Source organism: Vanessa cardui, chromosome 3, assembly GCF_905220365.1.
Source record: "Vanessa cardui chromosome 3, ilVanCard2.1, whole genome shotgun sequence".
Classification (NCBI taxonomy): Eukaryota; Metazoa; Arthropoda; class Insecta; order Lepidoptera; family Nymphalidae; genus Vanessa; species Vanessa cardui.
In genome coordinates, this window is record NC_061125.1 from 5,814,862 (window position 1) to 5,886,950 (window position 72,089).

The 72,089-nt window shown below is 31.2% G+C and overlaps 1 protein-coding gene across 5 annotated transcripts; it reads left to right on the plus strand.

Moving 5' to 3' along the window:
- Positions 1-627: 627 nt before the first annotated feature.
- LOC124543944 (transcription factor collier) lies at positions 628-55,508 on the plus strand. Of its 5 annotated transcripts, none has more exons than XM_047122280.1 (16): positions 628-802; positions 2,299-2,434; positions 6,824-6,980; positions 8,148-8,211; positions 10,405-10,460; positions 18,743-18,816; positions 19,928-19,996; positions 44,450-44,531; positions 47,368-47,512; positions 49,364-49,521; positions 49,975-50,101; positions 50,643-50,734; positions 51,255-51,429; positions 52,051-52,173; positions 52,824-53,078; positions 54,282-54,379. In XM_047122280.1, coding segments are annotated over exons 2-16 (1,707 nt in total). In that variant the 5' UTR covers positions 628-802; positions 2,299-2,306; the 3' UTR covers positions 54,284-54,379. The 5 variants fall into 5 exon arrangements, with proteins under 5 accessions (XP_046978236.1, XP_046978232.1, XP_046978233.1 ...); XM_047122276.1 differs by having other exon boundaries at positions 723-802; positions 50,646-50,734; XM_047122277.1 differs by having other exon boundaries at positions 723-802; positions 47,368-47,485.
- Positions 55,509-72,089: the final 16,581 nt, after the last annotated feature.

A 72,089-nucleotide genomic window follows, 5' to 3' on the forward strand; every position in this document is an offset into this window, starting at 1 on the left:
TCCCTTGCGAATTTAAAAAATCGAATCAAAAGTAAACTGGCCGTTTTCTTATCGAATGTCGAATAATAAAATATTTTAAATTTCGAATGGTTATGCTGAAACACGTAAGTGGCGCCACCTGCATCAGTCGCGTCGTCCCGCTCTTGAGGCGAGGGCGTGTCCCTAGGGCACCTCCCACAGTCCGCGGGGACGGACGGGGGCACCGCGATGCCCGAGCACTCGGCGGCGCGCTCCCGCGACGCTTGTTAGTGTTCCGCAAATCCACAGCGGGATCGCCCGTACTACCGGGACTCTATCCCAGAACGCTCATACGATAACACAGAGCCGCCTATCGGATAGTTATACAAATAATTTTACAGGACGAATTTAAACAAAATATTTGTTACAATACATATTTCGTTACTTTTATAAGTTAGATACAATTTTCGTATTTTATATAGTGTTATTTCTTTATAAATAATATTTTCATAATAAAAAGTGTTCTTTTATTTTTTTGTTCGTAATCGATTATGCATCGGACATTTCTATAAAACAAATATTCTTTTATTTTTTAAATAAAAAACAAATAGTGCGCGCTTAAATTTTTAAACATCGAATCATAAACTTTAGTTCGAACGTTCGTTATTTTCCGCGAGTGTTCGTGCGCTCTCGGGCGCCTTCAGGCGTCCGTTCGTCGAGATTCGGTCGGACGAGTTAAACGCGGCGGCGGGCGGGTACACCGGCTCGCCGTGGCCGCCGCTCGAGCTCGACCCCGTGGGATGGGGCCGCAAGCTGTACCCGTCTGGAGCGCCGAGATCATCAGGTATAGTGATCATGACTTCATACAAAATTATAAAGATATTTCTTATTTTTTAATAACATTTCAAAGCCCCTGCAAAATATTCAAAAAGAGATACCCATATCAAAGCGATATATGGAATTGTTAGAACAAATAGCAGCCGAGATATAAAAAGGAGAATTATAAGTAGTTAAGTTCATATATTATTGGATATACTGTATATTCTCTATAACCTATAACATATTGTTAAAAAATTAAAAAGGTTCTCTATCGTTCTATATCTCTATCTCGCTAACTCAAATAAGGAACCGTCTAATACAAAGTCTACTTATACCACAAAATGACTTAAAATTATTTAACATCAATTTCACTTAGTAATTTAATGTAAGTTGGATAGGTTTTTACATACTTAAAAAAAATATATACGTGATACAAAACCTTTCCCGAAAAAAATGTATACAGATGCTAATATTTTTATCATGTTATAATTATTTTAAAATAAAAAAATAGAATTTATATAAATAAAAGTTTTGAAATGTAATTTATAATCTTATATTAGGTATTGTTAAAGATATTGTTTTATTTTTTATTAATGTTAATTCTTAATAAACCTGGATAGGATACTTAATATTTTATCAAGTTAGATTCCATTAAAGTAAAAGTGGTTGCGGAATACTTTTCGCCTGATAAGAACAAAGATTTGGAGCTTAATCCACCATTCTCTATTTTAGAATGGCGAATAATCTTTTGTAGAATTTTTGTAATATATTTTCCATTACTCAGTTTTAATTTAATGTTAGACACAGGCTTAAGATTAATAACTTTAAAAATGATATTCAGATGCATAAAAATTTAATATGTAGTCGTTTTTTTTCTATTGAAGATCAGATTACAATTAGCTATTAAATTTATATTAACTAACTTATTGATACGTTTAGTCCTACAAATTTAAATATTATGAAAATAATAGAATAAAAGTCATTACAAATATATAGAGACAAAGGTCAAGACAAAGCTATTAATTATTTTTTAATATTACCCGAGACGAATAGTATCAAAAAGAGTTCCTATATCTTTAGTCATAATTAGTTAAATAGAAATTAAAAAAAAATAGGACACGTATCATGCTTGAAATTAAAATACACTATGTTCTATATTTAAAACAGAAAAATAAATATATAAAATTGATTATAATTTGAGACTATTTGAATAAAATATATTTTAATTTATACTCTGTGCACTTATATAAATAAATCTCTACTTAGCTAACAAAGTTTGTTATCAGATTGTTTGTTCCGACAGTAAGATAAATTACTTTATGTACCATAAAAAATCCTCACATAAAATTCTCGAATATTTTTTTATCTGCTCGACCTTAAGTTTCAACCCAAGACCTTAGAATTTGCTGCCTTATAAACATACTAAACCAATGAGGGCGTCAGTTCTTTTTAATCATGATATGTAAGTCCATGAATATAAAAATATTTCTTCATAAGATTATTAAAGGATGTATATTTCAGGTGGTCTGATGTTTGGCCTTCACCACCAGGAGACGGCGGGTGTTCACGCCCAGCCACGAGGACCCGTCACATCCCTGAAAGAAGAGCCTCTCACACGAGCTTGGATGACTCCAACTTCTTTAGTTGACAATACCAAGTGAGTCGATGAAACAGTTAGGTATATAAAAATAAATTGTTTATAATGGAAACGGTATAATATAAACGCTTATTAAGGTTTTTTGTATGAATTTTGAAAATCGAATCAAATATAATACGTGCAGTGGAAGATAGGTTAACAAACTTATACTTGTATGATTTTGTCGTACTTTTTTTATTATACAACCCAATTAATATAATTATAATACCTATAACATATTAAACGCTTAATCCAAAAGTGATAACTCACTAATATATTATTAAATAATATACACAAATAAATAACTTTAAAACGTTTCTGAGCGAATAAATTTAAAATAAGAATATAAATGTAAAAAACTGCATTAGTACTTTTTTAAATTTGGAATGACTTTTCAAAAAAATCATTCCAAATTTAAAGAATAAATATGATTAGGGAAAAGGAATAGACGTACCGTTTTTAGTTATTTCAATACATTTGGTTGAATTATTAAAGGGCGAATGTGAGCTTTTATTGACAGTTTTGATAAGCCAGTTAGTGAAAAGAGCAGCGAGCTAAATATGTTATAGCAAATTGTATTAGAATCCACAAACGGGCACAAATGTTCAGCGTTAACTGAATAGGATTAAGAGTGGATTTGTTGGGACTCGCGGTCTGTTTAGTATTAAATTGGACTGTATATTTGTTTGAATATTATCTATACACGTATACTGTTCGTTATATTATTTATTTATTTTACTTTTAAAATTATGAAATCAAACAAACTGTTGAGGTAATACGACTAATTTACGTTGTCTTAAATATATCTTTAAAACTTTAATAGAATCTCAGTTAAGTCTACCTCAATGAAATTTTATTATAAAACTTATTTATTAAATTCTTTGTCGCGTCATAATTATTTGTTACTTTGTAATATACTACCTATCCCATATGTTAAAGATTTATCCATTTATTTTATTTATTAAGTATTTTTAAAAATGGAAATGTCTTTATACGAACAGAAGAATCATTAATGTATTGAAACAACACATCATAATACAACCTGCCGATACACAATAACGTTATTACCGCATATGGGGTCCAATCAGGGGCGAGCAAATTTCGCACGGGCGATAATGAAACGCGTAGCAATAGCAAGTGTGTTCATAAACGCAAAGGGCGTTATAAATCATGGCGGGCGAGCGCGGGCGAGCGCGGGGCGTTTTACAGTTTCGCATGCGACTGTAGATAATGAACGGTCTATAAATTAAAATTTCAATAGCGATATATCATTATAGCGAATGATACGAAAATAGTTGCGTTAACCATATAACGTGGCGGTACGAAGATCGAAGTTTTCGTTTAATATTATACATATTTATATTTAAAAAATCATAATTCATATAACGTTTCAAGTTTGATAACAAATCCTACCTACTACCTGAAAGTCCTAAGTCAAATTTGTAGTACAAACATTTTCAAATAATTTTACGTTACTGAGTTTTTTTTTTATTTTGAATAAAAATAAAAATTCTTAAAAAAAATATATTGTCATATTATTTATTTATTTCATACAATTACGCAGACACTCGACGAACCCTTAGTAAAATTGTTTACCATACCAGTAATGAAGTTGTGCAAGCCGGCATTTGGTTCCGTATAATATGACGTATTGATACTCGAATTAGTGAGCATTGTTTGCGGAGAGCTTCTACATCTGTCGTGTTTTATTTAAACACTCTTTGTGGTGTATTGGGTATAGCTAAACAAATATGGAAAGAAAATATGGTTCGATAAACATTTATGTCTAGTCTGTTTGATGTTTTAAAATTATACTTTTATTATTACTGTTGTTCCATCAATGCTTGTAATTCGAACGTTAATTACGTTCGAATTACAAGCATTGATGGAAAAATTATAATAATAATAAAAAATATATATAAAATATAATAATAATAAAAAAATTCGAACGTATTAAAAATTTGAATATTGTATCTCGTGTACGAATTTGCTTATTTTGAAAAAAATATTCTAAATTCAAATTCTTTTTTTTTTATTTAGACCAGTATAAAACTCATAGAGGATTGTCGAACAAGAAACAAAAATATCGGTCAAGAAAAAAAAGAAACAGTTTTTTAACTGTTTTTCTTTGTCTGTTTAAAGAATAGGTTTCAATTCTTCTAAAAGAAATCATATATAAATAAAAAATATAATTATTAATTCATAACATTGTTTGCATAAAAATAATAATTATGAAATATAAATAAAAATAATTTTGAAATTTTCGTACAAAATTATAGACTTCGACTTTATTATGATTTGAAAATTTTCTAATGATATTTTAGAAGTTATCAAGTAAAGTATTTGAAATAATTAAGTTAATTGCGCAGCCATCAGGAATGGGTTTGACAAATGTAGACAGATAGCCGCCCGGCACCACGATGACAACCTCATTTGTATAGTCGATTGTAAATCATTAACGTGCCCTAAATTACACTTACTTTTTAATAATTAGAAGCCCCTTGATTGATTAAACAATTTATTCCCTAATTGATTACAATCTACATCATAGAGAATTTACTGTTGCTCTATTTTTTTTTAGTTCCATATGAAGTTTAACACAAAAATTCGTTCTATATTCGAAAGCATATATTTTATAGTGAAAAAAAAAATCGTACAGCTCCAAAGATTGATAAATCTACAGTGATCTGTAAGCGAAAAAAGCGCTACAACCTAATCGCGGGCGCGCTGCCGAAACTGGTAGCGATAAATAAAACAATGGAGCGACGCGAGAGTATAAAATGGCAATCGCGAAACCAATTTGTTTACGCAAATTCTGCAGCGGGAGAGATGAATGGGCGACCATAGCGTAATACAGACCAGGCGGGTAATGCGACACTAGTGATGTGTAGTTTTATTGATTATTATCGATGAAACAAAGTTATGCTTTATAGAATTACTATTTCTAACACTTAATAAAAATACAGCTTGACCTAAGTACTATCTTTAAAAAAAATCGTCGTGGATAAAGACAAATGTGCCTTACTAATTGCTGGAGTAGTTCTGCATTCAGATATTTTATTGTTTTTGTTGATAGAATTGTCAAACTAACCAAAGAACGTCACGTCAATTTGTCACGACGAAATAGTTCTTATTGGCGAAACGTTAATATTTTTGAAATGTTAAACGAAATAGGCGACCATATGTTGATTTCAATGTGTGTGGTAGCATTAATCCATCGTCACTTAATAAGTATTATTGATACATTAATCTATTCGACGTCATTTTTTTTTATTTTGACTTCAGTTCATAATTTACTTACTTTTGTTTAATAGACTGCCTTTGAACTTGGTACTATTTATCTAAAGACATTTGGGTTCAATAGTCAGCTCGTGGCAGTGAGAGATGCAATATTGTTTTAATATCAGAATTTAAAAAATAGGTAACTTCATATATTTATTTAAAGATTTTCTTTCTTCTATTTCCATATCAACCAGGTGGAATAAATTCAGTGATAGAAAAACTTGTATTTTTCATCCTATAGTACCTATAATTGTTTCTCTAATATCACATAGCTTTGTCTCTTTTCGTCAAGTAACAAAGCATGATTGTTAGAGAGTGACAGAACATAATAAGCTGCGGAAGTTTTTACATTTAATTGAGATGAAACCGCAAATTTACTGTTCCTTTTTTTAAAAGTTTTAAATGACATAACGTTGAAATGATAATAGGAATTTGCAAATCACACGATCGTAAATTTTAAAAGGATTATTACCTAGTCTATTGTTGTTTTTGTAACCGCGTTCTGCTATCCGTGCAAACTGCAAACTATTAGTGATTCCGACGAGAAACGTCTGCGTCTATTGACAAATAGGGACAAATAAAGACAACGCAGGGGTTTTAGATTTATGACTGTCTCGGTGTCTGTATATCTGTTGTCACTCAATAGAATACAGGTTTCTGGTTTATGTAAAAAAAAAACCAAATAACTGTCATTGGTTTACCGTTAATATAGTTGTAGGGATATTATAATAGGTGTTATTTTTATGTTTTATCTCAGCTCAGAATCGATTTTGCCCTGATTTTGTCATGTCGATTTGAAATTATCAAGTACATTTTATTCGAGTGGCAATACGATTTGAACCAGTTTATATGATGATGGTAAATAGTATTCAATGGCTGCTAATAATTTTATGTTCGTTTGTTTCGTCATCCCAAATACGGTACTAACAAAAACATATTTTAAAAACTGAAATAATCCGATCTAATGTGTTCTGAATCTTTGTTTCGGCGTTTATATACATCGAAATTAATATGGATTCCAGTAAATAAAAACGTAATATAAAAATCTATTAACTGTTTTTATCTAATGGTTTTTCAATATTTTTTGTGTGAACTCGTAGTTATTTTGTTTATGTTTGTCTTATATAGCAGTGTGGGCGTAGGGCGTGCCCACTTCGAGAAGCAGCCGCCCAGCAATCTGCGCAAGAGCAACTTCTTCCACTTTGTCGTAGCACTGTACGACCGGGCCGGCCAACCGGTCGAAATAGAAAGGACAGCGTTCATAGGCTTCATTGAAAAAGATCAAGTAAGTTATATACAATAATGATAGTGTTGTATGTAATTTTGTTAAACTCTTCTAAAATAATGATTGCTATTAGATCTTCATAAAGGAAAATATATATAAAAAAAAATCAATAATTTAAATTCGATTTAAATTTTGACGAGATTATTTTAATATATCTACATAAATTCTTTGTGTCACGTTTTAATGATGCGTTTATCATTAAATCCTGGCTGATAATCAGAATCAGTCGTTCCATCAATCAGGATCGTACGGACATCAGTTCATTGTGTACAATGTGCATTTACATAATTCAGCTGCGTTGGTGGCGTGTTAAATTAATGTTGCTTTATTGTTGCGTCTCAGATGTTGATACGATATTCCTGGCAACATTCACATACTTATATTACTTAACTTTAAATATGTAAAAAAGGTATTAATTGATTTATTTTTTTATTATTTAAAATTCATTCATTTATCTTTATACCATTAGGTGATAGCTTTTTTTTCGAATAACGTTATGAGTTTTAATGTAGTTTAATTATTACAGACGCTTACAGGCGAAATAAAGACGTAATAGGGACAGTAATTATAACTTTATTAAAGTGTTTTAATTAGCTATGTAAAAGTACGAGTTTTACGATAAAATTTTATTCTACGATTGCGTGTCACCAGTTTTATAGATATTTTTTACATAGCCTTAAATGCCACGGAATACGTATGAAATATGAAAGGCCGTTAGTAGGCTACAGCGCGCGTGCCGTTTACACATCTTGTGTTTACTTCTTAATTATTCAAGCGACCGTTTTTAGCGATGACGGTCAAAATAGGGTACGGTGTATATGTATTCTAGTGTAATTATTAATGTTTCTTGATTATATTGATTTATTATAAACAATTGATTTAACTAGTTTACATATTCATTAAATCTTTCCAAGTCAAGACTAATTTGGACGGATTATTTTAATAAATACATATACTAAGTACATATTCATATCTAAGATGATACCAATATATAATAATATGTAAAGATAAAGTAAATGATATTTAAAAAAATATATTTTTTTTAGTTTTAGTTTCTAAGTCTCTACACATTAAATCGTGGACACTGTTCATGTATTTCGTAATATATTTATGTATATCCACAATTTATAATTTTCATCATTATTTAAAATATTTTAATTGTTTCAGGAAGCTGAAGGTCAAAAAACAAACAATGGTATTCAATATCGACTACAATTGCTATATGCAAACGGTAAGCATAAGGACAAACATATTATTCATTCGTATATTTATATATAACAGTCACATATGAAACAATAATATTATATACAAAAATGTTGATCGATGTTGATTTTATCTGTGTTGGATTAATAGACTTCGACACCGTTTGACCGATTACCAGGAAAGTTGGGACATATTTTATTTATTACGAAGGAGGTTTTTATACTAAACTTTGTTCTAAGTCGCCGCTAGATGGCGCTGTAGCACAACTTGTATACCGTTGAACCTATAGCAATGACAATTGATATACAATATTCATAGTCACTTTCTGATGTGTTTCAATTTGGAGATTTCCTTGGGTTTTGATCCATAGATAGTGAGATCTGCTACCATATAAGATAAATTCTAGTCATCTAGATCATGATCTTAGTCAGAACATCTAAGTTAAAATTGATTTAAAAAAAATTGCAAAATGTGAAGTGACCCGACAGAACGTATATGCCCCACGGCTGAGTCAACTCTCTCTCCAGAAGGTTTGGAGCTTATTCCACCACACTGCGAATGCGGATTGGTTGATACATATGAAACCAACTGTACTGAATATAACCATATTGAAATCTTTAATGGTATACGAGTACAAAAACATAGACTGCTAAAAGATACTGTTAGAACTCTTTCACTAGCTAAATATTGAAATGGACTCAAGTTGATACGCCTTGCTGTGTGTCTTAATGTTGTCTTTATTATAGACAATGTTCAAAACTATGTCTGATATATGATGTTTTATGGTGAACTACGAGTTTGATCATTAGCCAATAGGTTATAGCTCCCGTGAAGTCCCATTTTATCTTCATTGGTTTTGGATGTAGTTATGTTTCCATTTTGAACTGTAGGTTCAGCTGTTTATATATGCAGTTTTTATTTATAAATTTTCTCGCAAAAAGATTTTAAGTATCCATTATTAACGAGGTATACCTATTAAAAACATTTACATTAAAAAAAATCAATTTTTTGACAGTTTTAAAATATTCGAGGTATTGCAATGGAAAGTTAAAATACTTATTTATTTCTAGTTATAAGTTATTATACCTAACTTATAAGAAGCTGAGAAGATTTACCCATTTCAAAATAATGGTATTACAGACACTACGTTGAGTTACATTGGTACATTCAAAATTAAATCTTATCTGATTGCAATAAAGGTTACAATAGATGTAAGTTAATATTGTATTCAGTATGGAGACAATGCATACGACGGACGCATTGTAAATATTTGCCGTCTTGGCCGTTACCGGGATAATGGAAAATTGGCACCGAATAGACAGGCTCTTAGACTATGAATGATCATTGTCTCAAGCTCTTAGACTACGTAGCTGAATATAATAGTGTTTGGTATTTAAGATAACTTCCTAGATCTATGTTAAACATACATATATAGAATAATTTTAAAATATACTTTTTGGATTTGTTTAAGTTTAATTAATTGATTTTTAAATAAGTTATGTCTTCAAATTAAGGAGTTAATTTCTAAAACTCGTTCATTCAACTCCATTAGCTGTTTTATTTCTACTAATATTGTTCAATTTTAATCCCTAAAATTGTTTTAATTTTCCACAAAAACCCCCATAAGGGTGATTTTAATATCGCGAAAAATTTTCCGCTACCTTCGCATTTCCACCCCATATAGGCACAGATTAAATTACATTCGAAATGAATTTCAGTTACTTTTTAATTTTCTTGCCGTGTTTTAATTACGGTCTAAGAAAAACGGAAGATACGAGACAGTCGACGTTAATTGACGTCTTCATTATTATTTTATTAATTATTACATAAATAATCTATTAAATAAATGTAAACCGCTTTCATGCATTCTACCGCCAAATAGCAGTGCATAGTATATTATTGTAACTGGTTTGAAGACCTTAAAAAAATAAAAATAAATATACTAAATAATTCTACATAGTACTACGATTTCTTATTCGGAAGACCCAGTGAAGAAAACATTTTAAATATTAGTATAACCTACCAATTTACTTAAAAAACAATGAAACTGAAACTAAATAGAATATACATCGTACTAAATAAATATGAAATAGTTTTCTATCTCTTTCTTTCTAACCGTTTTATCATTGAATTAAGTAAGACAATAAAATTTACGCGTATTCGAATAGCAGATACTATTTTCATCTTTAAAATATAGAACTACAGAACTATTTTGTTTCAGGTATACGGCAAGAACAGGATATCTTCGTTCGATTAATCGACTCTGTTACGAAACAGGTAAGCTTACAATTGATTAAATCTTTCGTTTGATACAAATTTAACAATTATTCGTATAATTAATTACATTTCGTAGATGTTAGAAATTACGCACAATAAAATGCCTATTACTATGGTCTGTGCGTAATTTTCAACTACCTAGTTGAAATTATAGTGAACTTTTTATTTTCGCACATAACTACGGATGCGTTCACACAGCGCAACTTATTTTAAATCGAAGTTACCTCAGAATGAGGGTCGCGCACGTGGCGGGCACGCGGACACGTGGCTGATTGTCATCGCCGGCGCCCGATTAGACCTCATCCGCACGCCTACCCGCCTCCGGTCAGCGGAATTATAGATCTGGTAGCTAGAGGCTGGTAATTAGATGGTGCACTGAATATGTACCACCTATGTTGCATATTTAAAAAAATATACTCCAGTAATCCTAAAGCTATACTGGATGTATTTGTATCAATTTGACAAAGTTTTCTTTTTATTTAATTTTTAATAGTCATACTTTTTTTAAATATCTCTACGTAGTTCTTTATACGAAGTTCCGTTACCATCTTTCATAGTTTTGATTAAAATAAACTTGCGCATTCATAGACGCAATCGCAAGAAATATTCATGAATTTTAACTAGAACAAAACGTTCATCTATAAATATGTAAGAATTATTTATCTTTTTCTTTCTTATAAAACGATTTTTTCATACAACACTAAGATCTTATAAATATTATAAGTATTTTATAAGAATATATTTCAATTATAATTAAAATTTATTTAAAGAAAAATATGTTATTATTTACAAAACAATCGCGGTTCCAAATTTAAAAATAGGTAGGTACTCTATTCGGCTGTATAATACATTTTTATGCATTACTTTTTTTTTTTGATAAGTCTTTTTGCATTGGATTCAGTGAATCAATTTCATTGGCATTGGACATTTACAAGTTTTAATTTCAAGCGTAAATGAAGGCAATTTTTTGCAGTCGATTTTTATAATATACGAGATTCCATACATAGAATTCATTAAAGCAATACAGCGCTTTAACAGCGCGTTATTGTTAACACTTTATATATAAGTGAAATTTTCAGAAGTGTCAAGTTCAGCTTTCAATGGAGCTTAGCTGGGAAACTTTAAATTTGATTGACATGGATTAGAAGGGTGACCATGCTCGATGAAATGTGAGATCTGGAATGATAAACTTTAATCCTTTTCATATCGTGCAAACTACTATTTGTAATAAAATTGCCTATTCTTGATCATTGCTGTGTCAGATTATTTAGACTTCATACTTCATCCTATAAAGTAATATAGGGTTACAGTATAATCGTGAAAAGATCTTCTTATGGACTTTTGAATAGTCGCATGCAGTTTTGTCTTGGATCTAACTTAATTTTGTTATATGTGCATACTCTAACTTATCATATAATAACTCACAATTTATTATTACTACTATTACATATAACGAGTATATGAACTTTGTTTACTAAATTATAAAAAATGTGTTTTTAAAGTTTTATAAAATAAAATTCTAGTGAATATTAACGCAAAATTTGATAGTAATATTTAAAACTGAATTTAATATAGATATGCTTGTAATAAACAAAGCGGTTTTAACAATGGCGGTGTTACACAATTATCACGTTCGCCTTTATTACATAAATAACAATTTTACCGTAAAGCCATCATGAAACTTCAGTGTACCTCACATATATAATTTCAACACGTCCCGAGCTCTTAGTGTTGTGTAACAAGAGGCCAATTACGAAAGATTTATGCCGTGAACATAATTAACTTAGGCCGAACGTTGTTAACTAAGAAAGGAATTGTGTGTGTGTCTGTACATTTATAGTGCATAGATCGTTTTTCGACGTATGAACGTATGTATGTTTTGACGAGGTGTTATGTAATATTTTTGACATTTATATAATATGTATATTTATTTGTATACAACCATCAAGTACAATAATTTAGCATATTTATTTACGTTATAAGCGAATAAGATTTTGACGCGCAAAAGTCGCTATTGCTTTCGCTTTACGTTCATAATGAAACAATGCATTAATTATTTTATCTTATTCAAAACATAGTGTATGTTTAATTTCAATTTTAGTAACGAAAACAATGGTAATATTAATTTTATTTTTGTTTTAAAAATAACCTTCAAATTAAATCGAACACCAAAAATAAAATATTTGAATATGGAATCCTAGCAACACAAGTCAGCCAGGCAGTAACTGATAATACAAGTTTGTTGTATGTAATCACGATTATTACCTAGGTTTATTAATTCATTTAATTAGTATATTATATTAGTTTATGTTTGGCAAAGACACCAATATTAAGTAGGTATATAAAGTACACAATATATTTTTAATTAATACCATATAATAATTTTATGAAGCTGATTAATAATTAAATTAATATGATTACAAATTAAAGACATCAGCGTCTGACACGCAAAATAGTCGTTCACTAAAATGTCCGCAAAGATGGCGACTAGATAGTTGCGGCTTATTTAATTGTATTAAATCGTTAGGCTGAGGGCACACCGCCAATCAACTAATGCTGCATGCGAACACAGCACGACACGCAACTGTACCGAAAAAATTAGGCTGTCTTAATATTTTATGGAACTATGCACGATTATCGAAAGTGTAACAATAAATATCGCTAATTACTGAGTTTACTTTCGAATTTACATGGACCTATTTTAACATATTAGTAGTGGCGAATCAAAAGTACTTGTAAAAAAACTACTAAACTTTTTTAAAATTTAAATTTCCAACATAAACGCTATTGCAAAATTAATAATACTGTAAACCTTTATTGGTTTATATTTGTTGTATTCCAGCTTTTTTTAATGAAACTAAATGTATGAAGGACATAACATTTTTCGTTTTCATATTGGTCACGTAAGGGATAGTTACAATTTCTTAAGGTCGATGTCTATCTATGTGCAGTAGGGACTTACTATCATGAGATCCATTTGCTCGTCTGCCAAAATATTAACAAAAACTTCAAATCAATACAAATATGGTATATTGTTTATTTGTGCGTAAAATACGAAAATCATAAAAAAATTGATCGAATTTGGTACGATTTAAGATGGTAAAATTAATATGTTTAATCATTCTATATATGTGTATAACATATCAAAGAGTTATCACGACTTCTGTTGTTTCGAAGAGCGGATTATTTCCGTTCACACAGTAAATCACTATCATATCAATATCTAAAATATCTGACCCTCTATTTGAGTATAGTCTTAAGATACTGATTCATGGTACACGAAATGAGATTCTGCTAAATCCTATAGAACTTCTATAGAAAGTAGCGCTGTTTGTAAAGCGGAGCGTGCGCGCGCACGTGCCCCAATGATTATGTTTACTTAACATCGTTCAAACAACATATTAATTTGGTACTTTTTGTTGGGAAAATGACTTTCGGATGCTATTTTAGATGTAATTGCAGGTTGTATGTAATCCTACAATCAAATCAATCTTTATTAATAGTTTCGTCGTATTAATTTATCATTTGTATTGTTAACTGAGTTGATTGGGGATAAATAATTAATAGTATAATTCAACGTATTGGTATCATACTATATTGGTATATATAGTTAGTAGTAGTTAAGTATTTGTATATATACGTATATGAGTGTGTATGAACAAATCTTTATAAGACAAATATTACTGCAATAACTTTTTGCAATAAGCAAATTAATATACATTTTTTTACAGTAGTTGTAGGTAATAGACGATATTATTTATTTCACTTGTTAAAGTAATTTTCATAAAATAATATTTCATATTATTTAGTATGCAAATAATATATTTCTTCCCATATATCTCGCGAGCAGCAAGTACAATAATAATAAAAATATCTACACAGCTCCTTGCCCGCTTTGTCGCGAAAGTATAAATCACTGCACTTCTGCCTTCTTTATGTCCTTCGTTTTATTTTTATTCCTTACATCTTTATTGTTTTTAAGAAATATACTTTAACAGAGTTTGTTAGTACTTTTGCATACATCTTGAAAAAATATTTTGTTACAATTTAAATTATTTTCAAATGCTTCAATTTCTTGGTTAAGTTTAACATTTAAAAAAAAGTAGAGTATGTATATCATATCATATAGCGTATGGTTTAGATTTATACAAAAAAAACCTAGTATAAATTAGAGCAAATATTTATAATATTATATTTATAATAATAATATTATACAAATATACTTTTATTTCATGTATAATACACACGATAAATTTATGTTAGCAAGCTTAGCCTATTTATATTCTAAAATCAGATGATTGTGACCAAATAATTTTGAAATTTTTATCGGTCATTTTTATATTATATTATTTTTTATTTTATTAATATTATTATAAATATTTTCTTATTTTTTATAAAGATATATAATGTGATTTTAGTTAATGTTTTTGTCATAATTCTTGTTAGAATATTTTAACTTCGTGTGCAGTAAAAATACGCAGTCAACATTCGTTGTCTCTCATGCAAATCACGGGATAACAATTTTTCCGTGGAATTACTCGTTTTCTGTTCGTCGTGTGTGTTTCAATAAGTATTTCAATAAAACATATATTTATTTCAAATGAGCTTAATGTACTCATTTACAAAAATAACAGCAATTACGGAAAAAGTATGTAACAAAACAAATTTAAATAACAAACACCTACGCAGGTTACTCTACTAAGTTTATGCAATTTCAATACTTTTAACGTGTTTGATGTTTGTGACATTTAAAAAAATATATTTTTTAACTAATTTAAAAAAAAGGTACAAAGCAACAAAAATCAGTTTATTCTGCCCAATAATCGTGACTGCCTTTATTTAATATTCTATGTCGTCGATTATTTTTAAAAAGAAAAAAGAAACAAATAAACAGCAGCATTTAGCTAATCAATTTCAACACCAATAATAGAGCATGCTAATAATGTTTAACTACTTTATATACATTCATAGAACCCGGTAGAGTAGCTCTGGTTTTTAGTTTTTTTTTTTTAAATCTCCACAAATTCCCTTGAGATTGAATCCCAGGCGACGATAGTGCATAACGGTCGCGTCGATCCTGAGGGACTCACTCCTGAGTGAACTGAAAAAATGCCCACTACTACAAGATTACTCCCGTCTAAAAGTACTCTTATTCATTTTATATCTCCCTGACCTATATTGACGGATATTTTTAAACTTTGCAAAGATTTTGCGTTAAATGTACTACAGACTTAATAAATTGACTATATATGTTTTTACTAAAATAAAAACACGTTGTTGACGGTGAGGTAGGCTATGTAATAAAAAAAAAATTATACCTATAACTAAAAATATATAAAACTTCATAAGTGACAATCTATAAAAAGCAAACCTTATTGCTATTGTATAAGAATTCATTTCGTATCTAATTTGTGAACCTACTTACGGTGATTCGCATTTCGGATGCGCGATCCTTAAAACGTATCTATACAATCTCGCATATTATTTGACATTTCACGAACGTGTTCCGCGGTAATAGTCGAGTTTATATAACGTAATAAGACTACACTACAATATGAGAAGTATGAACTAAACCATCAAAAGTAAGTCGATAGCTTATCACATGTCTAATGGCAGACGCATAATGCTCCACACCTGATGCCATTCCCTTTTCAAAAGCCGACCCTCAAGCTATTTAGTTCCTTAAATACTTTCGTATGACCCTTGAATACATATTACAAAATGCCCTGCTTACGATCCTGATAAATCCTCTGCACAAAAGATGATAATACCCTACTATTTCATATTCAATTAAATATTTTGTTTAGGGCGCACAATTTATTTTAGGATTTTTAGGGATTTTGGCGGCTAATATCACCCATAAATAAAAGAAGTATAAGTAGTGCTGACTTATCCGCGACAGAAAAATGAGGTGAAATAAATTCCAAGACATGTCCTTAAGAGGTATTACTCTGAAATAGAACTTTTTCTATAAGTTTAGTAGTTTGTAAATATATATATATAATAAACCGATGACGTATCTGATATTATCTTTTATCAAGAAATCAATTTCAATAAATAATTAACAATTAAAAAAAGTCAATGGTACTTGTCGGTTAAATAAAATCTTGCTTTCAAATAAGGAATATGTAACACCTTTTAAGTATACTTACGAGTAATGTGACTATGTCTTAAATAAAAGCATAATTGTCAATTACAACGCGTTGATATTCATAAAGGTATTCACATTTTATCGTATTTCTTTCGGATTTTATATTTGTTTTGAGTGACGAATTTTGGCAGTGATTGTACCAAAATGAAATTTTTGACGTTTTGGCTCTGTTGTATAAGTTTATGTCCAGCTAGGAGTCAAGAGACTTCACTACTTGTCAATGGAAAGCTGTGTTTCCTGAAATAAATAATTACGTTTAATTGGTTATTACTGAACATTATGCTGGTATTAGAAGATATTTTGAAGTAAACTTTGAAAATACAAATAAAGTTTGATTGCTTGGCAAATAGCTAATTATAATATTTTGATGATATTTTACAAATATCATCTCATACTTGGCGATGGTAATGTTGAAAATACAAAGGAAATTCGACAAAGAGTAAAAAAATGCGACTAGGATTAACGCACACCCTGAGGGCGACCAGTAATTAGATATTAATAGATAAACGGCAGACACGTGTAGGGTACATTAAGTTACTTTGGGGGAGAAACTATGAACGAAGAGAAAAATTGTTTTGCAAGCCCAAATTAAGCTAACTTTGAATTGCGACTAAATTGATAATTTCTAACAGTATCATGTAACAATTAAGTACTGAAATCTCTGTATGAAATTTTATGTAACAATATTATATTTTAGTATTGATGGTCATCGTAAAACAAGTAACAATTCATAAAAAATATGTCCATTAAAATTCGTAAATATATTTTATTATGACAAAAAACAAAAGTTTAGTTTTTATATCCCTAGTATATAATTCATAATGTCGATGTTTATACATGTTTTCAGTATACAGCTTTAGTAAGTTATAGTTAAAAAAAATCAAATCTTGTTCGGGAAAGTATCACTAGAACCTACCCGAATGATTATAACAATCGAACTCTATTATAAACCTTAATTATTTATCTTTAAGAATCGATATTTTTGTTTAAATACGTCATACACTTATTATCTTATTTTACAACTTTATTCGGTGCGTGTAAACAGTTAGTAAAAAAAATTGTCTTAAATTTTCGCGATTATTACACATTTAAATAAAACTAATTATAACGGATGAATCGCGTATATTAATTATTTTTAAACATCCCGACGTTTCGAGCACTTTGCAGTGTTCGTGGTCACGGGTAGACTGGCGTGGCGTGGCGTGGTCTACCCGTGACCACGAACACTGCAAAGTGCTCGAAACGTCGGGATGTTTAAAAATAATTAATATACGCGATTCATCCGTTATAATTAGTTTTATTTAAAAAAAATTGGTTACTTTATGGAACTATGCAAATGCGTTTTGCCATAGATAATAAAGCTTGATTATGTATTAAAGGGTGCATAAATTAGCAAAAAGTAATAACTTGATGAAGACGAAAAATTATCTTATCTACACGCAGATTTTTAATTAATTTAATACGCTCAATAGTATACGAGTTTCTGTTATGACGCTATCAAGGATGGCATGAATTAAACGAATAAATTGTTTTACGTACGTAGTTTAAGGTACATGATATTTTTGTTTTCAAAAGAACACAAGCCAAAATGTTATATATATTTCTTACCGGTACCCATAATCAAGTACATAGTTTAGTATGCTTTGTGTGAGTCGGCCAAAGTAGACAACCATTCGTCATATATTCTACCATCAAGCAATACTCAGTTCCGGTAGGTTAGTATTGGAACACAAAGACGAAGGACATTGAATAGTAATTCCCATGGTTGGAGACACATTGACGATGAGGAATGGTTAATATTTCGTACAGCAACAATGTCTTTTGGTTTCTGTGACCTTACCATTAGGTGGCTCGCCTACTAATCCCATAAAAAAGAATAAAATAATACAAAATCCACGATGTATTTTAATTTGTTCAGGCAGGGATTTAAGCCGTAGAAGGCTAAAAAATAAAATAAATATTTAATAAACATATCTAGTACCTACATATCTAATAATATACATATATAACACATAAATCAAATCAGTTTTTATTATTATAGTAAGTTGCCTTTTTACTATTAAAACGAGAAAAGTACCGAGTCCTAGAGCCTTGAACTTAGATCGATCTTGATGTTCTTATTTTGTTTCAGCCCATCGTCTACGAAGGTCAGGATAAGAACCCGGAAATGTGCAGAGTGTTGCTCACACACGAAGTTATGTGCAGGTAACATACTATTATTCGAGACAAATTTTCTTGATCCCAAGTAATGCCCTCTACTAATTCGTATACAATATTGTTTTGTATCATAAATAATCCAAGCGTAGTTCCAAGAAAGGTAAATAAAATTACATATTGATATATGTCATTTCTCAAAACTGTCAACTCTAACTACACTTTGCAAGTCATTCTAAAGATTCTCAGAAAACATCACACACATCGTAGATGAATGTTCGATAATAATGGACAGTTTTCATAGAATACTATCCTTTTTTTGCTTAAATAAAATATATATGTTCCGTAAAATAAATAAGCTCAAATATAATTTCCCAGCTCAAATATTTATTGTCGGTAAAATTTATGTCACGGCATCACTTTCTACGATGTTGTGGAACACTTATGTTCCTGTGACAATAACTTTCAGTAAACAAAGCGCTTCATTTGCTGTACTATATTTCAAACTCAATTCCAGCGGCTGCGTAATTACAAAACTCTAGGAACAGCCGTCGCGAAACGACAACAAGTGAACGTCCTTATTAATTTAACCATTTGTTTGGGGTGGTTTTTCCGGTCGTAACAGTAACGCGTCTCGCCACTGCACGCATGTGTGCTGTTGTGTTTGAAAACAGAACGTGCCTGTGTGAGCAATTAAAATTTTATTCCACCTTAGACGCAATATCTCCATCTCGTTGATCGCGATACATTCGTCCCGCTCTGACGTCTTCAGGGGAGGAGTCTCGAGGGAGTCTGTCCTTTCAATGTCTTTGCCCTTTGCGTCAAGGAGCCACGATAGGGCGCGTGTACTGAACATCGTTCACTTAACGTAGATACAACTTCCTTGTTTTGATTTCGTTTTATTAATTTTAAAAATATTATTAAGTTAATCGAACGAAATTTATTTAACTGTCCTATAGAAGACATATTTTTCAGCTGTTGTTTTTATTCTATAATTGCCTTTATATTAAGAAATAGTGTAATATATTTATATTAAACAATTTTGTATGTATACATTAAATTTACTCATACATAACTTTATATTTCATTTTGTACATGTTCTGATATCGTGCACCCATTGAAATAATGATGTAATGTCTATAATTTTGTTTTTTTTTGCCAGTCGATGTTGTGATAAGAAAAGTTGCGGCAACAGAAATGAAACTCCATCGGATCCCGTCATTATAGATCGGTAAGTCCTTATCTTGTTCGTGATCATGTTTATAAAATTATAATATAAAATTGCTGTTTTGAGATAGCGTTTACTATATGTATGATACTGTATAAATTTGGAGACCCCGTGTATAGGTACATGTCAGAATATACCTTTGCTCGCGAGCAAAGTTTTAATAATTGAAACTACCTTACATATATGCATGTTGTACAATAACTACTGTGATTTTTTCTGTTACCACAGAGTAAAAAACATTCTATATATTCAAAAATACACATGAGTTTCAACTTGCCCTATTAACATATTTATTTATTTGTAAATAAAACATTAACTATTGATTTGTACTTGAGATGTTTTGAGTAAGTAATTATGAAAATAAAAGTAAATCTTAAAATATTAAATAAAATTTTAATGTAAATATTTAAAAAATAAGTTATGTTAATACTAGGTTTGAAATATTATTAGGCTCAATTATTATTACTTTAGCTTTGCATAACAACTTATAATAAACGTAAAAAACGTATGACTCGTGTCAAATTTTCCTGCATATGCGAATACACTACATGTTTGGTATACTTGACGTAAAATTCATTTAATTTTGTATTGGTGTCAGAAATAATAGGCCCAATAGTTGCGTTAATCGTCTAGACGTATATTTGATTTACTTTCGATTTTTTAGTTCTTTTTTTAAACCAGCTGAAACATTTAATTGATATTCCTATTATTTATCTTCAACTTTTTAATCATACTTGTGTATTTTGAACATTCATCAAGCGTAATGTCTGCGGACAAAGTTTGCGTCGACAAATGCATTTTTGTGATAAGGAACTTTTAACAGTTTGAAACTTTTTCAAACGTTTTTGTCACATCTGAATACATTTTTACTTTACCAGACACGTCTATGAAAAAAATAATTTTATTACATTTATGTAAAATAATCTTTGTATGAAAATAAACAAATGTAAATCGCACACTATCAATTTAGAGAGTTTATTCCAAGTAAATCAAATCGAAAGGACTCGTTAATATTGGAAACGAAAAGCATTCGGTCACGGCTATTGTTTTGAAAAAAAAAATGTAAGCCACAATTTGCTCTTATGGTATACCCGTAATTGCCTGATGTCTCACGCTGAGTCATTCACTCGGATTCGATGGGGAATTGGAGGAAGCTAATCAGAGTGACAAATATCGAAATTTCAATAGAGTGAGCACTATCCAAAGGTGAGGGTAGTGAAGATCGTGCTGCTTTTATTTCCTATCCTTTTTCGGGAATTCAATTGAGATAGGCGTCTCTCGTTCCGAACGCTCGATATTTCCAATCTAGGGTTGTAGCTATATCGTGCATATTATGGCAGAATATATTACGACAGAAATGTGTCATAGGTTAATATATTCTTGAGACAGATTTAATTTTATAGTCCAAAAGGAAATACACCAATTTAACTTACCTTCTTCTATTACTTAAATTGATTGATTGTTGTATTACAATAATTTCATTGCCATTGAGATTTTCCAAATGCAGAGTTATATGTATACATAAATTTGATACGAAAAAAAAATGAATTATTACAAGTTTGGTATGAAAGCGTTGACAACCCTACCAATTCGTTTGTCGGTTTTGTAATTCGTTCGATTCAAATTTTTTGTACCTTGGAAACAAAAAAATTCAATGACGGCCTTTGTGCGCGAACTTTCCTTTGGTTTTCGACGGGGCATGAAGTTGATCCTGGAATTTCGAAACCACGAATAAACTTGCGATATTTATCGTTTGATGTGTCCAAATTAACGTCAACGCCGTTCGAGTTATTTATAATTAGCTGTTAAAAAATGATTGGAATTTGAATATTCATAGCCTATTATAGCTTTGAGCATCGGTACGTATATTAATTCTGAAGGTCCGAACCGAATTGCCGTACGCATGACATGATTGGCAAGTCAGTAACATCATGGAACATTAATCTATCAACCCGCCTCGCCCATGTAACGTACACTCGTGAACTAATGCGATAATTGAAATTGTGCAATTGCGTGCAAAACGCTGCCACCGAATTCATTATACGGCTTTTGTACTCATGTGTACACCGCCTTTCTGTGTATTGTACTAGTATCTGTTTGGATTAATTATTTTAAATACTTGTTATAACTTTTTTTATTAATTTTTCTTTAAAACATGGCGACTAAGATTTGCTTAAAATAAAGTATTTAAGTTATAATATCTGTAGATTGTGAGCTAAATTAAACCAAATTTTTCCTAATAATATTCTCCAGAAATTATTTTTTATGCATATTTTCTTTATTTACGTATTTTAACACTAATTCGTACCGACTCTGACGAATACTCAAAGCCCTAAGTAGTTTCAAAGACTGTTTTGTAAACTTAGTGAATGATGAACAATTAATTCAAGGGCGCGTAACAAAATACATTAATTGTTACATATTTTCTTCGTTAAATATTTAATGATGAAGCTTACGTCGAAAGGAGCCGTACTTGCGGAGCGAAAGCGTTTGAGCATCGATAACCAGGCGAATAACTGACGTAACGGTAAAAGCAGCCAACAATCCTGAACCCTTCGAATCAGCAGCAATTTGTTAAGTGGATTTTTGCCCGAGACACGATCGCGGCTCGTTGCGCTTCTGTACACAATTTCATTATCTCTGCCCGCCTGCCCGCCCGCCGCTGCTCGCGCCCGGTTCTACTATTAACTTATGCGATGCTGTATTCTATGGAAATTTTCACCGAACATATCTCTCACTGTTGCTTCAAACAAAAACACGTTCGCTGATAATTAAAACCGCATTCGTAAAAGCAACTACTTCAAGAAGTTTTATAATATATGTATATACATAATAGTAAAGTAATATTGCTAGTTCTTTTTTGCTTTTAAGGAGAAGGCATGAAGCTCAATGGAAACCTCGCTGCTCCAACCCTGGTATTACATTATGATACATTCAAATTTCCTCAATAAACATTATAAACACAAATTTTCAATCCCGGATTTAAACATGCAATGTTCAATTGGGATTAAAGATCTCTACGCATTGAACCTTCTCGGCTTACTCACTTTCTATTTACGCTAAGTAAAACAAAGAGCAAAGAAAGAAAGTTGTAAAATTTAAAAAGTTGAACACATCTACCAACACGTCCCCTTTAAAATCGTAGCAATCTATAAAGGTACAATTACAATCACAATATCGATAGGGTGCAGGTACTTTAGGAGATGGACTTTCGAAATCAATTCCGACCCACGCAATCTGTCCCTTCCACGCAATCACTTAAGGATTTTATGAAGCGTAATGATTAAGATGTTTTGTCGTGCTTGAATTTAAAACGCTAGTTGACCGAGGGGTGGGAGGCACCCGCACTAAACTATACTCATAATAAGCATATTGTGATCGGAATAGCTATTAACGGATTAAATGTTAGGTTTAAAGGTTGTTTGTTTATTGAAAAAGGGGAAGAGATAATTGATTACATGCACGGGCACTTAAGGTTTTGATTCTATTTTATTACTGAGACAAGAAAGAATTGTTTTATTAGAACAACTTAGTTCGACTGTGCAGTACTAAACGGAGTAAAGCGCTATGGGCTCACTCGACATATGGATGGCATCTATATTACAATGGGATCTTTACACCCTATTTCGGGTGCGACAAAATCGATTCCAAATTCGATATGACCCTCTTATGCTTGTTACTGAGAAAGAATATTTTATTGACATTAATAATATACTCCACGGTCATATTTAATGTCTTTTTTTCTCGTTTTATAACTTACGCTATTTCATCATAGCATCATTAATTTGTCATGTGGTGTTTTTAATTTATTACTTGTTTATTCAAAAGTAAAGAAAACCTGACTGACGTGTTGTGAGTGTAACTACTGAGTTTCTTGCCTATCTAATCTATTTTCCGAACCGGTGCTTGTGGTAGCTTCACTTGATATATTTTAAATTAAGATTCAAAGGTACTTCTTAAAGCTTACTTGAATAAAGTATATTATGTTTTTGTTTATTAATCTTAGTAGTAAATAAAGTACTGTTCTAATATTTAAAATTTTTACACGATACCGCAATGAAAAATCTATTTCGAAGGCGAAATTCTAATTTTACATTAGGGAAATGTAACGTTCTAAAACCGAGGTTTCCCCGCCTGCAGTTTTCCGGTAATTTTCGGTCCTGTGAACAGTGGTAGGAGCGAATCACGGCTATTATATTATCTCATTAGATACGCCGCGGCGCCGTGCGCCTCTCTTTTCTTTTCGCCAAATAAATTTGTTTCTGAGCGGCTGAATCCTCTATTACGTTTTTGGTATCTACTCGTTTTAAATATAGACTTTTTGTTTCAATTTAAAAGTAAAATCAATGATTTCGTCTTTATATGTTTGTATTTTATTTTCGCTATTTATATAAAAATAAAGCCTATAGAAGCCTATGAAATATTCTTAAGATGATTATCCATTATGAAAAAAATCGTTGCGATTTTACTTCACAAATTTTTGTTCCTTATTTTAAGTTTGAAAGATATTAAAGTCATTTATAAGATTTCAGAAATAGCTAGTTGTTAACACGAGCAATAAATTTATATTACAAATAGTTTGCAAACATAAGTTTGTTGGTGCGCGACCCGAACAGGTTCGCCGTTCTACTGGTAAAGTTTCGATAACTTCATAAGTCTTTATTAATAGGTTCTGCACTCGCTGTTATAAGTAGAAATAGGCGGAAATAACTTTTACATACAACTTTACCGGTGTTTAAAATAGATAATCATTGCAATCGAAACGAATAATTTTGTTGATAAATTTAAATATACAAGTAATATTTTACTAAAACATTTGACAAAATCAGCATACAAAGTGAGACATAACAAAAAATTCGACACACTTTCAGCGTAATGTAAACCAAAAAGAAAACCAGTCCCAAAAGCGTACCCTGGGGAAGGCCGCGCTCCGCAACGGCCCGATACAGACACGACGACTGGTGATTAGGCTCCTTATCCAAAAGATAGCGACAGAAACTGTACAAGACTTAACAACTAGGACCGCTTTCTTATTCCCTCCGACCAAGCATTTTCTTGCCATGGACTTTATCTAATGTCTTCTTTAAGCTTAAAATTTGTATATAATGTTAGCGTGTTTAAGTTTGAATTTAAATATGACACTAGTGAATTTTTTTATCAATTATATTTTATTATATGCAGAATATCGTATTCCACTTAGTCCGATAAATAAACCAAGGCAGTAATGAGACATCTCCTTTCTGATTTATATCGGCGTAGGCACTCAGTGCCCCCTGATTTTTCTACTCGATAAGTCCGGGTGACGATCGTAAATTGAAATATGATAGAGTCGAAGTAATAAGCCTCGGTAATCGTATCGACCCTTCGACGTAGAAGCTCAGTAATGACAAAATTCCATGTTAATTTATAAGTATTGTATTTTCTTCGCTATCATCATTTCGAAGCCATTTATTGTAACCTAAACATTTATTATTATTATATTTTTAAATATGATCTTTATTATGTATATCGTTTTTTTTTACATGCCAAGTTACTAAACTAAAAGGATTCCATTGCTGTTAAGTATATTACTAGCAATATAGTTTGAATCTGCCTACATTATTCTTATATCCACTTTTATCCTAAACCATGTACAAGTCTTCTATCTCAATTTCGACCTCATTTCGGATTCCAATACGTGATTCGTCGGTTCGGAAATTATTCGGTGAAAATTCACCATCTCGTTAGAATGTGCGATCCGGTCGGAGGCGAGCCAACCGCTTGATAAATTGTCTGGAATAATAATGATGAATTGCAACTAGTCGGAACCTCGTGTTGTTTCTAATCTATGAAGCGGTTTTTGCATTACCATTTTTATAAGGTCGAACAATTGTATGCCTGTCAATGTGGATAGTTTTATATTTTTAATGTACCTATAAGTAAAACACTATTATTTAATAATCTACTATCCACTCTTTATTCAATAATGGCGTATGTACCAAATCTATTGCGTCATATTCTTTAAGAAATAAAGATCTAAATCTACTAAGAGATACTTTACTATGTATTGATATGCATACAAGATACATGGAAGTTTATCTTATGATCTTTCTCTTCATCGATGTACGAGATAAATTGTAGACACAAAGCTTGGATTTAAAATCGCAGCTAGCTTATTTTTTGACATTTGAAGTCAAACATATATATTCAAATAAATCAAAGTTTAAAATTATCAATCCACATAATATATCTTAATGAACTTATATTTAAGACGAAAAATGAATTTATTTTTGACTGTGTTATTTAATTATAAGTTTTTCATAAAATTATTTTTATTTCATTTCAATTCCAAATTAGCGAGAAATTTAATAGGAAGAGGACCTCGGCTCGGGATCTTTAATTAGTGACAGGGTTTTATCGTCCGTTTTTTTTGCCTTTTCGTAAAAATATTCAAAGTACTTGAATATTTTTTACGAAAAGGCCGACTTAGAATTTTCAATATTGGAAAACGTATTATTTATAGGTATACCACTGCTTATAATAAGACACTAAAATATACTTTCTCTGCACTAATTTTAATTTTAAACACACTTTTTATCTCGTGTAAGCCTATCTGACTTTCCGTGTAGTTTCCAAAGAAGCAGACTACATCTCAACGGGTGTGTATGGAGGCGACTACTTAAGGATTTACATTACATGTGGCCAATAGTCTTAATAGGCGATAAATATGGTAGCAGAAAACCAATTAACCTACAGAAGTGTTGGGAAAGAGAGTTGACGTCAAACAGTTAGTCGTTAAATTCTGCAAAGAGTTTTTATTCTTCCATGAAACGCTATATCGACGCCATATACATGTGATAACATTAAATGAACAACATAAAGAGCGATTACTTTTTAATAGTTGAAATTCCTCACTTGAACAAAGACAGAACTAGTCCATTAATAAAAAAATTGAAATTAAACATCTTAAAATAAAATTCAAATTAAACGTTTAAAAAAAATTATTTAATTGGTTTAAATCATATTTCAAACTTTGTTAATATTAAAGTAATCTATTTGTTGAAGCATTGTCGCTTTATCGTGTCCAAAATCTATTTCGAAGCAAAAAGTCCTCATTCAAGTTCAATTAAGACGAGTGCCGCATTCAATTAGTCATCAAGATTTGGGTGTAATCATGACTTTTTATTTGATTAATGGCTCTTCAATTTCACGTTATAATTGAGGTTCTCGGATACACTAATATCATTGTTTTAATATCCATTAGCTAAATGTCAGTTATGGTTAAATGGATTTATTTTTATCAGATACTAGCCACCCGACCCGACTTTCCACGAATAGAATCAGTGTCATACATAAATCGTTTATATTAAAGTAAATACAAAGGAATAAAAATGCTGCAAGATCCATCACGCGGAGTACCTAGAACAAATCGACAGAGATTCATCACAATGTATGAATAGTTTCGGATAGAGTACAGTCTAAATTCATTTTTTTTAATCATCACTCGTTTGCGTTTATCTCTCTTTTAAAATATAACTTATTACCTATGTTTCTATTTTTTAAAAAGAGTTTTGATATAATGAGTTTTTATTAATTTTTAATAAATACTTTAGAAGGCATTGTAAACATTTTTTTCTTAAATATACTTAATATTCATTAATTTATAAACTAGATTTAATTATATTTTCTATAAAATTATATGATATTTAGTAATAAAAACAGATGATATAATTTAACTTATTAATAGGAAATCAATCCCAATATATCGCGTATAGTTAGACGGCGAGCACCACTTACGGGGGCATATGCACAGCTGTTAGTCCCCTTTGAAGCGCAAGACGTCAGCGCATTTAAGCATCAATTAATTATTAAGGAGTTTCCTTTGGCTCTTTGACGGCGCCTGTACAACAATGTGGTAGTCTTGATTGCCTGCTTTGTAAATTGCATTAGTGCATTGCGCTTATGTTTTCACTTGTATTTTAGTAAATTTATGCCACACTTTGTTCAAAATATAGAAAATGAAGATGATAGTTCGTTGGTTAATATTAAGTACTTATTTATATACACTGAGTAGTGCGCTGGAATAAGCTTTGAAATCAAATATGAAATAGGATATAAACAATCTTATACATTTAAGAAATAGACCTTATAAAAAATACAATAATTAGTACTTAAAAAATATTTGTCACTGATTTAAAAAAAGTAGTTTTATTAGGATATAAACAATCTTATACATTTAAGAAATAGACCTTATAAAAAATACAATAATTAGTACTTAAAAAATATTTGTCACTGATTTAAAAAAAGTAGTTTTATAGTAGTATCGTAGTATAATAATAGTAGTAGTAGTAATAATCTTATATCGTAGTCGATATTTCAATAATATGTATCGCAAATATATATATTTATTTTTAATAATAAAATATAATATGACAACAAGCTATGATAAAATATTTTATTATTATATTTTAAAGAAGAAAATATGAATAGCTTGCAGAATTCTACAAGAATAGAGTGTAGTTTCGGGGAGTATTTGGGCAAACATATCGCGGGTCGCCTTTGATGGCAGCGCCTTCGATTGTCAGTGTGAATCCAATTTTCGCTTTATATCGCTTGTGTCGGGTCGAGATGCAGTAATACACCAGATATAATTCTAATTTTGGAAAAAAATCCATTCACATTGATTTGGATTTCATATTTATTGAAGAGTAACCTACTTTTGACAATGAATATGTACCTATCACTACATAGTATGAAACACAGTCGCTTTCTCTCTCTCTATATCCTATGCATGCTTAAATCTTTAAAACTACGCAACGGATTTTGATGCAGTTATTTTTAATAGATAGATTGATCCGAGAGATAGGTTAGTATCAGCTACATTTAGTATCAGCTTTGCACCCGAGCGAAACCAGGGTGGGTCGTTAGTATGAAAAAAAAATATATATCTTACGGCAAAGTTTGCATCGAAATTATTCATAATGGATACGAAATTATATTCATAATCGAATTCGTATTCGTCAAATGAAAGTTTCCGAAAACCCACGTTGAACAAAACTACTTTTAATTAATAAAAGTGTTTTATATGGTTTACAGATGTTTAAATGTGAAGAAAGTAGAAGGATATAAAACAAAGTTACCTTTTTTTTAAAATTTTCTGCTTCATAAAATAAAGTAAAATATAAATTGAAATCGAAAAGTGCATTGTAACAGAGTCACGTTGATACAAAAAAGAAATTCGGTTATAGCCGGCTGGGGTCGCTTAAATTGCATTGAGCTGCCCATTAACGCCTTGTCAGATCCGATTCCGATTTATGTTTTGATAAATGAGATAAAAATCATTGAAAGTACAGATACTGGGATTAGATGTAGATAACTTCTGTGTAGTTTTATTCATATGTCACCGTTAATCCTTATTTTACATCAATATAAGCATAAATAACATTAATACTAATTCAATTATTACTTAAAATTTATATAACAAATTGAATTACAATTCACCAGGTTGTGCAGTTATATAAAAGAAATATACCAGTTGCAAAAATTAAATATTGATAATTAGTAATTGCTTTTTGCATAATTATCTTATTTTCTTTTTTTTAATTATTATAAATCAATGATTTCATGACATAGAACTCAATTATGCTTATACTTATATGTAGCTTTGTATGTTACAAATAAAACTACTAGACATTCGTTTTCGTTTACCTTACACTTTCTCTCATTGTCACGGGAAGTTAATGAAAGAATTAGCCTTCATTACAAGTGATACGATTCGTTAAAGTGCCCCTGATCCGAACTTCACTGGAACGTGAGCCCTTCTAATCTGCTATTACAGCGACATATAAAATGCCATTAGAAGTAGAGATAGTACTTTTAGCGACATTATAAAGTTAAATAAAATATTTTTAATCAAGAAATCATCGTCACGCTCTCTATTATAAATTTGTCTTGAAATATAAATAATTTAATGATAGATAATATATTTAAAAAGTAACACAAAATAAAATTTAAAAATGGAATTATTTAAATGCAGTTAAAGTAAGTGGTACTTAGATACTTGGCAGTATTAATTAGTATCGGTACATGAGTGAAGACTTTCGACTTTAATGCATTAATTAAGCCGACCTCGAGCTCCGAAAATCGTCTGGAAACTCTCTCTGCTAAATTAGTGCAGAATTCATTTTCTTTTTAATTCGTCTTCCAAATTCAAACAAGATCTCTTTTTTTATTACGCCGCGCCACATAAAAGGGTAGACCAGGATACGCCGTTCTGCCATTCACTTTCAAACGCTAATTTCTCCTGCCCCAAGATACTGATTGGACGATATATTTAACAATGCTACCGACACGCTTCTCTGCGAAAAAATATATCTAGCGAATTTACTTTTTTTTTCTCAGCGCCGGGATTCCTTATTTTCTATTTGTTTGTTCGCAAAGGTCGGAAGGATCGTGACTAGTGCACGCGTTAATGAGTCTAATACAAATTAAGGGAAGGCTTCATTTGGCTTGCACTTCCGGCGGCTTTTACTTTGACGTTTTTCCGGTTATACAAGCGTATTATGGGTACACTGCCCATGGAAAGCCTTAACGGGAGGTCGTTTGCTGCGCTGCCAGCTTTCTAAGATTAATGACATGACGTCAAGACGGTTTGTAAGAGACCAATTCGAAAAACTAAATGGCAATTAAGTTAATATGTTAAATTAGATTAACATAGCGTTTTATTGGACATTGTATTGAAGTTACATTCGTATGAAGATCTCCGCCATTATGCTAATTTGCAAATTTTGTTAATTTGTCTAAATAATTGACTTTTAGTTTATCGGTATAAAGAGTGAAGTATTAAAAATCTGAAAATATATAATACATCTCGCGCTGCGGCCAAAATATTATCGACTAGCCTATAAAAATTGAGAACTGATGCCAGAACAAGAAAGAATTAGATATTACAAGTATGTTAGAGAAGGACGTATATATCGTAGGATCTTTGGAAATTCGATGGTAGCGTTTGCTTTCTTTCCATCGTTTTATCGCGGTCGTTATATTTTGATAGAGCAGTTTTGTACGAGGGATCCTACCAAACGTTTATATTTTAGTTGTCCATTCGTAAAACACGAATTTTATTTTTGCTTGCTGTTTAATTCGATATTACATTCACAAAAATTAATTCAAAAATTTTAAACGCACATATACATTTGACTTATTTTTGTACTAAGACAAAGATTGTCTAATATCTTCTTAATATTATATAAGGAAATCGTTTAAATAAATTCATAACCCACTAAAAGTTAAAGAAATTACATATTTACGTTATAAAATATGTTATTATGAATCGCACAAATATTATCACCTAGAATTCAGTGAGAAACCAGGTAGCAGGACCTAAATATGCTTACCTTAAAAGTTTCCAAGTGATAAATGTACCGTAGGGTTCTCGAATATAAAATTTGTACATTCGCGATAAAAATCACTAATTTTTAAAACTATTAGTCTTGTCTTTTTGGCTGATTCTCTTGCCTGTTATTAGAGAGTGATTTAATATTAAATAAACACTGAGAAAAGATAAATGATTATAGAAGAATAAGGTTGTTCTAGTCGCTAGTTTAGAAGGTATATTCGACGTACCGAGTTCCAATTATTGGTTGACTTAGTAACAGTTTATACATTTTTATATTAAGAATTTTACATACTGCCAAAATTGGTAGCGTTCTACCCACATTTTTGGATAGTTCAATTTCAGATTCACTGGTCTTGTCTGATTGGTTTAAGTTATGACGGTGAAGAAAGTGTATAAATATGTGTTTTGCACATAATTGCTCTGCACATCTCTGTGTGGGTCACTATACCTATCGCTCTAGCCGTAACATTGTCAGGAATATATTACTTTTATTTTTATATTTCGATAACATTATTAACATTAAAAAAATCAAGTCATTTATTCACACTCTATATGAGCCATACTTCCTTTTCATCTGAATTCTCTTAAAAAAACGACTGTAAAGCACGCCTATCATAACAAAGAATTGGCGAAGAAATATCAAAAGAAACTATAATTTAAAAATAAATGCGTATACTTAATTCACATATGTAAATTAAGGATGATAATATTACATTACCCAATATATTAGCTGAGTTAAAATGTTAAAACGTCTTGAACGTGAGTGTAGCCTTCCTATAATAACTTGGCGAGACCCTCTTGCGAAAATGATACAGTGCGCATTGCAACTATATATTCCGTTCCCCGTTCGAACTGAGGTAACAGTAAAACATCTTAAATGTTGCTACTATAATAAAACTTTTATAGATAAATTCATAAATAAATCTGTTCGATGATTTGTTTTTAATTTGTAAAAAATAAAATACATTTTTAGATTTCGAATTGATAAAAAAATGTATTTAATTATTGGCAATTATACTCTCAGACCGGCACTCTCTCTCACTGGCAATCAGTAAGTCATTTTGTTTGAAAATACTTTTAAAATATCTATTTATCAATACTAATTTTTAATATTTTTTTCTTAAATTAATCATCTCACGCACACTAAATGATGAAATGTAAATACGAGTGGTACTACTGCACGATACTAATGCACGACGATAATGTGACTTAGTAATAGATATCTATACAAAAATAATTTACTTACTATACTACATAGGATCATTCATATCTCCAATTTTTACAAATAATACTTAATAAAATACTTTTATTATTATTGACAGTCCAAATGTAAATAATACAACTAGGAACATCGATCTATATTAAAGATGAATTAACGATACTAAAAATAAATTGAATAACTACGTAATACTTGGATTTACTACATAAATATTTAAGTTAATTACCAAGCAATTACAGATATTCCATGAAAGACAGTTTTTTTAACAGTCCGTTAGTTCCATTCCATCCGTTCCAAGAATTTTCCACGTTATTTGCGATAATTTATTTAACACTATATATGCTCGTACCATGAAATAAGGGCTGTGAATTGAAACATAAATGAAGCGAGCGTTTTAAAAGTCAAAGGTGGTTGCCCGGATCTGACATCGTGATCTTTGAATAAGATCCACACATTCAATCTACTTGACCATCTCGGTTCTGTGTATGCGTGTCAATAATATAATATACTGTGAGTCATCACCCTTGACCATATGTCAAATGAAGCAAACGATATTAATCCTTATTACTGATAGTAATAAGTGTCATTACATCCACAATTTTGATAAAACAAACCCTTTATCCTCAACCCATTGTGATATGATCAATAGAGCATATGAAAACGCGTCCGAATTTCCAAATAATAAATTATCCGCCTTGTCCGCTTACCTCGGGTTAACCGGCTTTTATAAACTACCCGGGTAATTTATAACTATTACCCGGCTGAAAACGATCACGTGATATCACTTTATAGCATATTCACCCGGTAAATATGAACGCGTCGAACGTAAATACTGCGTTTTGCATAAAATGGTATACAGTTTTAAAATAGTTTTAAATATAGAATTTTTTTTTTATTATTATCTAAGGTTTCTCACTTGATCAAGAGTTTAATGGCAAATAATATAATTTTGCATATCAGTAATAGGTATACTCCGTTATGCTATAATTAACATTCACGAAATTAAGCTTCGCTGGCTTAAGTTCTTTAGTATATACATATGTATAAATAAATTTTAAAATGATAATATTATTTGTAGTATTGAACAATAGTGACGTACCTCTATAAATGAATATTGATCTTATAAGTATATATAGTTTGTAAATCGTCATTAAATTTTCAACACATGATTAAAGTATTATACAGTTACAATAAGTGCTTGGGCGTGAAAGAGCAAAAGATAGACAGAGTAACTTTCGCATATATAATATTATTAGTATAGATAACATCAACACATACATTCGCCGTGCATGTTTTTATGACCAGGTAACATCACAGTATAAGTTTTATTTGGTGGGTATTATTTTTGGTGATACAATCATTTGTAATATTACATTTGTAATATTAGTCATTATTCATAAGCATTCGTTACCTTGTACAAATACCGACTCCAAAAATATCTGCGATTGTTATTTGTATTTGTAAAATATAAACAGCAATGACCTTTATTTTAAAATAATCTTTTTAATTCTTACCTGAAATCCTTAGAAGAGGTTCGGATGTTCATTAATCTTCTTTTAGTCGAACAAAAGTAGCAACTAATGTTAATCTAGAAAATGTATTTTTAATGATATGTTTAAGTTCTCGAAGGTAAAAGTATTTATATGTAATTTAAAGTTATTATAGTTCGAATATATATATTTTTTCGAATTCGATTCGATCGATGTCGAATATACATATATGTAGTGTATCTGAATACTTAACAGTTAAAATCGGTTGTGATTACTTTTATCGTTAACACCGAATTCAGCAAACCAAAATTACAATTTTATGTAGGTATTCAATAAAATTCAATTCGTGTACAAGAAATACAGAATAGAGTTATAATTAAAACTACATAACTAAGACGATTTTTGGTCGAAACTAAAACGAGTTTATTAATACTTAAATTTGCTTATCTAAACATTACCGAGGAAACAAACTATCTTACCTCGCTACAAGTACGTACTTAATGTAATCGCGCTCAATATCCTTTGTTCACTTTCAGACTCATTAAAAAGGCGATGCAATTTAATGAGTTGATAGTGTGCGTTAACCCTCGCTACGTTTGCAAATACGGTTAATTATTGCAATCAATTTAGGGCCTTAAGTCACTTGAAATAGAATCGAAACTTGTTTAAAAAGATTCGTTTGTGTATTAGTATGTAGGGGTCGAAGATTAGTGGCTCACGCCTACTATCGGGAGCGCTGAGCGGCTGATGGTACCCTGGAGTGTAGTTACAATTAGAGTGGTGCCCACAATGAAGTGACGCGTAATGTTGGACCTTGTCTTTGTATGTTGATTGTGCCCGAAAGAGGTCGAGCTGAATGCGGAATTTTAGGCCAGGCGGCTCTGTACTAATACATTTAGTTTTTAGTTTTGTTGCATTATTATTTAATAATATAAACAGTGTTCGTATTACTATGAAATAAAATAATAAAAGGATATGAAAATGACTTTAACAATATGATATAATAATATTTATATTCTGCTATATAAATATTAATAATCCATAATATACAATTAATAATATAAAGATGTTTCGTAACCATATTTTATTATTTTCAACCGACTTCCAAAAGGAGGAGGTTATCAATTCGTCTGTATTTTTTTTTTTTTTTTTTTTTTTTTTTTATGTTTGTTACCTCATAACTTTTCACTGGGTGGACCGATTTTGATAATTTTTTTTTGTTTGAAAGGTAGTGCTTCCCGTGGGGTCCCATTTTTTTTATTTTTTTTTCCGATGATGGTATCCATGTGAAAACGACATAAGTCTCAAATTTGCATTATGTATATGCGCGACAAATAGGTGAATAACTGAAAATCACGTCAACCAATTTTGATAATTCTTTTTTTATTATAAAATATATATTTCAAGGGTAATTTGGTGAAAGTTTGGTAAGGTTCTGAGCACAGGATCCATGACAAAGTAACGGAACGGAAGGGAACGGAACAATTCAGAGGAGCACGTTAGCGATACTCGGTCGAATCTTTTATTTATAGGTTATTTGGATATTTGAGTCACCTTCCGTAATGTGGTTATGTTTATGTAATTATCATAGTCGAATATTATAATTAACTAGCTACCCACCCCGGCTTCGCACGGGTGCAATACTGATACTACATATAATATACTACAGAATTTGTTTATATACGACATCACATCGCAAACTTCTAAAATTATCAGTGTTTCTTTACTATATTGTTCATGTATTATATACACAAATCTTCCCCTTGAATCACACTATCTTTTAAAAAAAACCGCATCAAAATCCGTTGCGTAGATTTAAAGATATAGGGACAGAGAAAGCGACTTTGTTTTATGCTATGTAGTGATGGAACTCCTATACGGCTCGCAGTTAGGGTGCGATATGGGGCAGAATTTCTTACTATCTTTAATCAAATTTTATGTATGTGATGTGATGTCATATGATGTACGAAATATAGTTGGTCTTTTTCAAAGTTTTTTTGCTGAGTTCGATTACAGCTCTTTCGAGGGATCCTTGTAGTTTACGCCGCGTGACGTATTAAATCCGCATTTTCGAAAGTCTATTTTTGCTTTATTCGCAAGTTTCCTTTGAAATTGTCCTCGAAGTAGTTTCTGACTCATATAAACGGAACGCTTAATCTATACATATTAAAAAAAAATTAGTTAGTCAACATCAGCTTCACTTAAAATCAAAAAATAAATAAAATTTTAACAAAAAGAAAAACCGACTTCAAACAAAACACTATTTTAAAACAAATGAATATGCACAAAAAAGTAATAAAAATAATTGCGTATTCAACATATTTTTTAGAGTCTTCCTAAGTTAAATGAAATGAAAAATATTAGACTACTTAAAAGTCGATTAACGATTATATCATGTAGTTATAGTTATTGGTATATTTGGAGCCGGTGTCAGCCACGGTGCCCTTGCCCCAACAATCAAAAGAAAGAAACGATACGAGCCCCTTGATTGATTCAGTATATTATTGTGTAAAAGGTAATTTGTAAAAAACATATTTGTTAAAGTATTCTCGTATTGTTTTTTGATAGATATACTGTAGGGTTTTATTGGCTGACACCGACTCCAAATATAACAATAATTATAACTACATAATATAATCGTTAATCGACTTTTAAGTAGTCTAATATTTTTCATTTCATTTAACTTAGGAAGACTCTAAAAAATATGTTGAATACGCAATTATTTTTATTACTTTTTCGTGCATATTCATTTGTTTTAAAATAGTGTTTTGTTTGAAGTCGGTTTTTCTTTTTGTTAAAATTTTATTTCTGTATCAAGTGTCCACATGAAATTGGTATGATATTGAGTATGACATAATGCTTATCATATGGCATCCATTCGTGCTAAAGCTACAAGATTCGTAGAGCATTTACTCGTAGCTCATCTACGTCACTACATATAATAGGTAAAGTCGTTGTAAAAAGCGGATGGTCGGGAAATATAACGTAGGTATTTTTAGCTGAGCTCCGTAGCGGGGAAAGGCTTACAAGCCACGAGCGATTGGACGATGTCAGCGAGTACTGTCAATTGGAAGATACGCCGAGCGCTTTTAGACTCGGCCGACTCGGGGATATAGAAAATGTTAAAAATACGTTTTGGAAACGAACATTGAACTATCTTGTTATGCCGTAAATTGAAAAAGTTCTATGCAAGACTTTTATGAAATATAAATATTGATTATTATAAAATAAAAAAAATTATGATTCTTTTTAAATGTCTTGTCTTGTCATTTCCTAATAAAATATCGTTATATTTAATGTTCACGAAACTGAAACAATTATCAAAATAATTGAGGCAGGATGACTGATGATATTTATTGTGAAGTTATCTCAAACTGTTACGTTTACTGCGGGGCTCTATGAAAGGAGAGGTTTTATCGCGTTTCCATGGCAACGACGCTTCGTCGCGATATCCTTCACTCGACACAAAGAAAAAACTATTTTAGCTATAAAAGCTATATATACGTATAAAAGCTGAAGGGCAATTTACGTACTAAATAAATATTTATCCTTAGTATCTCTTATCACTACTTAAATAAGTAAATTAAAGTTGCGGTAACAATGATTTGTTTTTTTAGCCACTCATTTTTAATTTACGTTACAAATAAGCCGAGGTGATCTAATGGCTAAAATAACATATTTTGTTTAGGTTATCTAGCCGTACTTAATGGAATTACAAATCGCGCAGCTTGATAGAATATCTTTCAAGCTGTCTGTACTTATGAATTGGTAATAAATAGTATTTACTTTTACCTGAATACAATAAACTAGAACTGAGATGGCCCAGTAGTTAGAACGCGTGCGTCTTAACTGATGATTTTGGGTTTAAACCCAGGCATTGAAATATCGTGGTGGAATATGTTCAAACTCTCTCCTCCTAGGAGAGAGTTTGAACATATTCTGTTACTTCTTTCTGTTACTTGACTTCACTAAACTAAACTATAATTTATAATATAATAAGTATGAGCAATAAAACTAACTATATGTATGTATGATTGAACATAAACACTCTTAGGACGTAATACCGAATACAGCAAGACTCGATTATGTTATTATAAGCTTCTTAAATTCCCAAACGCAAAGTTCGATTCATGCACATTCCAATGAATGATGCGTATGGAAATCGTTGTTATTGTACTCTATTTACGCGTCAGAGACGGGGACCAGTTAACCCTTGAATTCGTACGTACTGAAATATTAACGCTCGCTATAGGCGCACGCGGAAAAACAAAGTCGAAAACTGGGTCCGTTATAGGCCCGTCGCACGCCGCCAAAGATTATTTGCCCGCACGGGTAAAGTTCGCAGAGCGGATATAAATATAAATATGAGACAACATCACATACATTACTCTGATCCCGATGTAAGCACTTGTGTTATGGAAATCAGAAGTAACGACGGTACCACAAACACCCAGTCCCAAGACAACATACAAAACTAATCTACTACATCGACTCGGCCGGGAATCGAACCCGGGACCTCAGAATGGTGTACCCATGAAAACCGGTGTACACACCATTCGACCACGGAGGTCGTTGGACACTTAAATGTTTACGTCACAAAAAGTTTGTGTCCAATTTGTCATATGCATATTGATAATGGACCAATTTTTAATTAAATAAGTAGGTACATATTTCTATGTTAAGCGATTTCAAGATAAAGAAAAATGTTTTAAATTAAAAACATTCAATGCAATTTTTTTTTATTTATTCATCATTTTCAGTTTTAATAAAAAAGATACATATTTTTAGTCAATCTTCCGGCTACTTAATCTTTGGCGTCCGCATGGCGTGTCGGTATTGAGTGGAGCGGGGCGTAGGGAGTCGCGGGCCCAGGGGACCGCCTCCCGAGGGAGCAGGGGGGCGAAAGGTTAAAAGGGAAAAGTTATAAGAGACCGCTTGTTGTCAGTGCGAGTTCTTCGCGAACGTTCGATTGCCGAATGCGGTTTCGGGTTTGAATGTTTTCTGTTGTTCGAACATTTCCGACAATCGTTATTGCTCGAGTTAGTTTAGGGTTAAGTTTGTTGTGAAAGGAAATACAAATAAAAATAAATTAATTTTATTTAAATACAAATCATACTGAATCTTATAGTTTGACTGTTGAAATGTTATTAATAATATAAATAAATATTTAGGAAAAGATAATTTTATTTTTAATGATTTTTATAAATAAAAAAATATATAAATATTTATAAATATTGATACGTTTCTGTATTTTAGAACGTGATATATGGTTTTCTTTTTAAACTATTTGAAAGGAACATCCATGCAAATAAACATAGTATATAGAGGGCGGGGTGTGAGGCGGGTGGCATTCAAGTGTACCGACTTGAAAGGCCCCTTTCCGCCCCCTCACCGCGACTTAATGCCGTAGTAGATTTTTTCCGACGTATAGTTGGGAATATGCGAGTAAAAATAAAACTATAAAATGTAAGCGTTTTATACAAAATAATGAACCAATTTCATTGTTATTAAAGCCCTATTCATACAAATATATAACAAAAGCTTAAAAGATACATAATAATGATTTTGTTTAAAAATATTTAAACACAAAAAAAGGTATTATTTTTTTTTTGTTATACTTATTGTAAGAATCCTTAGCCCTTGTTGAAGATATTTAAAAAAAATCCTTTTCGTAGCTCATGAAATAACTTACATCCTTCCTGTTATCCATCCTTGTTATGCTTAAAGCCTCATAAATACCCACCCGCTTTGATTCTATCTTTTTATCTTTACTGTTTTAACCTTCGATACATACATAATTATATGATATTCAAAATAATATTTACCTTTTTAATCTGATGTTAGATTTAGTCGTCAATAGATAGTTTCCTTCAAAGTAGTTTGACGTCATAGAGCAAGTTTTGTATCAATTCTTAACGTTAAGATTAAGTGAGTCAATATTATTATATTAGCTATATACAGTCTGTATATGATCCACTGCTGGGAGCTTTCCTCTCCTTGAGAAGAGCTTTCGTAGATACATATTTGGCGGTCATATTACAATATCAAACACCAAAAATATTCTTTAATGCTTGCTCATATTTGAACCCGCAAACTTCGGTTAAGGTTCGCTCGATCTGAGCGATGTCAGCTTTTGTATTAATTTATACCAAAGGAATATAACGTAATGGCTTATAGACAGCCTTACTATTAGTAGGTATTCACTCGTCAGCCTTCCTAGTATCAATAAAAAAAAATCAATGTCGCTTACGACATTTCGTTTGATATCAAAAGATAAGCCTTAACGGATAGGGCTATATAATATACGAGAAGGGATGAAAACCAGGGGTAGTTTTTACGACGAAAAATACAGTTACCTTTCTGTTCGTGATGCGATAGGTAAATATTTTCTATATAGGCGGGCGCTTTTATTGGGAACAGTTTGATTTTGTCGCAGTGTTTCTTACGCAACTACGAACCGACTACGGTTAGAAGTTTTTTTTTTTCGATTGCAGTAGTCTATACAAAATCTTCTATTTGTATTTTTCCGTGTAATATACCTACACAAATTGTCAAAAGTTGTTATGTTTCTACAACGGTTATGTCTAAAAAAAAATAGCTAAGTTTCCTATTATTTAAGCCCGATAATAGTTGTACATTATTTATTACTAAATTAAATATATATCATCATAATATTTATAACACATTAGAACTTAATAAATCTTTCATTTATAATACCATAATGTCTCAGTAAAATAGTAATTTAATAGATATATCTGTCTCGTTTTTATGTAATAAAGATTCGTTTGAAGTAAAATGTCATCAAACCCCACCGCTGGGCTAAAGTTACTCATGCACTCTATTCCAATGTGGTCAAGATGATATGAATCATGAAGGTCTTTCCAGTTTTGTAATATTTTCCTTGTCATCCGATTAAGTTTAATTCACATTTTCAGTGAAAGTATTACTCACTTATACGTAAAAGTAATTTAGTAGAAACAGTAGTAGTTTGAATTATTTTGTTCCGGTTTGAAGGTTAATTGAAACAGTGTAATTACAGTCACAAGAGACATATTATCTCAAGTCTTTATGATATTTCAAACACTTCAATTGTAAACTAATGGTCAGCCATGTGACCACATGCTATAAAGCGGTGATCTGTTGTAATATGTTTAAATAAGAATAAGCAGGGTAAATCAAAGTTTAAGTTAAGTTACTCGTGTCTCATCCACTGGGCCATCTCAACTCAATACATCGTAGGATCATGCTCAATCAACTTACTTACTTACTTACTTATGGACTTCCAGACAGGATAAATTACATACATATGTAATTGTAAATAACTAACATCACTGTATCTTTAAATGGTGAAAAAGATTCACTACTGAGTTTCTTGACGTTTCTTCCCGGTAGAACCTACTTTCCGAACCGGTGGTAGCTCCACTTAATTGTTAAATGACGATTCAAAAGTGCTTGTAAAAGTTTATATATATGACTATATTTATAATAATTCAAACGATACTTCGATCCAGACGTTAAAATGTTAATTAGTAATGAAATTGAGTATGAATTGGTAAAACTAAGTAACGAAAATAAAGAGTTACACAATGTTTCATTAGTGCAACCTCATTCAGCGGCACATAAGGCGTCGTAGTCGTAAATTACGACTTGCCTCGTATAAATTAGCACCTGTCGAGTCTCTAGTATTGCGAACAGTGCACCGTGTCTAAGCTAAAGTTAGTATAAATAGTTAGTAGACTCCGACATTTTCCCTAGATGCATTTTTACTTGGTTTTCTAGTTTTACGAAAAAATTTCTATGCGAGTTATCAATAAAAAAAAAGAATTACCCGACTGCCAAAGAAGGAGGGTAATGTTTTTCGAGTGTATGTAAGTATGTATGTATGTCTTTTCCTTTGTGACCTCCTGTAGCCTAAACGGCTTGATGGATTTTGATGTATGAGGTATCGTTAGATTTGTCTTGATTACGGGAGTGTCATAGGATACATTTTATCCTAAAAGTCCCACGGGATAAAGACATAATAATATTTTTTCTAAATTTCCCTTTAAAAAAATATGTATGCGGTATCATTAGATTCATTTCAATCACGGGAGTAATTAATATAGGATACGTTTTTTCTCAAAATTCCCACGGGAACATGTTAATTCTGCGTCAACGCAAAGCAACTCATGCGTTAGCATACAACATTTTCGTTAAATAAAAACAGCTAAAAAGTTATAAATAAAAAAATTATTATTAAAAAAACAAAATACCCGACTGCACACTAAAAAAAGAGTAAAACAAGCCCCACAATAATATTGATCAATCAAATGCTAAAAACTAATTATGTAATACCGTTTAAACAATACCCATTTAGAAATAATATCAAGTATTTCAATGTAAACTTTATTGATTACAGATTATTTAAATTTATATGATATATAATACATAATCAATATTATAGCTTAGTCGTGATAAATAGAAAAAAAATATCGTATTTATTTTTTGTTGAGAAATAAGCAAACTGTCCGTCTAATAGATTTTACTTAGCGGTATTCGCTATCATCCCAGGGCTTAGGGCTGACCGCAAGAGTAATTTAAACGTACAACCGGTGTCAGTTGACCTTTGTGGATTCCTTAAAGACTATACCCATTTTATATAAATGTTTCACTATCTTCAAATAAGCATTAGTGTAATCGAAAATAATACTAATATGATTGTAACAAAAAAATCTTATTTGAAATTCTTTTTTTAAAAAAATATTCCAATACTACTGTTAATATGGTTAAGATGACAGAATCCATTCGTCTTTTCTTCTAAAATAAAATCTCCATACCTCTATTTGGTTTCGTTTGACGTGTAAACTAACTCGCAATATTGTGACATAAGGTGTTTAACATAAATAATGCGGACAGATGTGCGATGCCGCGGGCTCTACAAATACGTTCGCGGCACAATGTTCATATCTGCCCCGTGTTGACTTTTATTGAGGAGATATCACACCTCCTTTGAAACATATACGTTTTATTTTTAATAGCAACAATTTTTATGTAAACTTTTTTTATATTAATTCTTTTTTTAAAAAGTCATCAAGTGTTAATATGATACAACCAATTTAGAACACTCCTATATTTATCTCTAATGAAAGGCACTTATGAAATAATTTATGCAATGAGAAGCCGTCTTAGACATTTTAGGTATTAACATTCATGTGAATATTTATAAAGTGCGTGTGTAAGTTGTAGCAACTCTCGCTATATCCACATCTGTTGGCACAGCAATATTCGGCGTGGCGGCATTGCCGGTGCCGGAGGCTATGTAAAATATTTCTGCTAAAGCATTCATCGTGATCGCCTGCCTGATCGCGCGCTCTACGTTACGCACCAACCAACTTACTCCTCCACCCCGAGAGATCCTTAACACAACATCACAAAGCCTATTTTTGAATGTCAGGAACGTACACCCAATATTGCAAAGATCAACTATTGTGTGTAATCCGATATGCCGGTAGTTGAGCCTATAGACTTTCATTGAAAATTGTTTGATTTAGTTTAAAGCTAACAGTTTCATGTAAAAGGTTCGTAATATTTTTTCTCTACCAAATTTAGACAAAAACTTGTGAACTTCGCACTCGAACGCTTAATTGCTGTTTCACAAAAACGGGCATGAAGGAGCGGAAGATACAAATTTGTGAACGCGAGAAACAAATTAATACTATAATAGGGAGTTTACGGTTTCTACTGAAGTGGAAACAGCTGGGAGATGTGCTCCAAAGCGATTTCGGTGCTGCGACAATAAATTGAAATCATTAATAAGTAACTTACCGAGTTAGTAGTACGTATTATTATTTTTTAAATCTATTTTTATTTTAACGTTATTCTTATGTTACATTGCCGGGACATGTAACTACTTATGAGGAGAACGTTTCGGAACTTTTTCAGCACACTAATAAGCAACCTGCATATGAAACACATATCTGATGAAATTTCACCCAAAGTCGGTTTCTTTTCGGTACTTTCCTCTATCTTTGGGTACAATATTAATTATTAATACAAATTAGGTAGAAGAAAAGTAACAATAGTCCGAGTTTACACTTGAAATATGCAAGTTAACCACAAGGCTATCGCGCCTTTAATTTATGATGTTCAATGTAAAAAAAGTATAAAGGTTTATATTTATAAATTTTAAGCTAAATATATATTTTTACGATTAAGTACGATACTTCAATGTGTTTGTTGTTAGTTAGACTAATGAATATCTTCCGCCCAATTAGACTTTACAACACACGTTCACATACTTTCTTAAAAACCATCTTAAATTATGAACACATTTCATCGTTTAGAAAATAAGGAACATAAATATAACTAACCGTTTGCTTTTTTTGTTTCAGATTTTTTCTAAAATTCTTCCTGAAATGCAATCAAAATTGTTTGAAAAACGCCGGCAACCCGCGTGATATGAGAAGGTTTCAAGTAAGTTTCATTACATAAATCCAATATTAAGCTAATAATAAAAATTAAGTGTATATAAGTCGTAAAGCTCGATGATTGGTTTGTATGGAAGTATTTAATAAACTTCTTATAATTTTTTTTCCTAAAACTCAAGATTATTTATATACACAAAACGTAAAACCTGGCCTTACCTGTTCCATAAGTATATCTCTCGACCTATCTCAACGAATAGGTATAACATGTTAAAATATCAGATTTTATTTGTACTCTTGTGTCATATGCCATAATATTTATAATCAAATTTAATTTTTTTACGCATGTCAAAGAAAATTTTAGTTTAATTTTATAAAACTATATTCTTATTGGAAATAAAAATTCTTGCTGTAAAGGTGTTCAATAATATATTTTTTGTGAGAAAAATCATCACGTACAAGTGTAAGTCTTGTTTTGACTGTGTTGCTTTGATTTTGGTCTAAGTAAAAACGATTTTTAGGAATATATTATGCTATGAATATATTTAAATAATAAAAAAAATATTGCTAAAATTGTTAATGTGACAATTATATTCGTAATTATATAAAATATATTATATTCATAAATATATATATTAGTTATTAATTTGCCATTATGAAGATTAATCCTCGTACACATGCTGTAGTTAGTACCACTAAAATATACCCCATTATGTTCTGTATATATTATTATATACCTAACATATTCAAAATGTCTTAAATTGTTTTTTACATTTTTAAAACTTCATCAGTTTATTATTTTAATTATTATTTACTTATATTAAAACATCAACATGAATTAAAAATCTGTTTAAAAAAATATATACCAATGAAACTTTAAAAAAAGATAGTTAAATATATAATATTTATAGATAATTATTTTGGATGAATTTGAGTTTTTTTTATATATAATTAAAAAATATATATTCCAAGTGACTTATACCGTTTGTAATTGTACCATTCACTCGTATCACCCTCAGCTGAAGGAAGGGTTGCATTCACGGCTCCTGAATATTTGAAGCGCCTCCAATTTAGGGGTAGGATTAAATTAAATTTATTTATGTGAGTTTATCTATTTATTCGAGATCTTTTCTTCTTTGATTTTTACATCGTATACCCAAATCTAATTCTGGTAATATTAGAAATTCAAATCTAATTAATGTTAATGACAGTAATAATGACTTACTCCTTTAAGGTTCATTTTTCAATCGTCAATTAAAATGTTTGAAAACTTTATATAGAAAAATTGTCAAATGTCATATAATTCAAGATATACAGACAAAATATTTTCGGCACTCTGTATAAACCGTAAAGGTGCATTGAGAATCTACTTATGAGTACAAATTTACTTCCTCACATGCCTTCAATATATTTGTTTTACGTGTCCTCTAACCAACTTTAAGCAAATATAGAACTTAGTGTTACTTGCATATAGTGTTCATTTTAATATGCATAAGCGATTGTACATAGAACGTGTACCCTGTGTTTATATTTATCTTTCTGTGTGTCATTGAATAATTCATTGGTCTTTCCCCAACATTTCAAGGGTAAGGAATATAAGCGAGTAATGTAAACCGTGCGTTTATAATGTCTTGGATACTACGTAGTAATATTATAGACATCGTAGACCTCTATAATATTTTGCGTAATAATGTATAAGTATAAGTAAATCACAATTTTAAATGATTAATAAATTATTTTAATTAGTACTCTCTTTTAAAGTACGAGTTAAAACGACGTTTCTATTAAAACAAATCTTGTCTTTTCTAGGGTTATTATTTTAACCGTGGTTAATAATAATACTAAAAAAAAATTTATCTTGATGCCTGAAGACTTTATCGCTTTATCATTCTACTTACTCTTACTCTCACACACAGAGATAAGTTGAAATACTACATATTTATATTGAGAAATCAGTACTTAAATTATTATTTTTGTCACATTTTAATTTTTAAAATAATTTCAATATTCTTTATTATAACAAAGATCACCTAAATGTTAAATATATCTGACTAATTTTGTAAACAAAGACGACGGGAATAGCTCAAGACAGTAAATAAGTGAAGTGAGATGTAGACAATCGTCGAGAGGTCCTTATTTAAAATGAGATGAAAATCAACATTATTATTATTACTAAGGAATTAAAGAGGCCTAAATAAATAAATAAAATATCTGACTAATCAGACCACCCACATCATACACGTTTGCACAATGCACTTCCTTGCATACCTACTACTTCGTCCATTTCGAGACGCTGGCCCCACCTCCCCAGGGACTCTCCCTTTCATCCCTGTCCCTGTGTGGACGTCCATGTGTGTGTTACGTCGGAATGCGCACGTTTTTGTACGATATCGATGCAGGTCGAAGATTGGTGGGTTTTATTTTCGTATCCCTTCGCTATGATCTTGAACTTCGGTTTGGAAATAGATGACTCGTGTACGATTTCATGTAATATTTTATAAATAAAATTAAGTCTAGAATTACGTTGCCACGTTCTCGTATACAATTATAATCAGATGATTATATACAACACAAAAAAACTGATTATTATATCTTATTTATGCTTTTACATAAATTATTTATTGAAAACGTCATAAGTGTTAATATTATTCTGATTGTAAATAAGGTATATTTTCTGAATAGTTTTAAAGTAATTAAAAGTATTTCGCTATAGTGGAATGGACATATTTAAATAATTCCACATAAATTTTCACACTTGTGAAGGAAAACTCTTGGAGATGTGAATGTATATTTACTATAATTTACAACGGTACTTGAATGCGGATGGGTAGAATTGAACCAGTTGTCTTCAGTCAGTCAGTTGTAATTTTTTTTCGTTTTCACAGGTGGTGATATCAACGCAAGTCATGGTGGACGGTCCACTACTGGCGATATCGGATAACATGTTCGTCCACAACAACAGTAAACACGGGAGACGAGCGAAGCGACTTGATCCGTCTGAAGGTACTGACGCCGCGCCCGAGCCTAATTGTACGTTTTGTTTTTGTTTTTTATAATTTTCATTTTAATTATAATCTGTGGTCAAGATTAAAATCGAGAAGCGAGTGAATTCTTATCTAACGCTACACCAAATGGATTATTTTTATTTTTTTATTTTATCATTATTTCTTTTTTAATTTATTATTTCTTCATATTTATTATTTCAAGTAATCCTTACTTTTAATTTTTAATTAAAACAACCGTCTTATTTTCGTCGAATTTATTAGCAAACGTTTTTATTTTGTCACGTTGCTTTTAATATGTATAGCAGTAGGCATGTTTTGAAGCGTTAAGGCAAATATGTAAAGTCATAATACAAGATTTGAGGATGTAATTTGTATGCAAGGAATCACAGTAGACATTTCGCTAGGGGGCGATGGGTGGTTGAGGCGAACGTGAAGAGAGATAAATTAGAAGAATTATGTCTTGAAAAAACTATGGGTCAATAAGAAACTACGTTATGTAACAGTTTCTAGTGTACGTTTTAAATATGCTTCTTACTCGATTGTACCCAAGTCGTTTTATATTTATCAAGTATTTACTATAAAAATATATGGTTTACATATAATTCGAAATTTACTACCAATAATTTACACAATTAAATAAGATAATGCACGCACATGGTAATTGTTTCGATTAATAAGTTTGAGGTAAATATTCAAGTGGTACAGCTATGTGCTCTGGGAAGGTACCACCCACTAATCATATATTCTACCGTCAAACTGCAATACTTGCTACCGTTCCTTTCCGCTGTTATGAATGAGATACAATATTGACAGGTATAACGGACATATTCGTTTCCAACATTTGCGTATTGGCCATGTAGGGCATAGGTAATGTGGGTGTGGTGACCACTGAACATTACCTACCATTTCACCTTTTAACTCTTTACATCTTAAAACATACGTATATACTCACATTAATGATATTTGTATATCTTTAATTAAACTTTAGTAAAGTTTGATTGCAATACACTATATAATACGTATCTATTTGTGAGCGGAAATTTGAGTTTAACAATTACAATAGTTTGATATATCTACTGTTTTGTATTTGTTGCGGGGTAAAATAAAATATTATAATTAACTTAAGATAAGGCACTTACTCTTATTCCTAGTATTCCAAAGCGTATGTAGATGAAAATACATACGGAAAACTGTTGAGGTTATATTCAACCCTCATTATTAAACGATGGAACGAGATAAAGTATATAAAATATTAATTACTCACTGGCAGGGGAAAAGAAAAAAAAATGTTTTTATTACTTAAATTAAAAAAGTACCTCCGACGTAATCTTCTTTCGTCCCCTTAAATTCACTTTCTCTTCTCGTCTTTATTACCGAGTCGTTTTGTTCGCAAGATTTCAGATTCACCCTGTTGTCTTCCGACGCGTGTCCCCCTCACAACCTTGCAATTGTAATAACAATTCGATAATGTCATAACAACCGTTGCATTTCAATTCTATCTCCGACTTTATTTTAATCGCGTTAAAATTTATTATCAATTATCAATATAGTTGACAATGGTAAGCAAGTGTAACTTTAACGAGGTACGATTGTCCCTTTTCCGATACAGCGAAAGATAAACGTCCAAGTAGGACGGCGTGAGTTTTGGCAGTTTGGCGTTTATTCAAGTTTATAAGTTGTTGGGCATAAAATACTTTTACTAGTAGTGTAACGACTTCAGTAACGCTTTTATTACTTTAACGCTATTTATATGATTTGAAAGTTTTCAGTTTATTTATTTCGGTAGTAACTGTAATTTTAAAATTTGTATCTATCAAAGAAATTTCAACTTTAAAGTGGATGGACTAGTGAACAGAATTGTTTGTTTTATCAATAGCGGGGCTATACCCACCGTTGCCTGTAGCAACGCCATGCATCAAAGCAATATCTCCGAGCGAAGGCTGGACGTCAGGGGGTTCTACGGTCATAATAGTAGGGGATAACTTTTTCGATGGTCTCCAAGTCGTGTTCGGAACTATGTTAGTTTGGAGCGAGGTGAGTTCACTTTCAAAACATTTTACAAATCATCACCTATTATGACTTTAGTTACTACAGCACTGAAAGCAAGAAATTAATTTTAATTTAACACGTGATCATTTGCAATTGAGATCCTCAGCTAAGATGGGCGTGTTTGTTTTAACCACGAAGTCATCTCCATCCTATGTATCATATATGGTCAAATATACCTAATATTTATTATAAAGGTTTTAGTATGTAATAAAATGTTTGAAGATAATTTAATTATTGGAAAGATTTAAAGTAATGAGATCACACGCATTAGTTAGTTCAAGCTTATTGATAGTAGAAGGCCACGATAGTTCATATTCTATTTATTAATGTAATGTTTGGAAATTGCATTTGATAAGGTCAATAGCGTGCTCGGTGAGACAAAGCTTATGTAAATGTATGAAATTCAGACAAGGCATTAAATGGTAATTTTGTCAACAGCTTATAACGTCGCACGCGATTAGAGTGCAAACACCACCACGACACATACCTGGCGTCGTGGAAGTTACTCTTTCGTACAAGAGCAAGCAGTTCTGTAAGGGAGCACCTGGAAGATTTGTTTATGTTTGTGAGTAAATATATATATATATATATATATATATACATATCTGTGCTAATATATACCATGCCGGCACAAAAGAAGACTATATACAACAAAAGTTTGTTTCGCAAATATAAGTGCAGTCGCTATTCTATTCAGTGTGTTAAATACTCACGCAATTTCAAATAATAAAAAATATATATATAAACTTTTTAATTTGTAAGATTGAGAAGTAATTTACTTAAATAAAAATTAATTATTTCGATTGAATCTGTGATAATACCGTTTCAATTAGTGCCTAGAATTCCCGACAGTGCTGTTCAGTCAATATAAAAAATGAATCTTACAACTTTCGCCGGAATATAATAAGAATAATGAATATATATTAAATGTTACAATTGAACTTTTGTGATAATATACAAACATACAAAGAAAAATCGGGAACGACCAAAACAGGCTAGAAAGTAATCCCTGATACGCAATTTCTTTCGATAGCGATCCATCAATTAGGCTTTCATTTGTTAGTGGGGCAGCTAATGATTGATTTTGTTTTTCTTGTTGCGCATAGCAGCTCTCAACGAGCCGACAATAGATTACGGCTTCCAGAGACTACAGAAACTTATACCGAGACATCCGGGTGATCCTGAAAAACTGCCCAAGGTAAATGTTTTATAGCTGACATCGTAAAATACACAATGAAATCCGTTTTTACGCGAATGATAAACGAGGACCGTGTGAATGGATAATGAAAGTTATGAAGACGATGTTGTGAATTTTGTGCTAGATTTTGTTTATTTATTTGAAAAAGTAAATATTAATTGTCGTTTGTAGTATATTTTTAAGAGTAGTAAATAAGTAGCAGCATGTAAATGTTTACTACCGGACTTGAGCCCCTGACTTTTTACAAATACAGTTCCTCGCGAAGTCCGATTGGGTAGCCACCCACTTATCATACATGATTCTGTTTTGACAAAAGCCGAACAGCAATACTTAGTATTGCTGTATTCCGATTAAGATTGATTAAAGCAGCGTAACTCCAAGCGGAGGAAACATATCATACTAATTTCCAAATTCGCTCAAAGTATTAAAACAAATAACCCACAAAAATCAACATTTGGTAAATGCTTTAGATATTTACTTTAAAATAAAATTAAACTGGCGTTTTTTTTTTTTATAAAAGGAAATAATACTGAAGCGAGCGGCAGATTTGGCAGAGGCTTTGTACTCTATGCCCCGTAACAACCAACTGGGACTTGGGGCGCCGCGCTCGCCGCCCGCCAGCATGCCCTTCAACTCCTACACGGGGCAGCTGGCTGTCAGTGTACAGGACACTGCCGCATCGCAGTGGACTGAAGGTGAGTCTTTGTTGATTGCCAAAAGAATTACTTTTAAGTAAATAATCGAAAAATAAAGAAGGGTTAGATCTTAATGCTCCAATGAATTTGATACATAAGAGGTAGAATTTAATTTAACCCACGGTGTAGATTTTCTAACGATATTTTCCTGAAAATGATAGGTTTAAAACACCTACCAAGAGATTAATTATAAATACTGATTAAATACATGCAACTTTGGTAGGTTCTGATAAGGTTTGTCCCTTGTATGATCACGGGATCATCTCGAGGAATTTTAAATAGAAGCGAGATAATGATAGCCCCTAAATCAATCATGTCTAGATAAATTTTCCTTATATAGCTAGCCCAGTTTTTTCAGCTTTCTAGTTAGACTCGAAATTCGTAGCAGATTCAGATTCAACCTCGTTTCATTTTTTCGAAAATGATTTTCGATAGCTACAAAACCAATAAAATCGGTTCATCATAACATTTATTTTCTTATTTTCGTCACAATCAATTTCATATATTTTAGCGAATTATTGGGCGAATCAATGACGTTCTCTAGCCAAGCAGCTTAGATAAGCGAGTAACGAGCAAAGAGGCTAACCACAATGTGGTGTTGACCCAGGCTTTTTCTTTTAGAGGAGTACGCGCGCAGCGGCGGCTCGGTGTCGCCGCGCTACTGCTCGGCCGCGTCCACGCCGCACGCCTACGCGCCGCAGCACTACCCCGCGCCGCCCTCCTCGCTCTTCAACTCCTCCTCGCGTGAGTACCGCACACCGCTCTACTTACTACTCTTACTCATTCCATTGTATGTGACAACACCACAATGCGCACGAGCTTGTATTAAATGAACAATTTGTATAATAAGAAAACGCTTATGACTACGATGTTAATTTAATAAAGCCCGGTTTGCACATGATACGATTGTAACTGATGCAATACTAAAGATTTTGGATCTAGTATTAGTTGTTTGTATTTATTTTTTAGAACATACTGACTGACTAAAATATAATACAGACCATTATTTTAACATAAATTTTGAAATTCGTTTTAAGCATTAATTATCACCTACGCATCTTAAGTAGTTTACAATCTAACATGATATGAGTATCTTCTAATTTATTCATTTGTCTGAAGAGTATTATTACACACACAAAAATCTCCAATTAAAAACAATCAAATCAAATCATTTTTTGTGCGTAGTATATAGTTTAAAATTTCGTAGTCACAGTAAACGTTTTATTTATTATAAAAACGACTCTTCAGAAATAATTTGAAATAATGTTCATTTAATCTAAGCTCGCTCCTACATCGTGGAACACAATTAAGTTTTATACCGCATTACAAACGCTTCCGCACGCCATGTGTACGTGTCGCTTCGTGTTAACTCCTGTTTTCTTTATCCCGTCCAGTGTCTCTAGGACCGTACCATCCGGCGAACATGAACGGACATATATCCTCCGAACACTATAACATGTATAGCGCGAAAGATAGCGAGTATTGCGCTGAAAGAAATGGCGACTGTAAGAATGAATGTCCTGTAAACACTCACGCGAAATGCAGCGACTCGCTCGCCAAAGGGAAGCCTAGGAGTGCGTTCGCAGTCGTCAGAAATAGTCCTCCTCGTAATTTACAACATCAAAATTGGCAACATCTCGCCGTCCAGTGTTAGTAGATTATTTCTTTTTTTTTTTGCTTGTGCACCGCTTTTATTTGTTGCTTACACGCTTTACACACCAATGACATGTTTGTTTTAATTGTAAATTGTTTTATGTTTTATATCTATGTGTGTGTGTGACGAATTACGATTTTAGGTCAAATAAAATTATGGTTCTTTTTTTTTTCTTGATAAGGATAAGGGAAAGTTACTTGACAAAAAGTTTATTAATGAGATTTATATTACTATTTGAATCGCGATAATTTTACCATTTAGTACAGGGTTTTGAATGTTTTTTTGGTTTTAATCTCAAGTTTACTCGAATAGGTTCTATCTAGTTATAAATAAGAAAAATATATGACAAATATAGTGGGAGAATTCGCAATAGTATATGTTTACTTAATTAAGGTTGATTAAAAGTAAACTAAAAACTGTTATTAAGATATATAATTTACTACTGGATCTGTCTTTCGGTTGCATTAAATTAATTTTATTTTTAAAAATATATTTTTTCTATAATATAATTGTTTATAGAAATAAAATAATGCTAGGACAGATTAATAAAATTATATAACATTTCACGGTGGACAAATAGATATAGTAGTTCATGAGAGTACAGTCATTAATCCAAATATAGTCTTCAACTATTTAATATACTAACCCGTTTAAGTTTCTCTCAAGTAACATTAAGCCTGTACTATTCTTTAGATCTGTTTGAAGGAACAACCCCGGGTAAAAGATACTAGTAGTCGCCTGCGGTTTCGCTCGCATATTAGGCTGTTGGTTGTCATGTGTTAGGCAAAAAGCCTATGTTCTTTCTTGAAGTTTAAATTTGCTTCATACCAAATTTCATCCAATTCGGTTTAGCGGTTTTGTCGTGGAAGACCGACAGACAGACAGATAGAGTTACTTTCACATTTATAATATTAATATACGAGATTGATTTTAGAATAATGAGAGTTATGGTGTTATGACGACCTCCGTGGTCTAGTGGTGTGCACTCCGGTTTTCATGGGTACGCCACTCCGAGGTCCCGGATTTGATTCCGGGTCGAGTCGATACAATTATATCATTAGTTGTCTATGTTGTCTTGGGTCTGTTTCGTCGTTACTTCTGATTTTCCATAACACAAGTGCTTTAGCTACTTATATTGGGATCAGAGTTATGTGTGTGATGTTGAGTCATATTTATTTATTAATTTATTTGTCAACAGGAATGAGCGGTCTGGTGTCGTCTCCGTTTAGCGTCAACCCGTTCTCGCTGCCCACGTGTAGCGCGCAACAGTACGCACAGACCGCCCCGCTCGCTTCCAAGTAACGATTTTTTTACGTTGAGTAATTAACTTGCTATACGATAAGGAATTTATTATTATTGCAATATTCATCCTTATTATTGTTTTCATAATGACACGTGATGCATATAAACTTTGACAAACGATATTATTTATTTCATAATTTCGCACGGAATGCGTTCTAATTTTAAACGTAATGCGTACTAGTAAAAGTTTTGTTAATTCTACAGATAATATAGATAGAAATTGGTGTCAATTTTTTTTTTAATTCAGTAAATGTTTTTTAGGCTATGGAAGAATTTGTTAATTTCTAATTTAAATGATTGTTGTCATCGTTGTCTCCACGTGTCATTTTCGTTATGTTTTCAACAATACCAATTGTATTTTTATAAATGGCACCTGTATTTAATCGAGATGTGATCATCATCAGTTACCCGATTCTTATAATAATTTATTTATATTCTGAAAATAATAATCGAATATGGCGGCGTGCACAGGTAATGTTATGTAAATAATATTGTAATTTACCTGTAAATATTAGAATTTATTACCTAAACTCACACATTTCATAGATCGGTTGCTAGATTCAAAATAGTCATGTAGATTTTATAAAAGCCCAAGAATTTTATCGGAAAACCCTCAGGGCTCGAATGTAAAAAGTCTAATCTCTTTCACACATGTGTCTGTTTAATTTGTTTTTGTAAAATCTGTGATATATTTATTGTAAGTAAATTTGTATAAAAAAATATGTAAATTTTACGATTCTTCAATTCGAATTGATTAGATATAAATTTTAAGTTCACGCGTTATTTGTAAACGTAACAACGAATATAAGGTAGATATTGAATGTCGAATAACTCTCATATCTTGGAACAATACATATCTTTTTTTAACTTAAGTACGAACGCATTGTATCACAACGAAACGGGGAAATAGATCTCTTCGAAATGAACAAAATGTATACGAAAAAAAAACGTGTAGATTCCTATATAATATTTTTCCCTGAAAATCACATTCAATTCTGTAAACTGTATTTTGAGCGACGTCTCTCTGAATATAACATTATTATATAGTACATATTATTTAACACTATTGTATATCGATTAAGACTTGTACATTGTAATTATTAAGAAACAAAATATCACAAAACACGATATTAAAAACTTACTTATACATAATGCGAAGTTTTATTTCAACCTATATCTATAAAAAAATGATTAAAATATAAGATAAAAGATAACCTAAATCATCTATCTAATATAGATAAAATTACCAACAAGGGTCATCATCATTCCGTAGTTCTCGATCGAAAGGGTCGGTACACACTGGGTGCAACCCATCCATCATACTCGTAACTCGAACAAAAACATCAACTTAAATAGTTTAAGCTATTGTGATTTCGCACATGCTACCTTTTTCACCCTACTTGTAATATTATACTAACAATTTTTGTCCTCCAAGGGTAATATTTTTCATTGTTGCCCACGACTAGATAATGCATGGGTTTATCGCTGCTCCTAATTGTGTCAGTAAAGAATGGGGATTGTATTACTGAATTAACATAAAATAGCGGACGGTTATGTTTAGTTCGAGCTGTCTGTGTAATTAATTATCATAATTTATATTTTATTACGTTAAAAACTAGAATTTATCATCTAATTTGTAAACATGGGACATATATATTCCTAATTGATTTAACTGTTAAATTGCGGGTTCAAACCTAGGCAAGCACCGCTAAATTTTCATGTGCTTAATTTGTGTTTATAATTCATCTCGAGCTCGGCGGTGAAGGAAAACATCGCTAGGAAACCTGCATGTGTCTATTTTCATTGAAAGTCTGCCACTGTCTGTTGTTATTATGAATCCCTACAAAAATAAAATATATGACTATAACATGTTTGTAACCTTACACCAAATTGGTTTAAGATATTTCTACCAATTCGAATGTACTCTATAAAATTACTTTTAACAAAATTGTCTTTAGTTTCACACAGTATGCAATTCGTTGTAAACGGATTACGTTACAATAATCCAAATGAGTCTTTAGTTGCACTCGTTTGTCGGCGTGTGCGGCGCACGCGCCCGGATGTCACTCCGACGCGCGACCTTCCGCCTTCAGATTAGGTTAGTTTGCTTTTATCATTGATTATTAAATATCGTACTTGTAACTTTAACAAAATTAATCTTAAGACAAATCAATTTTCAATTTGACATTTTTGTTGCCACTCAAAAATAAATGACTATTAAAATTTTACTTAGGAATAATATTGATGCTGTGAAAGACCAGGCTCAACGTAGCTGAGTAAAAAACACAGCACTGGTTTTCAGGTTCCTTCATCTTGGATATTCTGCAAAATTAATATAATGCAAAATAATAAATTGCTTGTACAAAACTTACAATTCATAAAAAATATATTTATAAATAAATTTAAAAGTTAATGATTATATGGTAATAAGAAAAAATAAAGGATATGATTAAATAAAAAAAACACGTAATTTAAATTTTTTTAATCGTAAAATGTTAAAACACATGTTTGATTAGTTATAAAATTGTATTTTTTATTTATCTTGCAGTCATTTGTCTACCCCTCACGATAACTGAGTTAAGTGAACAAATCGCACAAACCCGCCGTCGCGTGGCGATCGCGTGCCACGTGACGGCGCATTACCAAATTAGCGTCCGGTGTGCATCTGCCCTTAAATCACATTAAGTGTGGGCGGATCAGGTTACCAATTGGAATTATTTTTGAAATACATTATGGTACAATTTATTTCTGTATGTCATATGTCTATATGTCAAAAAATAATCTCTTAGTACCACGCTCTTACATTCACGTTAAATAAGTACTTAGTTATTTCAAACAGTAATTTAAAGCCGAAGGTTACAGGTCGCACATTGCTTCTTAATTATAATTTCTAAATAATATTAACCAAAGTCTTCTAGTTCAAACTCCGATAATAGCCATTGAGATGTCATCATTGATTGCTAATATTGTGCTTATCATTCATCTCATGCTCGGTGTGGAAGGCAACCGTCGTGAATAAATGTGCATATATCGGATGAAACTGAGCAATATATATAAGCAAAACAAAGAATGGCGGAGTAAACTCCAAGTCTATGAACATTTATCAGCAGTAAAATATTAATATTTCAATAAAATACCATTAGCTACGTAAGTCCAACCTGTGACGTCACTTCACTGTAATGCCCCGTAATACGTTCTAATGAATAAATAAAAACAGTCAATTAATGTCATAGTAACGTAATCGTTTAATATGTAAATTTAAAAATTTCCTTCGAAATATAAATACAACAAACAAAATTCAAAAATAGATCAACTGAAAAGAAAAACGTACAAACAAAATAAAACCCCATCACGACACGACAAATTGATGTCATCCATCCCTCTCTCGCTAACAGTCGCAACATATCACTCCGCACACGTCCTCGGCATTTTTCCTTTATATATTATTAATACATAAGTATAAGTATGCGCCGTTTACACTCCACAGTGACATATAAGTTTGTCCTTTTCTATATTGTAGGGTCTAGTTTTCCCAAGCGACCGAGCCTCGAGGGTAAAACTCCCTAGGGTCGGTATTGACTCTACTATGGAAGGAAAGTTATCTGTACACCTATTGTCGGCCACCACCCAGCCACCCTGCCACCCACCACCCGCTGAAGGACTTTCTTACGCGTTTTACGTTTTGTTTTATTTTTGCGAGCGTTCTCGGTTTAAATCAACGTTATTAAATGAATAGTTCAGGGAATTTCATTATATTGATGATACACTAGAAATTTTCTTTTTATAAATTCCTTGAACATGACCGACGTCTATCTATTCATATTATTACAAACTATAAATTGTCTTTTCGTTCGCAACTCACGCTAAAGATACTAGACGAAGGCACAGTAATATATTTTCTTATATTAATCTTTGCTTAATGAAACGACTAATAAAAGAAACTAACTCGATAATGACCTCGTATTAAATTAAAATATTGAGCGAAGCCGCATACATTTCTAGGCTACATTAAATAAATATTAAAATATGTGTTAATTAATCACTATTATGAAATACATATACTTATATGTATATAAAAACAGCTGTAACTATTTCTTAAGCAAAAAACAATCGACGTTAACCAATTTATAAAGTAAGTTATCAGTGCAAAGTTTCAGCTGTAAAACAGTTATAAAGCGATATCGTGGCGTCGGTACAGCGAGGCGTGTCAACGAGCGGCGTTAAGCGAAATTGAGTGAGAGTCAAGTTAAAGTATTAAAAGTTTTCAGCGCGATCTTCGCTGAGCCGACGACGCCGCAAACCTGTCCGCTAGTGTTGTCTAAGATAAATATCGATGCCTCACGTTTTTGGCACGAAGCTGCAACATGTTGCCTAGTGTTGTATGGAAACTATCGATGGATTATATTATTGTTATCATGTGACTACTTATTTCAAGATAAAGTTAGGCGTATAAATACTAATTTTACAAAGTAATCGAAATGAAATAAATACCTACTCGTACCAATAAACAAAACATTAACAGTATATAAATGACCCAAATAATTTTCAATGATTTTTCAGCTAAGTTGCTTTACTTCAAATTGTTGGTAAATCTTCCACCGTGTATTAAAATTTTAACTCAAACTCAGTACGATGCAAACTCGAATAAATTCAGTAACAAAACTCAGTAGCTATAATCCAACTAATCCATCCACAGGGCTATTTCGGCCCAAAAAGATATTATTTTCTTAGTTACCATAAGCAGTTTACTCGAATTCACAAAATTCCCTACTTCATGAGATTGTGGAAGTCGAATTAAAACATTAAAAGTTTTTATTGTAATCATTGCTTAAGAAACATGTGACAACTGGAAAATGTCTGCTAGTGTTGTCGTTACATAAAACGTATCGACTTCTTGGGTTTTAAATTACCTGACAACAATGTTTAATTAAAATTTAATTTAATTCCAAAATTGATCCATACCATGAAAAAATAAATGTTAAATATTAACTAGCTATACGCATCTTCACCATTAAATTTTGAATAGATGCCGAATATTTAAATTATAAATAAGCAGCATTAATTGTGTTGAAATTCTTAGTGCAACACAAAGGTTCGATCCAATTACAATCACTTCAGACCTTCCGAAGTCATACCAAATGTATGAGTGATAGTCGCTGTTTTCAACTTATACTTGGAATAAAATCCATTAATGTGGTTTCTTTGTAAAAAGGCTTATTAAAAGTTTAAAGTACCATTTAGTAAAGGAATGCAAATAAATTAGCTCACTAGCGCTTTTTCTTTTCTCTTATTTCACAAATAGCCAAACAGGATGATATCATAAAATATTGTTAAAATAATATAATGATTATATTATACTAGCTTTATGATGGTAAATTAATGACTAAATTTGTTTCAGACGCTCAATTTTTTTCCGTGAATATTTTGTTATGAAGAGTAATTTACGTGCTCCTCCCGACTGTAATCTATCTTATTGCCAATTGTTGTCTAGTTCGATTTAGCTATTCTAGAGTGTAACATCTATTCATTCTAACTGTAGAATTTATAAGTTAATTAGTCATTAACGCGATCTTATCAATGGCTTAATATTGAATTTTACTGTCCAAAATATATTACAATAGTTGAATCTTTTCTCGTATTTTATATGACGCAAATAATATTTAATAATTTAATATATCTTAGATAATATTGAGAAGAAAAATACAAACTTTACGCGTAAGCTACAAATATACAAATATATAAATCGATAAATAATATTGTTGTTAAAAATAATATTTTTAATCTAAAGTTTTAATCTAACGACAGTCGATGGAATCAAAGGGACAGCTCTACTTCCTTGACAAGGTGTAAGTTAATAATGTAATAGAATTACGAGGGAAAAACTGTTGAACTCTGTCGGAGCGGGACGCGGCTTAATTGTAGCACTTTGTTTTGTGTGTCCATTCACGAGAGCACACATACAAAACTGTGAAATAAAAAATAACTATCTAAGCCGTTAAACAAGCTTTCCATTAACTTCTTTAAATAAATAAGTTGTAATGTAACTTACAGAGCTATTGGAGTAAAAGTCATCATTTAATAATAAAGAAATTATTAATCTTATATCATGACAATTTTTTGTATAATATATATTAGTTACCTAGTGTTTTAAGGGTTCTTTAGTTGCTCTAGTGGACTTTTCTGTATTTTTTTTTCATTCCAATATATTATTAAGCATCTTTTATTTAGTTCGAAATAAAACCTTCAATATGAGAAGGTTTATGCCAATGTTTAAAAAGAAAAATACTAACAAAGCTAAGTTCACTTAACAACGTTTAAAAACAGAACACAAAGCTTTGATTTCAGTGCGAGTGTGGAACGTATAGGCCAATATAACTCATTCAACTAACAAAGAACAACTATTTGAATATGCATAGACGTTAATAAAACCGGATTCGAAATTGCAACGTTGGAAAATTTCTAAACCGACGCCTCCGTGGAATGGCAACTAGCAGACAGAAGTTTGCTTCAAAAATCAAACGCTTCGCAAAAGCGTCGGTACGAAAAATTTGGAATTCCTGTCTAAACTCGTACTAAAACAGACGCGCGGCAAAAGTTTTGTTACTAATTATAGTACTTTTTAGCGCATTTCAATATAACTCCAACGCACAATCTGCATACATTTACGAATACTATATAGCGTGAAGTTTTCTGTCTGATAACTTTTGTTTAAACGTTTCATATAAAAATTGTATTTTTAATGATTATTTAACCATTGTGTAGACAAAGTATATGCTTTTACTTTTAATAGGATTACACTTTATATCAAAGCATAGCATATAAAATAGGATTACACATAATATTAAATCTTAGGTTTTGCCCAGCGTGTGTTTTATTTTTCTTCAACATTTATGAAATTATTCAAAGGACTCGCGCACTACCTATTCTAATCTGATATTAGTTAAGCATAGTTTCTGTACAATATGAAGAACGAAAAAATATACAAGTATATATATGTATATGTACAAGTTTTTCTCCTCGCAACAGATCGCTGTATGGCAAACGAATAGTTAAAACAAAAGCAAACTTAGATTCAAGTGTTTATCTCAATAAGTGTAGTAAGTATTATAAAATTGTAGTTCTAAAAGATATCCTAAAAAAATTCAAAATATCTAAGAAAGTATTTATAGCACCTACCGCAGGTACGTTAGATAGGTTTGTTAGCAATTTTCGCATCCCTTATCAAGATCGCATCGAGTTTTATGGGTCTAATCGCGGCCGCAAATAGGGCCCGCGTGGGTGATTCCTATCCTGACCGATTATGGGATTCCGGCTAATTAGCTATTACCGATATAACGTTACTTAGTACGCGAATTTGTATGGACTTGTTGCGGGGAAAAACTGCACTCATATCGAAGCCCTGACATGCGTTACAGCATACAACATCACATGGTAATATGAAATTTTTGACATATTTAAAAATCTTTAGCAAATATCCCACTGCACATTTACAATTCTCAGTTTTATTATACACATATTATTACGTGATTTAATTAAATCTTCCAAGTAGTTAGCGGCATCAGAGTTATAAACGAGAATGTGATTTTTTTTATCTATACATATAATAATACTGGAATGTTTTTTTTTGTATCATTAAATGTATGTAGGTATATATACACGGTAGGTACATATACCAAAGTATTTTTTTTACAATTCTGCTGTCTGTCTGTTTGTTCCGGCTAATCTCTCTATAAGGCATAAATTAGATTACAACAAAAAACTTTTTTGTTAATTAAGACACAACTAGTTTTTTTTATATAAGTAGACGGACAGAATAGGCCGTCTTATGGTAAGTCTATACGCACATATACATATATATTGGCGCTTTAAGTAATATGGGAAATAAGATATCATGATGATCTAAACAACTGATATGTGAGTGTCTATGATAATAGTTCAAGACTGACGTATGATGCGAGTTGTTTCGATTATTTATATTATGTTTAGATAAACAGTTAAAACTAAGAGCGTCGAAAAGATTGTGGCCAATAGGTGGCCAATAAGGACGCACACTAGTAAAGGATAATAAAGTTTTGTTGTTTATGTTGCTTTTTATTGTAGTGTGCCACTCTATTTGAATATACAAATAATCAAAGGTTACAAAACAGCAGAAATAATCGAATTGATACCTAACTAATCCATTGATACTATTTATTAATTTGTAAAAGAATCTTAAACATTAATTTTATATCAGTAGGAGAGCTATGTGTATCACAAGATAAACCTTAAGAGGCTCGCTAAACCTCCCTATAAAATTGGTAAGCTACTTATGAAAGATCGATTTTATGCGGCAATATTTTAAAGAACGCTCTTTTGTATCGACGAGGATTGGAAAGAATATCATATTTGGCTATTACTTTGTCTTAACTTTTCATTTTATAAAAATTGATCATTTACTTTTAGCATAAGTTACAATTCAATTTGTAAAATACACTATTAAAAAATATTTGGACGAATTATGTTAAAAAAGTTACAATCTATTTCTAATCATACCATTTCCTTTACATATTTTCCTTCAACGCCCAGCTTGAGATAAATTATAAAGACAAATTAAGCGTATGACAATTCACTCATACCCGGTCTTGAACCCGCTTTTTCTGGTTAAGATTCACATAGGTACAATGTAAAATGTGACCATATGAATAAATATATATAAAGCTTTCTTGTTAAAAATATATATTATGTTGGTCGGTGTTCTGAAAATAGAAAGAAAATTAAATTCTTCATGTTTATATTAAGATTCTTATTGGCGACCTGAATAAAAAATTAGGTTACAATTTGTTTTAACAAAATGAGAAAAAAGATTAAACATATTTCCAGTTCCTTGAAAATAATATTTCTTTTTTCTAATTAATTTTCTTCCAAAGTGCTTACTGAATTTTATACTAGGTACCTATATCTATTAGATATGAACTGCAAACCTTAATAATACCTAGGTACATGTCGTAACGATTGCTCACTATTCTAATTCTATAATTTATCTATAATTTATGTAAATTATAAAAACTTTACTGAAACACTTTTTTTTAATTTACTTGTTATTTTTTTGATTAAAAAGTTTATAAAAATTTTCGTTCAGTTCCAACCGAGGTACTTTCAATTTACGCTTTTTATTATTTGAATTGTATAGAATATACTTTGAATAAAGTGGTTGCTTTAAAATAAAAAAAAGTTTCTTCACTAAAAGGTCATAGCTAATAAACCTACCAGTGTGATCTATATTTTTTTACTTATTAAATTCAGAAGCGACTTTTCGCTCTTTCGCTGCATAAAGGCATAATATTGTTTCAATTTATTATACAATAGTTAATAAATAAACAAAGGTAAGTAATAGGTATTATGTAACATAATTTATATCAACTGTTCTCTTAAAAATAAATAGGCCTTATTGAATATTTAAAATAATATTTGCAAAAAGTTTCAAGTTACTTAACATACTAAACCAATTAATTATTTAGATCCTAAAAGTTTGTGACAGTGCAAAGCTCGTGGAACAAGCGTCGCCATCTTGCAGAAATATGGCTTCGTAGTACGCACGTCAACCGATAGATGGCGTTGGTCTGTCTCACGGGACTTCGATGCAAACCCATATTTCCTCCGCACCGTCCTGAAACACAACAAACTGACTTGAGAAAGGGAGAGAGAAATTCTCAAGGCTCTACCGCGAGCGGCGTTCGGGGACTAGCTTCGTTTTACTGAAATATTCCTTTTTGTTACAACAGTGGGTGTGTTCTAACCGACCAATGGGAGTGTTTTGTACAAACTCGACCACTCCCACCCAGTTTTCGGTGCCTACTGGGAGTTGGATGGAAAAAAATGTTAGCAATAGGTAATTTTGAATGTCGTTTGTAGGTGACGTAATTGCCGCTTTATGTAGACCGTTCGTTTGTTAATAAAACCTTCCCAGAGGCATTGTGACGCTGATTGAATAGGAAATTGGATATGAAAGTTGTTTACAGCCAGCGATCGCACATGCAGTAACTTCAAACGCGCTAAATTGATCAAGACTTTTTTCAATAGTAAATTGTCGTGTTTTGGTTAAGCTTATATAATAATAAAAATATTTTTTTTTTATATTTCAAAGGAATAGGTAAGTACAAAGTATGTAAATTGAGAGTTGTAGTTTATAACGGATATTTTAAATGTATTTTAGTGGCAAGTGTAACTAATTAGATAAAATTAAATTTATACATTAAGCTGACGTTTGAAATTGTAGCAATTTTAAACACCAGCTTAACGTTTAACTTAACTTAGCTTCTAAAATGAAGCAAGTTAAACTTATAAAGATAAATATTTATATATTTTTCTTTGTTTACACACTTACAAATATTTTTTTATATACTTAAGTAGGCGTATTCTAAAATGAACTAAAACTTCAAAATATAGAAATTGTTGTTATATTAAAATTGTATTAAGATAGAATGATAATTATGCGATAGATAATTGATGCATTTTAAACCATATATATAAATATTGTATAAACCATATATATAAATATATAAATATTGTAATATTTAGGTACAAATAGGCAATTGTAATGTGCTATCAACTACCTTCGTCTGATCATTTGAAAGTAGGGCTCTGGGCCCTTCCACCGATCATTCGTGCTACATCATCAGTGAGGTCATACACGCGGCGCCTAGATTTTTTGCACCCTCTGCACCTTGGATTAAGACGCTACCTTATTTTAGATTACTTACTTACTACCTTATTTTTAGAAACCCAATCGAGACAACATAACAGGTAGGTACGTAAATAATATTGGTTTCCTTCAGTTTCATTATAGGAGGAAGTAAGAACTGTTGGTAGGTATATATCGACAAAATCAATACAAAGTATTTTGCAAATGAGAGAATGAAGGAAAGTCAGTTATATAGGTACATTTTCAGAAAGGAAACCTACTAGCAATTCGAAATTTAATTAAATGCAGCAATAACCTATTGCGTAAACCAGATTTAATATCTTAATTAATCTATATCTATGAAAAATATTATTTTTAACATTTTATTGGTAAAATTAAGAATGCTTAACTTATGGTCCAACAAGTGTACCTTTAGATGTGCGAATAAATCACTATAGGTATCTATATACATAATTACGATGACTGAAGAACAGTCTTAAGATTTTTAATTTAAAACAAAAATAAACGATTTAAATTATATGACAAATAGCAGCTTTGAACGATTTTATAAACCTATTACTTCTAATTTTACATACAATCTCCAAAACGTATATTCCTATAGAGTAGAACTAAAAACTGAAATCTGCATATATACCTACATATGCAAAGATATTGATGGATAAGCCCGTCCCGGGAATACTCGGTCTCAACACGGCTTAGCACTTTTAAGCCAAGAACTTTAAAGTAAGTGATGGGTTCTTATATGACACCCTAAGAATAGTGGTTTGTAGTTTTGACAAGGAAACCGCATTTGTTTATCACATAAATACTCTTTTTATAATTTAAAAAAATTGCAAAGAATTTATATATAGGCTATATATGTTGACAAATATGTCTACTAGATTTAAATTGGAATGGTATTTAAAATACCCGTTTGAATAGATTTTTAATTAGCGTTTGAAGTCCAGGAATAATCAGACAAAGCTATTACAAAAATATTTACTTTTGTACCTCCCTATATATATGCTCGTATGATTTTACGAAATTTTCATCTTTGCTCCACATATCTTGAGATTAACAGACGATGTGAACTATAAAAGATAATTTCATCCGACGCGTAAAAGATATTATGGAAACGCATAATTTATATTTAATTTAATTATACATATTTATTTATTTATATTACAACAATAGCTGCTCCACTTTGGGTGTATCAACTCCTTCCATTTTAAATAGTAAGTCGATATATACAGAAATGATCATATACAGACTTCCTTTATGGATTTAGTTTTGTAATGTGGCAACATAGTTCGAGATTATCACGTAACAAAAATATTATCATAATTATATAGATAAAGATTTCAATTAACATATAATTAACAATTACTGATGACTTCCTCTTTTACAATTACTTAAGACAAATTTTAAGGTACTTTCCGGCATCAAGTATTAATATAACAAAATTCAGATTTATCTGTTTCTCAGTTTCGAAAGAATTTATAGCCAAATGTGCTAACGCTTTATAGAGTATTAGATTAAAAAATATAAAAATGTAATTATATATCTTGCACTGGGATACGAACGAGTAACAATGAACGGTATAATTTTCGAATTGTATTAATATTTTATTTCGATTCACCCCTTTACACCATGTGTCGCAGTCATTACCGGGAATAGTCACCACTACAATGTAACAAGTGAAGATTTGACAAGCAATAAATTGAATTTGAACGGTCTGTGTTTTCATTGACGATCAATGGCCGGTGAAATGAAGACATTAACAGTTAGGGTTGCTATTGTGTTCTGGTATGGGTAGGATGTAATTTATTGTAACGCAACTTTTACAAGGTATGTTCTGTTATCAACTCTATTATTTAATTTATAACTACTGAACTATTATCTGAATTAAATGAGTTTAAATATATGAGCGAGTAGTTTTTTTAACGATAGGCAAATCAATTTAGATATAACAAATTAAATTAAAAATCGTTTTAAATAAATAATATGCGAATAAAACAAGGCTTTCATTTATAAACAATTAGTAATCCCAAATAAATTTATTTATTACTTGATAATTCTTGAAATATTAATTATTAACATGAGACTAAAATTAAAGTCGTTAGAGTTCTCTAAATATAAACATATTGTCAATTGTTTGTTTTAAATATTTTAATTTAAAGATAACATTTATATCATAGCAAACCTATACAATATATGAACGGGAAATTCCCATTTTAGTTTTATAAAATGGACTGACTTCAAACTTTCTTTATAAGTAAATATAAAAAAAGTTTGATAAGATAAAATTACTCCTATATTGCTTTATACTATACCTAAATAATGTCACACTGACTTAAGACTTGAACAATATAAATTATATAAGTTTAAGATTATGTTCGACTAAAATTTCATAAATAGACTGTAAACACATTTACAAGAAAATTGTTCGTATGGAAATTATCAATGATTCCGCAACCCGAAAATGATACCCGTAAAGTGTAGAGTTTGCACAGGATAACATTTGTTCTCTGAATATGTGTTCAGTCTGTAAACGTGTCTATAAAATGCCACGAGGCAATATTATTTTAATTCTGTTGTATATAGTACGACACAACTTCATACTTGTAGCATCTTCCAGCAATCTGTAGCAACTTCCTTCTTGTAGCATCGGCAAAATTCTTAAAATTCTTGGTGATAGGGCTTTGTGCAAGCCCGTCTGGGTAGGTACCACCCACTCATCAGTTATTCTACCGCCAAATAAACCGGTTTGAAACCAGTGTAACTACAGGCACAAGGGACATAACATCTTAGTTCCCAAGGTTGGTAGCACTTTGACGATGTAAGGAATAGTTAATATTTCTTACAGCGTCATTGTCTATGGGTGATGGTGACCACTTACCATCAGGTCATCATATGTCCGTCAACCTATTCAAATAATTACGTTATACCAAATTATCAATATCTATTTCTTAAGTGAATGTGACTTTTACACTCTTTTGTTTGTAATATCATATGACCTAATAATATTCGTCAATTTGACACGTCGATTTACATGCACTTGCTATCTCGGGTTGAACTGTTGCGAGAATCTATAGCGACGAATAGCGTCGAATGGCACGATAAGGAGCTATTTCTATTGGTTGTATAGATCGGTAATGTTCCATTTAAGTTGGGTCATATTATACCTATCAATTCATTTTAAATTATATTGATGAATTAAACATTTTGATGTTTATTGATGACTTAATACAGAGCTGAACAGATTATTGAAAGGTACAGAGTAAATGAATGCGAGTAACTTTCCCCTATTAAATATCATCGTCAAAGATTTTCATTCAGCAGCATTATCGTAATCTCCATAGATAAAAATTCTAAAATAGATAAACATCTATAACAATAACATACTAAAACACAAAAACTTTGCATAAATTGTAAAGCTGGCTCTTTATAGTTTATTTATCAATCTTTAACAATATAATTTTTAAGGTATTGAACTATTATGAGGTATTTTTCAATACTTTAAAATAAATCTAAGATAAAATTAATTAATTTATGATATATTTGATATTTATAAACATATTTTGTTCTGAGCTGAAATGGCCAAGTGGTTAGAACGCGTGGATCTTAACCGATGATTGCGGGTCCAAACCCAGGCAAGCACCAATATATATATGTGCTTAATTTGTGTTTATAATTCATCTCGTGCTCGGCGGTGAAGCAAAACATCGTGAGGAAACCTGCATGTATCTAATTTCATTGAAATTTTGCCACATGGGCATTTCACCAACCCGCATTGGAACAGCGCGGTGGAATATGTTTCAAACCCTCTCCTTAATGGAAGAGGAGGCCTTATCACAGCAGTGGGAAATGATCAAGCTGTTTTACTTTACTTTACTTTACTTTATATGTTCTCAAGTGATTGACGCACAAAAAGCTATTTTGTGAATAAGATATAATAGATTACAAGTATTGCATTTTTATCATAATTATTACTTTGATTTTTAGTACACATATCGTTGAATCTGTCGATTCGAAGCCTTGTCGTGAATTTGAAGAAAAATCCTTAAATAATTGTGCAAACTTACTTAGAATTATTATTTTATTTTGAATGAATATTCATTTACGTTGACACACGATTACTTATGAAAGAAGGTACTCTCGTTTATTGTCCATTATACTCTCAGTGGGCATTACGCTTTATTTTTTCATGAAATATTTAAATGTGTATTCGTATGTATTAAAGGACTAAAACACAAAAAGATAAATAGCATTGCGTCATCACAGTCCTTGACGTACAAGTGAGGGAATTCTGTAAAACCATTAATATCAAGCAACTTGTAACGAATCTTGACAGGTAAATCTCGAACGCGATGAGAAAATTCTTTTACGTAAGCACACGTTTCAGATTTATTCCCCCTTTGCGTCTTAACACCACATTAGACTCGGAATTTAATTTATCTTAAACCAGGTTACTACGTACACAAAACAAATCTTTCGCGTTGTCTAATTGACTAGTACACATACATATATTTTTTATGGTATCACTTTTATCTGTTGTCTGTTACGTAAACGATCTTTGAATGAATTATACCCGTATTACGCAGAAATTGTCTTATATACTCGTAAGTTACTCAAGTGGCAATCATTTGCCCTAAGTATCTTCATGTTCCGTCTTATTTATTTGCATATAACATTTTATATATTTTAATTTCTTTTCCTTGTAATTACTTTACTTTATATTTTATTGTACATCACACAGATAAGATAAATAGATACAATATGGATCCAGCCTAAATAAAAGATGCGTACAATTGTACGAAATACATCGCTACATAGCGATCTCTTCTAGGCAACGGTGTAGATTGGAGTATCTATCTTGTGTACCTACATGCACAATAAAAGGCAGGAATTTAATTCTAGAAGTGTAACTTTTAAAATAAATTGCCACCTTAATAAACTTCAATGTGAATGTGATGTGAAAACCACAAACCTTAATTAAGGCAAAAATTCAGTCACTTGCTTACAATTTCAATTTAAATCCTTGTCTAAGTAGTATCTTCATATACCTACTGCGTAAGTATAGAAGAGTTTTATTTAAGAGAATATAGTCCCCTCATCTTTATTCGTTTACTTCAACACCTTGTAAATTTAATTTATTACTCGTAAACACGATGAGACAAGATTCAGAGAGGCTGTTGGATGAGCCGCGTACGTTCTTTTTGCTTTATAACTTTGTCTTAGATTACAAACACGAGGTTCTTTCAATGTGAAGATGAGTATTAAAGACAGAACTTGGGTCTTTGTTTTTCTTCCTTAGTATTTTTTACATTTTACTACATATGAATAGTTTATGAGTATAATGAAATGTAACAAATCTTACACTAATAATTATTCCATGTGATTTGCTATTTAATTGATTATTGTGCACTACAAACAGTTTTTGATTCTTATGCCATTAATTATGATAAAACTCTATTCGACTTAACTACTAATATCTACAGTATTTATTATTATTTTACTTTCAAACCGGCCATTACATATACAGAACATTAAAAATGCAGTTTTTTGAGGAATCAATAATGAATATCTCTTTTATTATCCTATATTTCTTTTGTAGTTCGATTTTGAAATGTGCTATTGGTAGATAGTTAAATATGCTCCATACTTAAATAACTTTTACGCGATAAATCAATTATACATTTACCCACCCTTATATTGCAATTTATTCATCATTATGCGACTTAATATGTTTAAACCATGACTATTCTTAATAAAGTGTATGAAAGAGAACTACAGCTAGATCGTACTTAGTTTTTATGGCTTAATAAATGTGTATCATTTAATTTAGCACGTGATTATTTTCCTTGAAAAGGCTGTTTGTAAATAAATTGTCAGTGCGACTACAAAAATCGTAGCTTTAAATAAATAAAAAATAATTATATAAATAAAGTCATCATATTAAAGAAAATAATTTAAGGTAAGTAAATATCAAAAAATATTCTTTGAAAATAAATTATAAGTACATAGTGAGTAAATATAACATTAGCAGTTATTATAATAATCCAGAGATTAGATCAATTATAATCAAAAAATTCTTTGCACATAATGTACATATTATCTTATAAAAGTTAAGTTATAGATTTGAAATGTATATACTCATCATCATCATCCTTCTGTCCTTATCCCAATTTAATTTGGGCTCGGCGCATATCTAGCTCGGCTCGCAGCATATCTTCTCTCTCCATACTTCTCTGTCAGACGTAATCTCACAAGTAACATTCTTTCTAACCATTACGTCTTTCACACAATCCATCCATCGATATTTTGGTCGTTGAAATGTATATACTACCGATAAATAAACTCAATAAGCTCAATATAACTCAATATTTATTTCAATTCAAGGTCAAATATATAGGTACAAGAAATTATTTATATGCACTATATATAAAAAATAACTAGTTCAAAAACCTTAATTGAGCGAAGGACACTTACATAATAGTTTGTTTAGTTCTCTATCTTCGATAATGTCCATTAAAAATATATTCCGATCGCGTCATTGGAGTCGAATGCATGAAGCAAAACACTATTAGGACATTGTTATAAATGAATATTGTATGTCAATGAATCATCGTGTCGAACACATTGTACCAGATGTATTACATTACGAGTTATATGGGAATCGTAATAGGACGGGGAACGAATCGCGAATCGTTCGTGTTTGGTGCTAATGTGGATTCTATTTAGGAACATTAAACTTATAAATAGTTTAAGTAATAAAATTATTGTAATGTTAAAATAAAACTAGTTTTAACCGATTTAAATCGCGTATATTAATTATTTTTATCATCCCGATCGTTTCGAGCACTTTACAGCGTTCGTGGTCACGGTCACGTTGAAACTAGTTTTATTTCAATGTGTAATAATAGCGAAAATCTAAGACAACACTATATTGTAATGTTTATTATTTATAGAAATAAAGTCGTTTCGTTTTACGAAATGAATGAACTATACATTAAGTTGACTAAATATCGTATTATTATTACT

Excerpts from the sequence above, each read along its gene's own strand:
- LOC124543944 (XM_047122280.1), top strand. The coding sequence starts at position 2,307 with ATGTTTGGCCTTCACCACCAGGAGACGGCGGGTGTTCACGCCCAGCCA. Across the intron at positions 2,435-6,823 it reads TCTTTAGTTGACAATACCAA|CAGTGTGGGCGTAGGGCGTG; the intron begins GTGAGTCGATGA and ends TGTCTTATATAG. Across the intron at positions 10,461-18,742 it reads TCGACTCTGTTACGAAACAG|CCCATCGTCTACGAAGGTCA; the intron begins GTAAGCTTACAA and ends ATTTTGTTTCAG.